At 48.6% G+C, this 71237-nt stretch overlaps 1 protein-coding gene and 1 long non-coding RNA gene across 2 annotated transcripts; one reads left to right on the top strand and one right to left on the bottom strand.

Annotated features, from left to right (window-relative positions):
* Positions 1–11418: 11418 nt before the first annotated feature.
* On the bottom strand, positions 11419–30341 carry LOC132248717 (uncharacterized). Its single transcript, XR_009460065.1, has 3 exons — positions 29654–30341; positions 15235–15385; positions 11419–11625 (listed from the first exon to the last, which is right to left on the bottom strand). It is a non-coding gene; the product is annotated as an uncharacterized LOC132248717 (long non-coding RNA).
* A 16354-nt stretch (positions 30342–46695) lies between these two features.
* On the top strand, positions 46696–64397 carry LOC132249469 (receptor-type tyrosine-protein phosphatase gamma-like). The gene is made up of 12 exons (XM_059724659.1): positions 46696–46750; positions 47251–47342; positions 56028–56124; positions 57361–57443; positions 57684–57818; positions 58063–58197; positions 58690–58862; positions 59970–60096; positions 60432–60578; positions 62267–62360; positions 63582–63658; positions 64123–64397. The coding sequence occupies exons 1-12, from the start codon at positions 46696–46698 to the stop codon at positions 64258–64260; spliced, it is 1353 nt and encodes a 450-aa protein (XP_059580642.1). The 3' UTR covers positions 64261–64397.
* The last annotated feature ends 6840 nt before the right edge of the window (positions 64398–71237 follow it).

Below are 71237 nucleotides of genomic sequence, written 5' to 3'. Positions count from 1 at the left end.
GGATGTTGTCGTCACACTGTTATGAAGCAAAACGAAACAAACTGAACACAGGCGGTACGGTACGGTACGGTACAGTATGTCTCAGAGGTCAGATGCGAGCCAGAACTGAAAGCTGGAAGGCCTGGGAAGAGCCAGAGGCCGCCACAACACCAAGACGAGGCTTCTGGAGCATGATGCGCTACACACCAACTACGTGGTGAGCGCATGCATCATTTTGTCGTCGCGTGGCCTTGGAGCAGGGGGAGATGGACGGTGCGGTGGGAGGAGCGCCCCCCGTGGGCAGGGGAGACGCACAAACCCCGTCTGCTGGTCAAAGGCTCATATTCAAGACTGCCCCCTACAACAGCTTGCCTGGCGCCTCGTGGCTGGTGGCCATACACAAAAGCATTGTTCTCGTGGTTGGGTGTGAACTAGCTGTGAACAACTGAGAGGCTCCACACCCAGATTAAAAAGGCTTGGCTCCATTTAAATTGTCCTCGACTCCTTCACAGGCAACAATTCAGGGTGTTTGAAAGACTGCCTGCCAGCGCAGGCTTTTTGTTGCTCCCCTGGAGCAGGCGCAGGCGCAGGCAGTCTTCCACGGGGTGTCTGGCCCTTTTTTAAAGGAGCAGCGTGTCTGAAGCGCGCCTGCACGCTGCACTGCCGAGGGCCCTGCACAGCACGAGATGGCAAGTTCTGTCTTTTGGAAGGCGTGTTAAAATGGGCCACGTCTGGCCGTACTGGGACCGGTCTCGGCTCGTTCGCGCAGCAGGCCAGGCCAGGCCAGGCCAGGCCAGCAGCTTCAGGGGAAACAGGGCAAGCAGCTTCTGAAGGAGCAGCGTGTCTGTGTTGTGGTGCTCCTGTTCAGGTACAATTAGCGGGGTTCCCACTCGGTGATTAAGGGCGTTCAACCACAACTGAAGCTCCTGCTATCGCAGCGCCTCCAGGAGCGGCGCACCTCTGTCAAAAAGCAGAACTCACCGTTTCCCAGGGAGCTGCTTGTGGGGTGGGGCTTGTGCTGCACAGGGCCCTCGGCAGTCCAGCGGGCAGGCGGACTTCAGACACGCTGCTCCTTCCAACACGTCGCTCCTTTAAAAAAGGGCAAGACACCCTGTTTAATCGCTGAAAACACGGAGAACCGCTTCTTTTTTCCCCCGCGCTTGGCCTGCTATTGCACTTTCTCCAGGACCAGCACCAACCCAGGCCGGCAGACTGCCGGAATAACTGCAGCAAAAAGTGAGCTGAGTAGCAGCTTGCTTTTCCTTCCTCCGCTGCAGCAAGGGGTCTCGTCAGTCATGACGGGCTAGGGAAGGCGGTGCCGCCAGTACGTCCGAACGAGCGCCGGTTGCACAAGCATCCGTGCCGCTCAGGTGAGTAGCCGAAGGGTCTCACGGTTCGCCGGACCCGATAACGTGAAAACCCCGGCTTGGGCTAGTAGCCGAAGACCTTGGGTCCCCCCGCAGTCGGACTAGGCGAACGCCAGGGCTCAGAGGACGGAACGTGGGTCAACACCCCCAGGTCCCAAGGACGCCCCGATCCACTGGCAAGAACGTTTGAGGCACGTCAGGAGACCCCAGCTAGGGTGGACCGCCGACTACGGATCTCGGAGGACCCTCCCAGGAGGGGGGACCAGTGAACCCGAGACGGCGACGAACCCTGACGCACCCCCCACGATGTCGGGACCCCGACAATCGACCAACCCCCGGAGGCAGAGAGACTCTTGGAGCCCGGAACCCCGCCTGATGACACCCGCCTCCCCGGCGGAGGACCCCCCGGACGACAGCGGAGCACCCCGAGTGATAACAGACCCCTCTGGACCCTCACGGCCCCTTGGTGACGACAGCGGGCCCTGAATGGCAATGACCCCAGGACCCCAGCGGTCCCTTGGATGCCTCCCCCGAGGGTCTGCCCACGCTGGTGGAGGAGCCCCGAACCCCCCCGACACCGGATTCCCCCACGGACGACCCGGGCAAAGGTCACTGGTCGGTGCCACCGTGCTTAGTGGCAGAGTGGGAATGTACTTCAGTTGTGCTTGAACACTGTTAATCACTGAGTGTGAGCCCACCCAGTTGTATTTGAACAGGAACACCCTTAACTGTTGCCTGTGAGAGTGTGACTGTGCTTCAGTTGTGCTTGAACACCCGTTAATCACTGAGTGTGAGCCCACGCACCGGTATTTGAACGGGAACACCCTTAATTGTTGCCTGTGAGAGTGTGAATGTTTGCAGTTGTGCTTGAACACCCGTTAATCACTCAGTGTGAGCCCACCCACCGGTATTTGAAGGGGAACACCCTTAATTGTTGCCTGTGAGACTGTGATTGTGCTTCAGTTGTGCTTGAACACCCGTTAATCACTGAGTGTGAACCCACCCAGTTGTATTTGAACAGAAACACCCTCAATTGTTGCCTGTGAGAGTGTGATTGTGCTTCAGTTGTGCTTGAACACCCATTAATCACTGAGTGTGAGCCCAACCACTGCTATTTGAACGGGAACACCCTTAATTGTTGCCTGTGAGGCTGTGATTGTGCTTCAGTTGTGCTTGAACACCCGTTAATCACTGAGTGTGAGCCCACCCACTGGTATTTGAACAGGAACACCCTTAATTGTTGCCTGTGAGACTGTGATTGTGCTTCAGTTGTGCTTGAACACCCGTTAATCACTGAGTGTGAACCCACCCAGTTGTATTTGAACAGAAACACCCTTAATTGTTGCCTGTGAGAGTGTGATTGTGCTTCAGTTGTGCTTGAACATCCATTAATCACTGAGTGTGAGCCCAACTACTGGTATTTGAAAGGGAACACCCTTAATTGTTGCCTGTGAGGCTGTGATTGTGCTTCAGTTGTGCTTGAACACCCGTTAATCACTGAGTGTAAGCCCACCCACTGGTATTTGAACAGGAACACCCTTAATTGTTGCCTGTGAGACTGTGATTGTGCTTCAGTTGTGCTTGAACACCCGTTAATCACTGAGTGTGAGCCCACCCACTGGTATTTGAACAGGAACACCCTTAATTGTTGCCTGTGAGACTGTGATTGTGCTTCAGTTGTGCTTGAACACCCGTTAATCACTGAGTGTGAACCCACCCAGTTGTATTTGAACAGAAACACCCTTAATTGTTGCCTGTGAGAGTGTGATTGTGCTTCAGTTGTGCTTGAACATCCATTAATCACTGAGTGTGAGCCCAACTACTGGTATTTGAAAGGGAACACCCTTAATTGTTGCCTGTGAGGCTGTGATTGTGCTTCAGTTGTGCTTGAACACCCGTTAATCACTGAGTGTGAGCCCACCCACTGGTATTTGAACGGGAACACCCTTAATTGTTGCCTGTGAGACTGTGATTGTGCTTCAGTTGTGCTTGAACACCCGTTAATCACTGAGTGTAAGCCCACCCACCGGTATTTGAACGGGAACACCCTTAATTGTTGCCTGTGAGAGTGTGAGTATCTGCAGTTGTGATTGAACCCCCGTTAATCACTGAGCGCAAACCCACCCACTGGTAGTGGAACAGGAACACCCTTAATTGTTGCCTGTGAGAGTGTGATTGTGCTTCAGTTGTGCTTGAACACCCGTTAATCACTGAGTGCGAACCCACCCACCGGTAGTGGAACAGGAACACCCTTAATTGTTGCCTGTGAGAGTGTGAGTGTCTGCAGTTGTGATTGAACACCTGTTAATCACTGAGCGCGAACCCACCCACCGGTAGTGGAACAGGAATACCCTTAATTGTTGCCTGTGAAGGAGCTGTGGACGACTGAAACAGAGCAAAATCTTCCTTTCCGGTTTCGGCTGCGGCGCCTCTCCTTTGCTTCGTCTTAGTTGTTCTCAGCTAGCTCACAGCTAACAACTAGAACAGGCTTGCATGTGATTGCGCTTCACTGTTTCTGTGCACACGCTTAATTGTGTGTAAGTGGACATCCCTGTTGCGTGAAAATGCACTTAATCGCACAGAGCGAACGCTGAGCGAACACGCTTAACGGCTGTGCAGGCACGAGCTGAGAATGACTTGAAAGTGGCAGCTCCTTTCCAGCTTGGGGCGCGGAGCCTCATTTGAGGCGCTTTGCATCATTTGAGGCGTTCTCAGCGTGCTCGCACCCCGCCGTCCCAACGGAGCTGCTGCTCCCCTTTGGAAAAGGCCCCTTTCCTCTCGGCTGTCACGAGCAGCCTCTGGGCCCAGCAACCTGGGGAGAAATCCCTCTCGCAACACCGCCCTCGGCACTGGCGTCTCCCTCGCTCGTGTATCCCAAAGATTCCTGCCCCCTCAACGCTTCCTTGCCTCTCGCCTCCTGGCTGGCTGCGTGAGGAGAGGAGACGAGACCGAGACCGAGACAGAGACAGAGACACGCAGGATCTGCGTGAAGGCAGTGCAACGCCCCAACGTGAAGACGACATCCTGACTTGAACCCTCCCCTGGCGAGGGGACGTGCCTCTGGCCGCCCGCCCTCTCCTCTGCCCGGCCCTACTTCCTCCAGGAGCACGCGCGACACGAGCAGGGGACCGACCCCACACAGGAACCCTGTGCTTACTGGAAGGCGGTGTCAACGCAGTGCGCGTTAAATACACAGCTGGAACTGACAGTCAGAAGTCTTCAACAGGACGGGAGGCTGCCAGTCTCCCTGTATGCTGCAAATACCGCGGCACTGCCTGCACGGTAAGCAGGGCCCATGAAATGCCCAGCGCTGTCAGCGATAACACCAGTTCAGAAACTGACTTTTGGGGGCCTCGAAGGTTCACGGAACTCGCCAGTTCAGGACCTGCCAGCAAACGTCACAACCACAGCAACAAAAATAACAACAATTCACAGATTCATAGATGTTAGGGTCGCAAGGGACCTCAATAGATCATCAAGTCCGACCCCCTGCCTAGGCAGGAAAGAGTGCTGGGTCTAGATGACCCCAGCTAGATGCCTATCCAACCTCTTCTTGAAGACCCCCAGGGTAGGGGAGAGCACCACCTCCCTTGGGAGCCCGTTCCAGACCTTGGCCACTCGAACTGCGAAGAAGTTCTTTCTAATGTGCAGTCTAAATCTGCTCTCTGCTAGCTTGTGGCTATTGTTTCTTGTAACCCCCGGGGGCGCCTTGGTGAGTAAAGCCTCACCAATTCCCTTCTGTGCCCCCGTGATGACCTTATAGGCAGCCGCAAGGTCGCCTCTCAACCTTCTCTTGCGGAGGCTGAAAAGGTCCAGGTTCTCTAGTCTCCCCTCATAGGGCTTGGCCTGCAAGCCCTTAACCATACGAGTGGCCCTTCTCTGGACCCTCTCCAGGTTATCCGCATCCCTCTTGAAGTCCGGCGCCCAAAACTGCACGCAGTACTCCAACTGCGGTCTGACCAGCGCCCGATAGAGGGGAAGTATCACCTCCTTGGATCTGCTCGTCATGCATCTGCTGATGCACGATAAAGTGCCGTTAGCTTTTCTGATGGCTTCGTCAGACTGCCGGCTCATGTTCATCTTGGAGTCCACTAGGACTCCGAGATCCCTTTCTGCTTCCGTGCCACCCAGCAGGTCATTCCCTAGGCTGTAGGTGTGCTGGACATTTTTCCTCCCTAGGTGCAGCACTTTGCATTTCTCCTTGTTGAACTGCATCCTGTTGTTTTCTGTCCATTTGTCCAGCCTGTCCAGGTCTGCCTGCAGCTGTTCCCTGCCCTCCGGCGTGTCCACTTCTCCCCATAGCTTTGTGTCATCTGCACACTTGGACAGAGTACACTTCACTCCCTCGTCCAAGTCGCTGATGAAGAGGTTAAAGAGTATCGGTCCAAGGACCGAGCCCTGCAGGACCCCACTGCCCACACCCTTCCAGGTCGAAACCGAGCCATCCACCACGACTCTCTGGGTGCGACCCTCTAGCCAACTCGCCACCCACCGGACCGTGCAGTCATCCAAGTCACAGCCTCTTAACTTGTTCACCAGTACAGGGTGGGATACCGTATCGAAGGCCTTCCTGAAGTCTAAGTAAACGACGTCAACCCCTGCTCCTGCGTCCAGGTGTTTTGTAACCTGGTCATAAAAAGAGACTAGATTAGTCAGGCACGATCTGCCTGCCATGAACCCGTGCTGGTTTCCCCTCAGCAGAATTTTTCCTGCCGGGCTCTCGCAAATGTGAGCCTTGATAATTTTTTCAAAGACTTTGCCGAGGATGGAGGTGACACTGACTGGCCTATAGTTGCCAGTATAGTATTGCGGGGCTGGTATTAATACTGCGTGACGTCAAAGCGAACACCTTGTTATACGTTCAAAAAAGTCGCACTTTCCTGTATCCTATAGAGAAGCGCTGACCACCCTCTTATCTGCTGAGCACAAATCGTGACAGAAAAATCTGGTCTCCCCAAAAGTCAAGGCCCAATTCAGAAATAGGGAAAAAACCAAAAAAGCTACAAAAAGCCTATGGTATAAATAAAAGTACGAGGTCTACGGAGATGAGGTGTAAGAGGTGCTTCTGAACAACTGGACAGCCCTGCTGGAAAACACGTTACGTTTCTGAAAGTCTTTTAAAAACACAATGCACATATTAAGTAATCAACAGCACCCATTTCTAAGGCGCGGCTTCGTCAAGTAACCAGAGTATGAGCATCCACCGTACTCTGATATGCCGTGGCATCAGGTTTCACTCTGGCCTGCAGACCTAAGGGCCTGCCTTCAGCCTGCTCCTTTAAGGATCCGAGCAGGGAGAGGAACTGGCCGCGCTAGCCTGGATTCAGGGAAGATTTGCAGTGCGGATCTGCCCTTCCTAGAGTCACTAAACCAGGGATGCATCAGCTTTCGCAAGCAGCAGCTTGCTTCCTCGGATGCTGAGATGCAGCTGGAGGAAGCAATGATGCTAAACTGAAAGCAGGGATTGGAATACCAAAGGGGAGGGAAGGGGAAGGACAAAGAAAGCGGGGCCGCGAGCCCTGCTGACTGACACCTGCAGGGTACCGCAGGCCCTGCCGGCACCTGCTTTTTCCTCCCCTCCCATTCTCATCACCGCTCGAGACAGAAGTGCTGCTTCCGGCACTCCCGTCTGACCAGCCGATGAACAGGGCCTCTGATGAAAAACAATTCCCCAATTTTCAGTTAAAAAAACACTAACCTTGAATCCACATTTTCCCATTATGATTAAAATGAAACCCCACTCACTCTCTCTCTCTCTCTCTCTCCCTCTCTCTCTCCCTCTATATATAAAAATATAAAAACTGGGGATTTTTTTATAATTGGAGAAAACCTGGATCCCTGCTGATGAAGTGAGCTAGCTTACAAAAGCTCACGTGCCTTTGATTTACTTCGTCTGCAAGGAGTCTGTTTCACTCACAGCCGTTATAGTCTTTGCCCGTGGCCACCGGGCTCCTGGGACGGGGTACTCACCCAGACCTCCATGCCCCTGGGCTTCTGTCCTTGAGCCAGCGTTCAGCACAGACGGGTGGGATGGGAGACAGCTTTATCTTTATTAGGAACAGGATTCAGCAATGCACGCGCTCACAGCTTGCGGGGAGAACAACAACAACCCACCACCCGCACACTGCACCTACTGGGCATCGGGGGGAAGGACTGGAGCGTGCCACCGCAGGCCCCTTCCAGGCACACGCTGTGGACCGCATCCCCCTTCTGCACTCTGGGAGCTCCCTCTCCCGTAGTTGAAAGTCCCTCAGCGGCTACTTTAACTGGGAACATTTCAGGACCACAGAGCTAGAGGTTGCTAGCACTTGGCTCACCAAAGGGGTCTGGATCCCATTACATAATCCTTGTACTTCACAGGCAACCTCACCTCCCATTCGCTCTTAGTTTCCGTGGTTCCATCAGGTGTCTCCATGGGTACTGGTGGATCCTCTGAAACGTAACGAAACTCTTGCTCTTGGTGATCTGGTTTTACTTCTTGTTCTGCTGCCGTCTCCTGGGGCGCGTCAACTTGTTCTGCTGCTGCTACTGAGGACTGATCTTTCCTTAAGTGTCTTCTGTTTCTCCTGTAGACATTACTGCTGGGAGTTTTTACTACGTAGGAACGCGGTTCATCTGCGACCATGTGGATTCCTGGAACGTCCCCAAAAGCACTCGTGGTTCTTCTGTGGGAATACTTCGCTAGGCGACTCGACACCAAAGGGAAGGCGACTGAAGTGGTACGCAGCTCGGCTGATTCCTTGTCCGGTTTGACTTGCCCGTAGACGTCCTCTTCATCAAGAACGGTGAACAGCTTTTTACCTGACGAGCTCTTTTGCACATCCTCTACAGCGGGAATAGAACAGTGCTGCCTCGATACTGCCTCGTTGAGGTCTCGCGGGTATAAACCAAGCGGTAGCGAACCACCCTTCTTTTGTGCCATCACAAGGCTATTGACCCAGGGTGCGTGGGCTTAGTCACCTTCGTAAGGACTCTCACAGCTTCCAGCATTTTGAGGGCAGTCTTCTACGTGCCTAGGGTTGCACAGGGAATTGATCTACACCCGTGCACCGCTGGTGGTACTGCCGGGTCGACACAGATGTGGTAGGTACCGGGAAATTGGCCCACCCCTTCGAAAACGTCCGGACATAGTTTGAGAAGGTCCGCCTTGGTTGCGGGTATTGTTGGGGCCATTCCGTGGACTCGTCTGATGAGGTCCGACGTGGTGCAAGCCACCCTACCAGGTCTTGGTGGGTCACTATTGTCGGTTAGGTAGAAAGGTACATCAGATTCATTAGCACCAGATTTGCAGCCTGCAATGCCTGCACCTTTTGGTTTCATGGGTGCACCGCCAAATGCGACTAATGTAACATGAGTTTGAGCCTTGCAATTTTCCCTGCAAAGCCTTTGCTACAGTTACTGGAATAGCGTTTGCCTCTGCTCCAGTATCTAACTTCAAACAAGCTGGCAAGCCAGCGGTCATCACTGGGCTATACCAGGGGTGTAGGTTGTAGCCGTGTTGGTCTAAGGACGTAGGCAGACAGGGTTCCTTGGGTGAATTTGATATCTTGTATTAGACCAACCCAAATAGCTGGAGAATAGTTATTAAGCAAGCTTTTGGGTTCAAAAACCCTTCGTCAGGCTAAGGAGGTTTCAGCACTTGGTGTGTGCTCTTCCTGGATGGGATGAAAAGTCAAGAAGCCAGGGGCTGGGCTGGGCTGGGAAGTCAGTGGCCAGGCAGACTGTAACGTATCAAAACTCCTGTGCTATACCTGCGCTATCCCAGGCACTCTGCTTATCAACGGTCGGTGAGTGCTGCTTGGCAGACACTGCGCCCATACAGAGGGTACTGACTCCTTTTGCAGATTTTGGAGCCTCTCCCTTTGATTTGCACATTTCTGCAAAGTGGTTCGCTCCAGAGCATTTGTAACAGGTTTCTCCAAAAGCTGGGCAGGATCTAGGCTTGCGTGTGCTTCCGCATCGTTTGCAAACTTTGCCCTTTGCAGCTTGATGGCCCTCCTGTGGAGCAAACTGCACCGATGGTTTGCTTTGCTTTTGCAAAGTGCTATGGCAGCTTTCCTTCTGCTCAACTGTATGCAAGCTTGCTTCTGCAGAGAGCCTTTGGTCTGCCTACTCTGACAGGTCACTTCTGACACCATACAGTGTTGGCCTTGGCCACGGGGTCCCTGGGACGGGGTACTCACTCAGACCTCCACGCCCCTGGGCTTCTGTCCTCGAGTCAGCGTTCAGCAGAGCGACTGGTGGGACAGCAAACAGCTTCATCTTTATTAGCAACAGGATTCAGCAACACACGCTCACAGCTTGCGGGGGGAGAACAACAACAACCACCACCCGCACACCGCACCCACCGGGCATCGGGGGAAGGACTGGAGCGTGCCACCGCAGGCCCCTTCCAGGCGCACGCCATGTACCGCAGCCATCCGCAGCATCCTCTGGCCCCGTGAACCTGCACGACACCCCTCCCGCAACGTCTCCTGCCCAGCGAGTGCAAGGCACCGCGGTGCCCCTGCCCACCCAGGCAGTCCAGAGGCATGCCCAGATTCATTGCCCCCGTCTCTCGCTGGCTGCCAACCGGAGACAGAGGCGCCAGATTTGCAAGGAAGCCTCAGCCCCACGATGGCAGCGTCTCACATCAACCCTCTCCAGTCCAGCGGGGCCCTGCTCCCAGCGACAGCTCTCTTAGCGGCACACAGGCACGCTGGGAGTCCTTCCCCAGGGGCAGGGTTCAAAGGGGCAGCTGCTATTAAGCTCTAATCCCTGAGGAGGAAGGGAAGGCGTGTCACTCGTCTATGCGAATGTGCTTAAACGCTGCGTGTAAACGCGTTTCAATGCTCTTAAATCGCTGAGTGTGAACGCACCTAATTGCATTTGAACACGCCTCATCATTGAGCGTGAACACGCTTTAACTGCTGCCTGTGAACAAGCTGAGGATTGAACCAGAGCAAAACCTTTCCAGTTTGGCGTGTGGGGCCTCTCCTCTGCTTCATCTCGGTTGCTCTCAGCGAGCTCACGCCTAACAACAGTTAGACCGCTCGCTGCTGCGCGTGAACAGGCTTCGCTGTTTGTGTGCACACACTTCGTTGTGTGTCCACGTGCTTCGCTGTTGCGTGTGAACGTACTTCATCACGCAGGGTGAACGAGCTTCGTCACCAAGCGTGAACACGCTTCAACGCTGCGCAGGAACAACTCGAATGCAGCGACACCTTTCCAGTTTGGGGCGCGGAGCCTGTGCTTTGCCTCGTTTGAATCGCTCCAGCGTGCTCGCACCCGACCGTCAGACGAGAGCCCCGCTCCCTCGGCTGTCACAAGCAGCCTCCGGCCCCAGGGAAAAATCCCTTCGGCAACACCGCCCCCCCTGTGGGGCCCACAGCCCTGGCATCTGCCTTGCTCATGTTCCCGTCCCCTCACCGCCTCCCTGCCTCTCTCGCCTCCGCGCTGGCTGTTGGAGCACAGGAAGCGGAGACGAGACGCTCTCGGCAGGAAGGTGGAGAAACGCCCCAGCGTGACGACGACATCCTGACTTGAACCCTGCCCCGGCACTGCTCTCCTCCGAACCGCAGCGCGTGGCTTCTGCCCGGCCCTGCTCCGTCCAGGGAGACGCGGGATGGACGCGGGAGGCTGTCCCCGCACAGGAAAACTGCCCGTCTTGGAAGGCGCTGCCAACCAAGGCCTTGTTAAATCCCCAGCGGGAGCGGACCGACTGTCAGGAGCCCTCCGTGGGATAAGAGGCTGTCAGCATGCCCGCTGCAAGCACCGCGGCACTGCTAGCGCCATAAGCCATGCCCAGCGTGGTCGGTCGGTGATAACGCCAGTCCGGAAACTGCCTCCTGGGAGCCTTGAAGACGTGTGGAGCTTGTCAGTTCAGGGGCTGCTGCTAACCAATGCAACAGCCGCAGCAGCAATGCAAAGACACAACTAGCAATGGTTGTGGGGCTGGCAATACTAAATACCGTGTAACGTCAACGGGAACGCTTTGTCACACGCTCCGAGAAGTCGCACGTTACGGCATCCTAAGTAGCAGTGCTGACCCGCCCTGTGGTTTGCCGACAGAAAAACATGCGATTTCCCCAAAAGTCTAGACCCACTTCACACGTATCGGGGGAGGGAAAAGCCATGAGAAGCTTATCATATAATAGAAAAAATCAGCTCTAAGGACATGTGCTGTAAGAGGTACTTTTCAAATGTAAATCGTGGAACTCACCAGGCTGCGTAGATGAAAACAGGATACTTTCCCCGCAGACATCTTAACGGGTACGCTTGTTTTACCGTCAGGATCAACCTAGGAGATGTTTCGAAAAAGGAGTAAGAAAAGGAAAACTCAACGAGAACTAAAATGAATATAGGGACAGCACATAAGGAGAGTAAACCACGGAAAGCCAACCAGTTACGGGCATCTGACTGGCGGCCTGTGGGCTGCGTGCAGCTCCCAAACTCCCAGTCCCGAGTCTGCTTGCCCCATCGCTTCGCTGCTGCTGCTGCCACCAAAATCCCCTTCCCTAGCCCAGCATCTGCTTCCTGCGTGCCCACTTCCCCCCGCCACCCCTTGTGCACTAGGGCCAAGGCAGGGCGGCACAGTCCTGGTGCAAGGGAGTCTGTGGCTGGGGAGGTCCTGCAGACCCCTTTCAGCTCGTGCAGGAGGCGGCTCTGGTGGGCATGCAGCCCCTACAGCATGCGGATAGGGGGGCTGCAGCCCCAGCCACTCAGAAATTGGACGGCTCTGTTGTCAAACAAGACGTTTCAGGAAGCAGCGGTTCTAAACAGAGAGCAGTTACTGGAAAACAAAGGGTAGGGAAGGGAGGAAAAAGAAAGGGGTATGAAGCGAGCTAGCTTACAAAAGCTTATGAACCTCTGATTGACTTAGTCAATGAAAGGGTCACGAACAAACTTTAAAACTGGATCAACAAGCTTTAAGAGTGGATTGTCTTTTAATGGAGAAAAACGTGGGCAAAGATGGTTTTTCCCTTTCAGGCTGGCAGAGGTCCAGGGATGCTGGGGGACTATGTGTTAATATGAATCTGGAGAGGGTCTGGGTCAGAAGTACAATAAACCAGTTTAATCTAAATCAGTTCAGTCTAATACTACATCCATCCAGGCTTATCTTAAACCCGTTTCGGCAATCTTGAAGGTGTCTTATGTGCACCATCCTTCTGTTGTGTTCCAGATCTGAACCTGTTTCCAATCTCTCAGACCAGCTTGTGTGTAATTTGTGTCCCAAGCCTAACAGAGGAGTCAAGAATTTAACAGCTAACGACACTACTTGCTTGAAGAACATACCAAATGCATCCAGCAAATGTACTTGTGCAAAGCATTTGCACGTAACAATATACGTTTATATTTCATGCCTTTGAATGGATACGTTCCTTAGGGAACACGTGCGCATTTGATTTTTCAGCAATGAAGTTCTTCAAAACTAAGATGGGAGCCAGGTTGTTCCCTCCAGCCTGTGCAAAGTGGAGGATGAATGCCCCGATCTCTCTGCCAGGGGCCACAGAAGGGTAAATCTAGTATTAAGTAACATCAGCATCAACCACTCTTCAGCCAACTGACTAGCAAGCAAGGAAGCTGCTCAGACGTAACCCACTTGTTTCTCCAAATCAGTTCAATTTGTTGCCGTTTACCTGCGGGGAACAGGCTAGAGAGTCATCCTTCCTCCATGCATGAACTGCCCAGGAGCTCATCCACTGGGAAAAGACAGGGAGAAACACACTACTCCTGCCATGCCTCAAGGGGAATTCCCTTTGGCTAAAAACAGACCCAGGACTCTTCCTCCCCCTCTTGGCTCCCTCAAGAGTCTTTCACTTGGGGATCCTACAGGTAAAGTACCCCACTCCCTACCATAAGTACCTGTGACCTGAGATAACAGGACTCCTGGGACAACTGTGACTAATCCATGCTAATTTTCATTCAAGCCTCATGTTTAAATGACTTCTCCCTCCCTCCCCTTTTGATAGGAGTTAAAGACCAGTGATAAAGCCCTTGTTTGCTTTCTGCCTTAGGTACTTACTAGTGCTCCTCTCTCACTGCACCTTTGCGGAGCCTGGAGCGTTAGCTAACAGAAGAGGTTCTGCAGACTAAACAAAGTGTAGGATTTTGCATGCAGCATGTGTGCACACGCACACACATGCACACACACACGCACACGCAAGCTTGCAAGGTTTTCCAGCATAGCTCCAGCAGAAGGACACTGTCAAAAAGTGGGATGCAAGGAAGGGGGAGGAAATGCAGAGAATTACGCGGTCTGTGGATTCCACAAGCTCAAAATGCATGATATTACTTCACTATAATTGAGCCGGTATTGTTCCAAAGACTAACTTAGGAAAAACAGGTGCAAAGGAAAGACCGATTCCTAAAGTGAACTGAAATTATTTCCTCCTCCGTAAGTTAACAGAAATAAAAGGAAAGAAGAAATCCCTTTCAACTGCAGTTTTGATTGTAGCATAACAAACTTCACAGGTGGCCGTGATGTTTTAGCCTAGAGAGAGTGAGGACCATTTTTACAAAGAACGATGTTATGTCTGAAATATAACTGCTTCATAGATTCATAGATTCATAGATGTTAGGGTCGGAAGGGACCTCAATAGATCATCGAGTCTGACCCCCTGCATAAGCAGGAAAGAGTGCTGGGTCTAGATGACCCCAGCTAGATACTCGTCCAACCTCCTCTTGAAGACCCCCAGGGTAGGGGAGAGCACCACCTCCCTTGGGAGCCCGTTCCAGACCTTGGCCACTCGAACTGTGAAGAAGTTCTTCCTAATGTCCAATCTAAATCTGCTCTCTGCTAGCTTGTGGCCGTTGTTTCTTGTAACCCCCGGGGGTGCCTTGGTGAATAAATCCTCACCAATTCCCTTCTGTGCCCCCGTGATGAACTTAAAGGCAGCCACAAGGTCGCCTCTCAACCTTCTCTTGCGGAGGCTGAAAAGGTCCAGTTTCTCTAGTCTCTCCTCGTAGGGCTTGGTCTGCAGGCCCTTGACCATACGAGTTGCCCTTCTCTGGACCCTCTCCAGGTTATCCGCATCCTTCTTGAAGTGCGGCGCCCAGAATTGCACACAGTACTCCAACTGCGGTCTGACCAGCGCCCGATAGAGGGGAAGTATCACCTCCCTGGACCTATTTGTCATGCATCTGCTGATGCACGATAAAGTGCCATTGGCTTTTCTGATGGCTCCGTCACACTGCCGGCTCATGTTTATCTTGGAGTCCACTAGGACTCCGAGATCCCTTTCCACCTCTGTGCCACCCAGCAGGCTGTAGGTGTGCTGGACATTTTTCCTCCCTAGGTGCAGCACTTTGCATTTCTCCTTGTTGAACTGCATCCTGTTGTTTTCTGCCCACTTGTCCAACCTATCCAGGTCTGCCTGCAGCTGTTCCCTGCCCTCCGGCATGTCCACTTCTCCCCATAGCTTTGTGATTCATCATTGCTGCAGATAAAGACTGCTCTTTGTGATGCCCCTACTATAGCACTGCTATATGTCAAAATGGTGAAATATGCCCCCCAAATGTAATGAGAATATTTACATACTGTATTAGCAGGGGTGCAATACCTCAGCTTTGCATAATGTTTCAGAAAGTTTTAACCTCTACAAACTAAAAGAAACAGACATAAGGACAGTTCTTAAAAAGCCACTCCTGTGCCCCTGGCTCTGGCACAAACTCTTCTAGTTTCTATGCAATGCTCTGTGCAAGCACGTGGACTGTAACGTTTACAGCATTACATACTCTACCCAGGGTCGCAGATGTTTGTGTATGACACAGGACAGTCCTCAATCTGCATATCCCGCACAGACAGAACCAAGTAAACAGCCCATTTGTCAAAAGTACATAAAATATGGTATTGATAGTTCATTGCTTTAATGTCAAAAGCTACTGAAAGAGGAAAAGTGCTCTTTACCAGACAAGCTTTCTTTTTGCAGAGATCACATCCACTACTCCTTCCTTGGAAGAAATCTGGGCAGGGTGGCACACTGGAGACGAACTGGTTCAATGACGCAGCAGCTTTCCTTCTTGGGATGCAACGAAGGCACTTACAGAAAGCAAGGGCTCTAAATAAAAGAGAATTTAAAGATAAACGTTAGACTGAGGTACATTGAAAGGCTCAGTAGAGAGAAACAAGGTGAACAGGGGCAGCAAACAGGGCAAAGGAGACGAGGGAAGAGGAGCCAGGCACCTGACCCGAACCCCTGGAAGGAAAGTGAGCTGGGGCTGCGTGTACGTCTGGGCACGTGCTCTAAGGAGCTGGGAGTGCTGCAAGCTGGGGGACTGCTACCTCTGTCTGACAAAAGTCTTAACAAGGGCCAGGAGGGGAGAAAAGGAGACTCTGCGTGACCAGGGGCAGCAAACGGGGCAGTTTGCAAACAGTTCATAAGTCAGTTTGCAGGTTTCAATGTGACGGTGACGGGTGTGCACACTGCACAGTACAGTCTTTGTAACAAGACTAAGAGCGGTGTAACTGTAAAAGTGTGGTTTGGACTGTCAAGCGAACCACGGCAGTCACAAGGCAGGCTGTCAGAGCAGTGCCTCCCAAACTTTTCCTCAGCACGATCCATTTATGGCCCCATTCCTCAGCATGACCCCTCGCTCCCCACCCATAGCCCCCCACCCCTGCCACCCCATCCCGCTGATGTTTCAAGCCCATTTGGGTTCGTGACCTACAGTTTGGGAACCACTGTGTTAGAGGTACAGTTATATAGACATGTATCTATTTATATATAGAAATATTATGTTTTTTAAAGTTAGTTCACAGGTCAGTTTGCCCCCCGTTCTTTAAAGGGGAGCCTTTAATGTAAGTTCTTTCTTTAATTGAGAGTACCTAATCTACATCTATTTAGTGTAAGTCACTAAAACACAGCAATTAGACCAGTTCTTGTGCTCCTTGCTTAACTGGAGTCCAGAGTGAGAGGGAAGTTGGAGGCGGCGTTTGCTAGGTAATTTATCTGGAAACTCTCTCACCTTCCTTCACCATAAACTTGGAGAGAGGAAGCGGGTTAGCAGGGGAAAGGGAAGCTTTTGGGACCAAGGAGCCTCACAGAGCCCAGTTTACAAGGGAGTTTGCTAGGAAAGGTCTGGTTGGAAAGAGGGACGAGCAGAGAGAGGGAGCGGATTAAGAAACCCAGCGACACGCCTGGAAGACATCAAAATCCCCGAGCCACTGCCACTGCCAGCTCTCTCTGGGCTCCTACCTGTGAGGTGTCCACCCAGGCAGGAGCGCTCACCATCTACCCCACGGGGTTTGCCACTGGCAGGTTCCTTTCAGTGACAGCGAGATGGGGGAGCCTGTGATGTGAGCCGCGCGTTCAGGTGGTGCCCCTCGGGAAGCAGGCGAGAGAGCTACAGGAGGAGGTGGCGAGGCTCCAAAGCATCCTCCACCATGACAACTTCATCAATTTGATGCTTGAGGATACTTCTACTGTGGTGACAAGACTGCCAAGGGCGGCACTAGAGAAGGAAGAGGACTTGAACGCCAAGGAAGGCAGAAGCTGAAAGCTTGTGACCTCTTGCAGCAAGGAGAAATATTCACGCCCACCTGCAGCGGTTTGCCTGGAGAAGAGACGTGAAGCCCCAGCAGCAGAGGAGGAGCATGTTCCATCGGTGGCAGAGGCCAGGCCAAGCCTTTCCAAGAGAGGGAGGGTCGAGACCACTGCCACCAAGAGGAAGTGAAGGGTGGGGGTGGTTGGATACTCTCTGCTCTAGGGGAAGGAGGCATCCGTCTGCCAGCCTGACCAGCTAGCGGATTTACCACGGTTCTCGTGGGGGATTTCAATCCCCGACATCTGCTGGGAAGGCAATACAGCAGCGCACAGGCACACCAGGAAAGTGCTGGAGAGTGCTGGGGACAACCTCCTGGTGCAAGCGGTGCAGAGGCCAAGTAGGGGCCATGCTCTTCCTGACCTCCTGCTGACAAGCTGAGAAGAATTGGTGGGGAATCAATCAGTGAATGGCACCGTGGGCAGCACCAACCACGAGATGACTGAGTTCAGGATCAGGAGGCAGACAGGCAGCAGGGTACGAGCCCCGCCCTTCAGAAAAGCAGACTTCCCTTCACTCAGGAAGTGCTGATGGGTGGGCTCCCCTGGGAGGCCAATCGGAAAGTAAAAGGAGTCCAGGAGAGCTGGCTGTATTTTAAAGAAACCTGACAGAGGGCACAGGAATAAACCATCTCAACGCGCAGAAAGACTAGCAAGAATGGCAGATGACCAGGTCGGCTTAGCAGGGAACTCTCAGCACGCTAAAACACAAAAAGGCAGCGTGCAAGAAGTAGAAAGTTGGACCAACGACTAGGAAGGAGCATAACAGTACTGCTTGGCATGCAGGGACGAAATCAGGAGGGCCAAAGCACACCTGGAGTTGCACCTCATGAGGGGCTCGGACTAGACGACCTCCTGAGGTCCCTTCCAACCCTCATTTTCTCTCATTCGGTGAACTCTTCCACTGCAGTTTCATCCACCGGTTTTGTTCAAATGATCTAAAAGACTAGAGACAAATTGTTTCCTGTTACAAAATCTGCACTGGCTTGTCCCCCTTTTTTTATCTGTTTACTTCTTCAAACAGTTGAAGATAGCACTCGCCTATGGATTATGGGTTTATAATCGCCACGACCACCATTCAGCCCTGTTTTAAAAGTACGGTATAGTTTACAACCCTCTGTTATAATAGGTGATTTTAATGAGACTGTATTTTTCTTAGGAGAGAGGCAAGAGTTTCTTAGGGTGATATTTTTTACTGGATCCACTGTGTAGTTAAGATCAAGTTAGACAAGCTTTTAAATGCAAGACAAGCTCAGTCATTTCATTCTTTACAGCTCCTGAATGAATGCTACATGGTACTAGTGATTTAATGGTCTTTAATACACGACTTTATTCTAGCACTTGATCTCCTGGCACCAAAATCTCCAAACTCATCTCCTCCATATTATCTAAAAGGAGTAACAGAAACCTCAACATCCTTTGGGATGAGAACTGATGAGCAGAAGTTGTTTTATTTCTTTTTATTCCTCTCTCTTCCTTAATTGCCCCCTATAGTCCCAGGTAGTCCAGCAGACCTAATAAATCTCTCACAGACTTTGTGTTTCTCATTTTTTTTAAAGATCAGAATGGACATATACAGTAACCACAACCTTTAAGTCACAGTTAAAAAGTTAAATAGTTTAACAGATATTTTTCACATCAGAAAATATCCATAATTTTGAAGCAGCTCCTTGGACACTTCAAAAGGTTGATTAAAATATTACTTTGCATAACCATAATACTCCAGACTTGTCAGAACTGCACTGAGAACAGCTAGAATCCCTCGAAAGAGCTGATAACTCAGTGCATTGTCTCACCAGCCCAAACCCCTCATTAGCTGCATCCTTGGGCTGCTGCTGCCACTGCCACTGGGGGCTGGAAGCTGCACCAAGCTCTTCCCAGTGTGGCTCTGTTTGGGCATGGCAGGCGGCAGTGCTGGGAGTGGGGGCTATGGCAAATTATGGGGTGGCTGTAGCTCCCCCACCCATAGCTACCCCTTTCAATGCTGCTGCTGCCGCCACTGTCCTTCTCACCTGGCCTGAGCGCAGCCTCAGCCCAGCCCAGCCCCCGGCGGCAGCCTGCCCTCACCCCGCGCACAGATCCGGGGGACACAAGCCCGCCCTGGGGACGCGTGCAGGAGTGGGAGCCACCCCTTCCCTCCCTGCCACCCTCGGATGAGTTGCGGCTCCGTCTCACGTCCTGCCCCACTTCAGCTGGGCAGTGCCTGCCCCTGCCCCAGACCCACTCCCTCTCTCACTGCGGGGGACCTCAATCTGCGCCCCCATGCCTCTTTCCTTCCCAACACCCCTTCACCCCCACAGACTTACCAGCCAAATGCTGTTCTCCAAGCTGCCAGGCTGCATATTGGCAATTGGATCAGTATCATCCAATATGGATGGTCTACAATCAGCCATCGGTATCGGCCCAAAACATCTTTATCGGTGCATCTTACTGCTAGTACTTCATCAATAATACATGTACAGTTTTGAAAGTATCAATCATGACAGAGCACAATTTCAGAACTCTATAATTAACAAAGGTTGATAAAATAGTCTTGCACGTTAACACCAAAACCTTGGTGGAGCTATTAATTAAGAGCACAGCACAACAGGGATTTAGGAGGTTACACTCAAACCTAATGTACGCTTGGTATCACCAAAAGGACAACTGAATCCCATCCACTATTAAACTGGTCAACTGACATATCTGGAGGGGGAAAAAGTTAAAATACAAGATTATTTTTTGTTCTTATTTGAAAATGAGCAGTCTCTCAGCTAATACATTCTGATTTTTTTGAACTGTTACTTGAAAGCAAAAGTGAATGTGACTAATTACTAACAGTTAAGCATACACTAGTAGGTATACATTCTTGTCTTCAAAAGAGTAAGCAGACACACCCAAACCCTATATACTTAAGGTAGTTGTGAGGTCCAGGAAGTGTACAAGAGGCAAGGATTGTTGTGGGTGATATCTTTTATTAGACCAACCGCATGGTTGGAATAGATTAGTCAAGCTTTCAAATGCAATGCATCCTTCAAGATATCACCCACAAAAACCCTTGGTCTCACATACCTCCTGGATCCTCACAGCTACAACATCATTCCAACAGCAGGAGAAGCAATGATTTTTTTGGTGATGTCTTTCATCAAACCAACTCTAGTGTTGTCAGAGCTGTTAGATAAGCTTTCAGACATCAAGTGTCTTTCCTCAAGTCCAAAAAACCTTGTCCAACAGCTCTCCCAACTATACTAAAGATAGCACAAAAAATCCTTGCCTCTGACTCCATGTAAATGCAAACAGTCTGCTTGGAGGCACAGAGGAAAACTGTGAACTAGGTGTGAAGAGGAATTCTCATTGTAGGATACAAGAAATGCAGTAAAATAGTTCAAGCACCATGCAGGCTTACCCAGAGACATCAACATTTCCCACATACTGAAATACCTGCTATTTGAATATGAAGCTCAAAAGAGGAACACCAAAGCCTGGTTCCTACTAATCACAAGTTTATTGTCATGGCAAACAAAAGCGCAAAATAGTTCTTCGTGGTAAAATATACAGTCCTCTGTAGAGGGAATAGGCCACTCGCTCTATCGAAAGATTTTCATTAGCACGCTGCAGGTTATATAAAAATTACCAACTTCTGTTTAATACAGTTTTTCAGACAAGAAAAAAGCACTATCAGGCTGAAGAGGGCAATTACTGCATTCCCTTCTGTGATAAAGACAAAGGTAGGAATTATACTTAATACAGAACAATTAACTATTAGACGTTACCGCAGCTTCAGCACGTTATTTCCAGTTTTAAATTACAGTCTGAGATGAGGAGACTGACAGATAATTAGAGGCAGTGAACTGGCCAATGTGCTGCAATAGCCAGTTAGAAGGGTAATCGGCTTATACCGGCAAATACGAAGGGAACATTAAGGCAGTGAACATTTTATTTCAATTAAAACTTCTACAACTGACACTTCAGGTCCCAATGAAAAACTGCATCTTATAAGATAAACTGTTTTTCTTTCCCCAAACACAAGGCCTAAAAATATTCCTTAATCTTCACTAAAGATGTCCTTGATTCCTGATCAGAATATCTTGGTATAGCTATACCATTACAGGTTTTTAGTTTGGGGGAATACTATGAAACAAAAATCTGGTTCAGTGGTAAACTGTGCAGCAATCCTGAAACACATTATGCCATCTTTACTTTGTGGGGGAGAAACCCAACAGCTCCATAGCTAAAGAAAGCCAAAATACCCAAACTTCTAATTCAGTGACTCTCCACCAAGGTGTCTTGAGTTCCTCTAAAGGCAGCCGTAGGGTGCCACACACTCACCCTTAGTGCTGGCAGACAGGAAAACAGGATTCAGAAGTAGGGGTCTACCAAATTCAGGACTTTCGCAGAAACCATGAATCTGGTAGGTGCCTTGTGAAAAAGCCCAAGCTGAAACCCTGGCAGCAAGCAGGGCTGTGGGGAGGGGAAGGAGGGAGCTGGAAACGGGCTGGAAGCCCTGGTCCTGGGGGGAGTGGGGGGGAAGCAGGGGGAGCTGGACTGAGATTTTCTCTGCTGAGCATGACAGGCCCCTCCCACGTCTCCAATTGGCTGAGGGGCCCTGGAAGCCCTGCCCCTCACTGGAGATTGAGAGATGGCCATGGGTTGGGACTCCCGGGGCCCTTCAGCCAGAGGTGTGGGGGGGCCTGCCATGCGCCACCGTGAAAATGGTGACCACCACTGCACTCGCATCACAGAGTCGGGGGGAAGCCCCTGCGAGCGACGTAGGCCCCATATTCATAAGGTAAAGTCAGAGATTTCCAGCAGGAATTCAATATTAAAGACATTCTGACCTGTCCTGGCTTTTCTGAGTTGGTTGCAACAGAAAATTGCCATTATTTTTCTGTAGTAAAAAAAAAGTAGAAGCTAAGACTTGGAATTTCCCAAGCTATGTCTTCAGTCTAAAAAGCTGAGGAACACAGTACTAATTAATAGCTGACTATGAAAAATCTTTATGAGGAAAATTTGGAGAAGGAGCAGCACAAGAACTACAACTTTGACAAATAGGATGTTAACATGCAAGCCAAGCATCTGTTTAATTCGCATTTTTACTTGAAAGGTTATAAGAAAAGTTCCTACACATCAAAGAGCTACTCAGCACAGCTCACAAAGACGTTCTCAAGGACCCAGAGGGACGGCCCTCCATCTTCAGCTCCCTCTGTGCAAAAATGAAGTTTCTTTCCTACCTATGGGGACGTTTTACCATCTTGTAACATCTACTCTTTTCCCAGAGCCTAACGAAGGGACTTTGATCCCGAAAGCCTGCAGAAAAGGACAGTTTTCTTGCCATTTTCCAGTTGGTCTAATAAAAGGTATCATTTTGGAACCCAGAGTTCTAGTTTTTTGTATATAAGAAAAGTTAGCAACTTTGCAGTCATATATGAAAGCCTACAGGTACAATAAGAGAGCTTGTGATTTGCACCACTTAGCAGCACTGTGAGCAATCATATAAATTAGAGGTGCACTGATACCTTGGTCTGATATCGGATCGGTACCAGTAGAAAGAAAACTGGCTGTATCGGATATCGGCCCGATGGGGCTGATAATTTGGCTGATAAATGCCTGTGCTATGCGCGGTCGAAGCACAGCACTCAGGAAGCAAGGAGCACATCTGGCAGCGTGGAGAGCTGCCTTCAGCTGGCAAGTCTGGTGTGGTGTAAGGGGAGGGAAGGGGCATGTTGGGGGCAGATCAAGGCTCCCGCTGGTGATGGAGGGGGCGGGGCAAGGCGCTGTCCAGGCAGGGTGGAGAGGGGGAGCTCCAGCTTGTGGTGGGGGGAGGCGGCTCCCACTGCTGCTTGCACTCTGGGAGGGCATGGGCGGGGGGGGTGTGCCCCTTGGATCTGTGCACGGCAGGGTGGGCTGCAGCCCGGGCTGCGTGGAGCTCTTCTCGGTGGAGGCTGGGCTCGGAGAGGGTGTCGGTGGCATTGGGAGGATGCTGCATCCAGCCCAAATTTCACCACCGCTGTGCTCCCAGTGCCACCGCTGCCAGCAGCCCAATGCAGCCCCAGGTTTTCCTGGTGCGTGGGTGGAGGTGGGGCGTTGAGCCAGGGCTGCACCGAGTGGCTGGCGGTGGTGGCGCTGGAAGCAGAGCCCTGGCAAAATTTGGGCTGGATGCAGCATCCTCCCAGCGCTGCCGGCACCCACTCCAAGCCTAGCCCCTGCCGAGAAGAGCCCCACGCGGTCCTGGCTGCAGCCTGCCCCGTCCCACACAGATCCAGGGGGGCACATGTCCCCCCGGTGCCTTCCCGGGTTGCAAGCAGCAGTGACAGCCGGCCCCTCATCACGAGTCGTGGCTCCGTCCCCTCCACCCCGCCTGGGCAGCACCTCCCTCTGCCTCCTCCCTCACCATAGGCGGCGTTGATCTGCACCCCCGCAACGCCCCTTCCCCTTCCCCTTCTCCTTCTCCTTCCCCTTCCACCAGACTGGACTTAACCAGCTGGAGGTAGCTGTATCGGAAACCAGATCGGTATCAGCCAATATGCCTCCTTAAATATCAGCTATCGATATCAGCCCCAAAAATCTCTATCGGTACACCCCTAATATAAATTCATAACTTAAAAAAATATTTTAAAGGTATTATTTGGTTATTGTCCCAAAGTTCATTAAGTTTTTAATAAACATAAGAGTATCTCACTACTCAGAAAGAGCTTAACTAATTTCCTTTTTCTCTAAAAGCTGTAAAATGATCAGCAATTAATAAAAAAGCACAGCTTTCTGGGCAAAGTCTTCAAAAGCCAGAACAACATTGCATGTTGTAGTAGAGTTTGATTGAGTGTGTCAGGAACTCAGCTAAAATGTCTTTAATTAATCCAAAAGCCAAGAGCAGATATATAGTGACTAAAAAGTGTACCCCCGGGGGGTGGGAGCAGCCGGATGCGGAGCAGGTGGGGGTGGCGAGCGGTCAGACATGGCGGGGGGGGGCAAGGGCCAGACAGAGCAGGGGCACGGTGAGTGGCAGAGTAGCGGCAGCGCAGCTTCTGTGGGCCCCGCTCTCCCTCCGCCCTGGCCCTGCTCCTGTGAGGCAGCAGGTGTGCTACATCTGCGCCCGCCCCTGTACATTCCCTGGGACCTTTCAAATTACCTCCAGGGGTAGGCATACCCCAGGTTGACAACACCTGCTTTAAGCAACTGCTCTAAAACACTGACAAAGAACGTTTTGCGTTTGAAAGCTTGTCTAACTTAATTCCAACCATTCAGTTGGTCCAATAAAAGTGATCACACCCAAAAATCCTTGCCTCTTGCATACTTCCTGGATCATCACAGGTAGAACATAACTCTACACAAACGGGTGCTCAAACCACGGGGTGCTCAAACATCGCTCTAAACAAAGGCATGCCAGGGCCCCATCCATCTGTGCAGAGGGAGGCAGGGGGCACGCCAGCCCCAAGACAGCGCAGAAAGGGGGCTTTGTCAGCCTCAACCCGAGCCCAAGGGGCTTGACAAGGCCCCACTACAGCGGCAGGTTGGGGGCATGCCCGTCCCCACGGCAGTCCCATGGAAGGAAGAATGGCCAGGCCCAAAACCAGCCATGCAGGGGAAGAAGGGAAAGCTCCAGAAGAAGAAGTGCAAAGTCCTGAACTTAAGACAGAACAGTCTCATGCACCGCTACAGGCGTGGGACCAACTGGCTAAGCAGCAGCTCCACAGAAAAGGACCTGGGGGTTACAGCGGACAATAAGCTGAATAGGTGCCAACAGTGTGTGCTTGTTGCCAAGAAGGCTAACAGCATACTGGGCTGCATTAGTAGGAGTGTTGTCAGCACTGAGGGAAGTCATTATTCCCCACTTTTCTGCACCGGTGAGGTTACATGTGGCGTACTGTGCTCAGTTTTGTGCCCCCTACTACAGAAGGGATGTGAACAAGCTGGACATTAGGAAAAACTTTCTGACTAAGAGACTGGTGAAGTGCTGGGACGGCTTATCTAGAGGGTGGTGGACTCTTGGAGGATTTTAAGGCCTGGCTCAACAAATCTCTGGCAAGATCAAATTAAGGATGGTCCTGCTTTTAGCAAGGGGTTGGACTAGATGAGTTACTGGAACCCCTTTCAACCCTAGTTTTCTCTGATTTATTAGAAACATTTGGAAAAATAGCAGTATAAGAAACAAAATTGGCGATGTAGCATCCATGGGCATCTACATGCAAACAGCAGCTACATCCCCATTGCAACACACTCCCCTGGTATAGCGCGCCACTACGGTGAAGTAGCGGCTAAAAATAATCATGTGCCACACACACAGCACAGTAAAGTTGCCATAGTGACACATGTAGATGCGCCCTGTATCTTGTTAGAATTTGATTGAGCGTGTCAGTAATTCAGTTCAAATGTCTTTATTAAATCCAAAAGCCAACAGCAGAGATACAATTACTTTAAACAAATGCTCTAAAATAGTGACAAAAAGTTTTTCAGCTCAGCTCTGGTGGTGCAGTGGGTTAGCATGTGGTACTTATAAAGCAACACTGGGAAATGATGCCAAGGTTGTGAGTTCTGGTCTCCCCTACAGCATTTGACTTTTAGTTGGGATGCTGAAGCAAGCATGCGTGTGCCCTTGGCTCCTGTTCAGTGGTAAGGAGCCAGCAGCAGCAATAAGGTGACCTGGGCCAGCTGTAGGGAAGTGGGAAGGGGTTTTCTCCCATCCCTATTTAGTTGAAGGGAGAGCAGGAGGAGTCTGAACTGCGCATCAGCATCATTGGCTTCAGACCGTGTTCAGGTGAGTGCACAGAAGGGAGTCTTAAGAGAAACTTAAAGCATTGTGGGTGAGGACACATGGAGGTCAAGGGGAAAGGGACCTGGTGATGGGGGTCTGCTACAGACCACCACATCAAGGAGCAGAGCTAGACTGGGAATGCTTGCAGCAGCTCTCAGAGGCCGTACAGTCTAGGGACATGGTTGTCATGGGGGACCTAAACTACCCTGACATCTGCTGGGAAGAGCAGTCAGCCAAATCCAACCGCTCACCTAACGCAGGAAGTATACGGTCCCACTGGACTTGGTGTTGGCTATGGGGGATGACCTGGTAGGGGAGCTACAGATTCGTGGTCACCTTGGGGACAGTGACCACCACTCACTCAATCAAATTTATCATACGGCGTCGAGTGGGTAAGATAATAATAGGATGGAGGTGCTTGACTTTAGGAAGGCTAACTTCAGTGTGCTCAGTTTAACCAGCGATGCACTGCAGGAGAGGAGTATTGGCAAGATGGGAGTCCAGGAAGAGTGGTCGTTCCTAAAGGAAGTGATCCTTCAGGCACAGAGGGAGATGATCCCAGTGCGAGGGAAAGGGGAGAAAGGGGCCAAAAAACTTCCTTGGCTAAACACAAACATCCAGAAGAGCCTAAGGGCAAAAAAAAAAAGAAGGCATATAGGTGGTGAAAGCAGGAGGAAGCTACCAAGGAGGAGTGTATCTACTTGGCCTGCACTTGCAGGGTGGCAGTTAGAAAGGCCAAAGCAACTACAGAGCTGAGGCTGGCAACACAAATTAAAGACAACAAGAAGTCTATTGTCAGGTATGTAGGGAGCAAAACGAAGGCGCAGGGCAGCACAGGACCCCTACTGAAGAAACACGAGCAATTAGTGACAGACAGGGGGGACAAGGCTGAGCTATTCAATGAGTTTTTTGCCTCAGTGTCCTTGAACAAGGGTCAAGATCAGTCTCCTAACAGGTTCTTAGATGGGATCAGAGGGATACCAGCCTACCAACTGTCAGCGCTGACGTGGTGCAGAGTCACTTGGATGGACTGGATGTGTTTAAGTTAGCAGGCCCAGATGCGCTGCATCCGAGAGTACTGAAGGCATTTGCCGGTGTCATTGCAGAACCATTGGCACGGCTGTTTGAGCACTCGTGGCACTCGGGTCAGGTCCCAGAGGACTGGAAAAGGGCCAACGTGGTCCCCATTTTCAAGAAGGGGAGGAAAGAGGATACAAGTCATTATAGGCCAGTCAGCCTCACCTCCATCCTTGGAAAAGTCTTTGAAAAGATTATTAAGGATCAAATTTGTGGGAGTCCAGCGGGAAAAATAATGCAGCAGGGCAACCAGCATTGATCCGTAGCAGGTGGATCATGCCTGACTAATCTGGTTTCATTTTATAACCAGGTCACAAAATGCTGATGCAGAAGTAGAGGTGGATGTTGTTTTTTTGGATTTTAGGAAGACCTTCGATACGGTATATCATCCCACTCTCTTAAATAAATTAAGAGGCTGTGACTTAGATGTTTACACGGTCTGGTGGGTGGCAAATTGGCTTGCGGGTCGCACCCAGAGAGTGGTAGCAGACGGGTCGGTATCGACCTGGAAGGATCTGGGTAGTGGGGTCCCACCGGGCTCAGTCCTCAGACCTGTACTCTTCAGTGTCTTCATCAGTGACTTGGATGTGGGCATGAAGTGTCCTCTGTGCAAGTCTGCAGATGATACCAAATTGTGGGGTGAAGTAAGCACTCTGGAGGGTAGGGAATGACTGCAGGCAGACCTGGACAGGTTGGAAAAGTGGGCTGAACACAACAGGACGCAGTACAACAAGGACAAATGCAGAGTACTGCACCTAGGACGTAAAAGTATCCAGCGCACCTACTGGCTAGGAAATGACCCTCTCAGCAGCGCAGAAGCGGAAAGGGATCTCGGAGTCCTAGCGGACTCCAAGATGAGCGTGAGTCGTCAGTGTGACGAAATCATCAGCAAAGCTAACTGCACTTTATCGTGCATCAGCAGATGCATGACAACTAGAACCAAGGAGGTGACACTTCCCCTCTATGCGGCACTGGTCAGACTCCAGATGGAGTACTGCGTCCAGTTTTGGGCGCCATACTTGAAGAAGGATGCGGACAGCTTCAAGAGGGTCCAGAGGAGAGCCACTTGTACGGTGAAGGGTTTACAGGCTCTGGACCTCTTCAGCCTCCACAAGAGAAGGCTGAGAGGTGATCTTGTGGCCAACTACAAATTCATTAGGGGGGGCGCAGCAAGGAACCAGAGATGCTCTGGTCACCAGGATGCCTCTTGGGGTAACAAGGAACAATGGTCACAACTGACAGAGAGCAGATTTAGGCTAGACATCAGGAAAACTTTCTTCACGGGAAGGGTGGCCAAAATTTGGAATGGGCTTCCAGAGAAGGTGGTGCTCTCCCCTACCTTAGGAGTCTTTAGGAGAAGGCTGGATAGGCATCTGGCTGGGGTCATCTGATCCCAGCACTCTTTCTTGCCTAGGCAGTGGGTCGGACTCAATGATCTGTTGAGGTCCGTTCCAACCCTAGTATCTATGAATCTATTAATTTATGAATCTTGTGTTTGAAAGCTTATCTAACTTAATTCCAACCATGCAGTTGGTCCAATAAAAGTCACCACACCCAAAAAATCCCTGCCTTTTGCATACTTCCTGGATCATCACAGCTAAAACACCACTCTTAACAAAGAGTGATCAACCTTTTTGTCTGGTGAGATGGATGGGCAGTGCCCAATCCACATGCAAGCAGTACGCAGTCAGTGGTTCCAGTCTGGGGCCCAAGGAGTTCATGACAGGGCCCCATCCAGCTGTCCAGAGCGGGCTAGGGCACAGCCCAGTCCTGATCCAGCATGAACAGGGATTTTTGGCCAGCCCCGATCGAAGCCCATGGAGGGAGGAAAGGTAGGGGCATGACAAGAAACCAATCCAAAGGCAACGGGGGGGGGAGGGGGTGCCTCACCGAAGGAAAGAGTTTAGACAGGTGAGAAACTGCCAAATTTCCCAACTGTGGGGAGCCCAATGGGGCAAATATCATAGCTCCACAGGCTGCAATTGGCCCATGGACCAGAAGTTGAGCACCCGTGCTCTAACACTATCATCAAAACGCTATAACAATATTTATTATGCTTGCCAGCATTGAATCCGAACACTTACAGCTGGGCTCGCAGGAAGATCCTAGCTATCCCACGCTGCCTGACTCCCAGGGAAGCTCACTAGCAAAGAATCCACCTCTCCCACCTCTTCCCCTCCACCCCCAATCTCTCCCACTGTCATCTTCCGAGCTAGCCCACACACATCTAGCTTGTCATTCCCCAGACACACAACCTTCATTCCAGCCTGCCTGCAAGTCACTGCTTGGGTGACTGGAGGCAGCAGGCACACGTGTGTCTCTGCACACACATCCCCATGGCCTGCATGCACCCAGGCAGGGTCCTGGGAGTAGCACCAATAGCTGGATGCAGGTAAGTGTATGATCAGTGGGGGTTGGAGGTCCGGGACTTGGGGACTGTGTGTGCGTGGGCAGGGGGGATGGGTACCTGCCAGATATGGGGGAAGATAGCCGGGCGTCAAGGCTGCATCAGGGCAGGGGGGACGGGAGGGGTAGGCGCCTGCCCCTTCAGCAAGAGGAGGCGGCATCGGGGAGAGCTGCATAGGTGGGCTGGTGGCACTTGGGCTGGTGCTCATACTTGTATGGGCAGAGCAACTGGGAGACGCTGCTGAGGGACGGGCTGGACGGACCGTGACCAGGCTGCCTGGTGAGGCATGGCAGCCCCAGACCAGGGCAGGGGGGGCCGCCACAGGCCTCCCCTCCTCCCTCCAGCCTGTGCTGGGGCTGGACTCTCTCCGCTGAAATCCGCACGAACTGCGGGACTTCGGCCCGAATGGCACAGGGGCAGCTGGGGGCTCCCTTTAGGAGGGCTGGGGGAAGGCAGGTGGGGACTGGCCACTGATCTTCATAAATAGGTCCTGGTACAAAAAAAGTTGAGAACCACTGTCCTAGACCTCCCATCCCTTTAACGGGTATTTATTTCCTTGCCATTGTACACCCACCTTTTCTCTTACATTAGCATATCACTTCATCCTGCCAACTGAAGCATTTGGATTGTCTGTCTGGCTGCCTCTCTCAAGTCATACTTTCCTGAAACTGTCCTGCTTGAACCTGAGATGATAAAATAACACACTACCTATTACTTTACAGTTCTTAATTCCTAGATGTTTCATTTTTTTAAAAGTTACAGTAATCAAATAGTCAAATAAGTTAAGAGCTATGATGCTATGCGATTGCCAGGTCAAGGTTAAGTGCAGTTTTCGTAAAAACAAAACCCTTCTTTCTCTAAATCAGATTTGCTTAGTATATAAGGGAACAGGTGGAAGAAATGGGGTGTTTTTTTTCATCCCAGACCTACACACTGCTCCTGAATTTAAAAGCCAAACTGACCTCTTGCCTATTTCTACATCATGACAGGTGGTAAAAGAAGATATTCTTGCAGAATCGTTTTTCAGATTTTGTTCTGTTCAATCACTTCCCCAAAGTCCCCCCTCCCTGCGTTTTTCCTTTTTGGTCCAAATCCTCCAACCAAGAGAGAAAGAGAACGGTCCCAAGGCTTAAAATTGTAATTTATCAGCATGAAGCTCATGTGTGTTTGCACAACAACCAGTGCAATCAGTGGGCTAATGTGGCCTACAAACAGTACCAAAATAAAACTAACCTGTAAAAACTCCAGGATCCCATGCTGTATCTATTAAGTCTCATTTCCTTTGTTTGGTTTACTCTAGCTAAGCAAATGAGGTCATAATACTAGACTGATTAGCGGCTTTAAAGGTAAGACCTGCCTTAGCTTTGCTGTATATTTGTAAAACTAGTTTCACACCCCACTTCTGCAAATGATTATGCAAACATTTAGCCTCATGCGCTAATAGTCTTACTGAGTTTAACAGCTCATTTGTCGAAAACTATGCACACACAGACTTGGCCTTCGAATACAAATGGAGCTTTTTCAGACTATATCTTTTCAGGATAAGAACTAACAAACAGGCCATAGTGACAAATGCAGTTGCGTCGACATAAAAGGGAATTTTCATTTAATCTACACGCACCCTAAGTCTTTATTTGCATTTGTACAGCATCTGCTACAACAGAACTTTAGTCAGGATTGTCATCTCTCCTCATCGAAGGACGTACAAATAATTAACACAGACAGCGGTGATGTTTCTTATTGATTTATGTTTAGCCTTGAACCCTGGGGGTGCAGACTCAAGGCTTGCTTAGAGAGCCAGTATCCCAGGAGCCCTCACACTGAGGGTGGGACCCAGGGAGGGGTCCCAGAACTGAAAAAAGGCTGAGACCCAGATCACGAGGTCCAAGAGGCCCAGAGCCACCTGTGTCCAGGGCTGGGCAGGGGAGGGGTCTGGGAGCTCAAGGGGGCAGAGTGCATAAGAAGGAAAATCAAAGGGAGAACATCTCTGAGGCTTAGGGCGTGGAGTAGGGGAGGAAAAGGAACCACACCGTTTGCCCTTAAGGCTAGGTCCTGTAGGGCACCTGTAGTCAGGCCGAGAGGAACCTACCAAGGTTGGATGTCTGGATAGCGGCCAATGGGGCCTCAGACCCAGGGGAAACTTACTGGATTCGGGCTCACTCTAAGGCCTGCTAGCAGCCTCCTTGAATCAACCTGTAATATTAAGAGCGAGGCACGGCTGGTGAACAATGAAGAGAGAGTGACATTAGAGCTGGAGCCAGGCAGGAGCAGCAAGGCCGCTAGGGGCGTCATGGCAGCCCCTGCGGCTGTGAGCCTGTCACAGAGTACTTCTAGTTTTTCCTTTGAAAGGAAAATATAAAGTAGTGATAAAATTATGATCGCATAATCTGTGATTCCATGACTCGTTTCTTTAAAATTGGTTTAATGGACCACCGATAGTACAGTGCAGCCCCAACACAGCAGGCCAGGCTGCCAGTGGCCAATACATTCATGGGCTGGATCCAGGTGTTCCTGCTCTGGCACGTGGGTGGGCACCATCTGGCCAGGTGGGGGACAAACTGGCTTCAACACAGCCCTGATGGGGAAAGGAGCTTGACCCATCCTTGTCAAGAGGGAAAGAAGGCTAGCCAGGTGACCCCGTAGGGAGGGAAAGAGTGCGTGGCCTGGCCCAACCCGGCCCTGCAGGAAAGGAAGGGGACACGGTCCAACCCTGATCCCGAAGTGGGGGAACGTGGCCCAGGCCCACGGGGGAAAGAGGCATAGCTTGGCTCAGACCAGCCATGCAGGTACTGGGGCTTGGGGATTTGGCAGGGGAAGTGGTGGGGAGGCTGTGTTCATGGCCACCACTCGCTTGCTGCCAATTCCCCAGACCCATGGGGACCCCACAAGCCAGATGTGATGGCTCCATGGGGCTGCATTTGGCCCAGGGGATGGAAATTGAGCAACCCTTGTCTAGAAGATGCATAATACATCAATTTATATTTGCTTACAGAGATAATTAATAAAACATAAATATCAATGAAATGTTAGTTAAAATCTCAAAAGATTAAAAAATACCTGTCAGCATTTTCATTTTTACACTCTCTGCCTTGTATGGATAGCCATTTTAATAATATAACATTAGGTATCGTTTTCAAAAGATCCTGCCTGTTTGAAAATATGCATAAGTGGAGCAGCTGTAAATGCTTCACAACAAGTCGTAGCGCTGAAAGAAGAAGAAAAAAAAGTTAATTTCTCAATTAGTGAATGAGTTCACATTTTGGACTCTAAAAATACCCACGGTTAGTTCTGTAGACAATACATTTAGAAATCCTTTCCAAGAGTTACAGAAGTTCCATGTCCAATACAAATCACCATTTCCAAAGATACTAACAGAGCCAACAAACAGTCTTCAAAGCAACCTTGAAAACAGCACAAGAAAAGCTGGAAAGCAGGGTTTGATGCTTTTCCACCACAAATCATACTAGCCTATCTTCAAAAAGGCCAAAAGGTTCCCAAACAGTTATGACTTTTATTCCCTACCAGCCTTTACTAGACCTGAACTAGCAGCTTAAACGTCAAAACTTTTCATTCTATTTTTAATCTGTCGTTTTTTATTTTTTTAAATCTATTTTTAATCTTTCTTGTTTCCCCAAGAAAAGCCATTTTAAGGATCCGATCCAATTGACACTGAGATGAATGGGAGTCTTTTCACTGACTTTACAGAGTACTGAATCAAGCTCAAAGCATTCGTAGTGGATGATTTCCTCTTTGGAACCCCGCCCCCCACTCCGCAAGGGAAATCACCTATCAGTTATGATACCACATACCAATGTAAGAGCAGAGACTCGCCAAAACAAAAGCAAAACACCCAACCTCCATCAATCAGTGTTAAAACAGAAACACGTTTCTAAGTGTGTAAATCAGGAAGAAGAAGGGCTTTTTTCAGCATTGAGGAAATCGGGACTGTTAGTCTTAACTTTACACAGAAGAGCAATTTTAAAACTATCCCATACTAAATCCCAAGATTAATGTAAAAAGATGAAACTATCTCACCAGAGGAAAGAGTTTAGACAGGTGAGAAACAGAACCTAGTATTCATGGAAGGGTAATTATTGGTTTGGCTAGGCACTTTTGCTCCTATTTGCTCTAATATAATTTCCCAACCTTAAAATACATTGTACCTTCTCTTTGGGTGTGCATCATACAGTATTTCATGACACTACTTTACCCATTTAAAGGTAAAAATCCCAGTGATACAACATTCAAATTGGAAGATTTAAAATTATAGCAAAAACTAGAATAAATATCCCCCACCACAACTCTGCCTAGATAAGTCTTTTGGTTTCTATTGAACAAAAGAAGACTGATACATATAATTCTTCCTACACGTTCAGGTTAACAGGAACAGAATGATTCATATACACTACGGTACTAAAATGACTGCCTTACTGGACTCATTTTTGGCAACTAAACCTATTACTTATGTTCACTTGGAAATTTTAAAAGCCTTGGTGGGGTGATATAGTTGGGGGTAGTCCTGCTTCAAGCAGGGCATTAGACTAGGTGACCTCCTGAGGTCCCTTCCAACCCTAATTTTCAATAATTCTGTTTAGCTTTGAAGCATGGGAAGTTTCATTCAAGAAGTGAGAGTTTCTAGTCAAGATTTTTCCCCTCCCCCAAAATGCAGGAGCATGTGAAATCAGATTTTACTGTCAGTATTTTTAAAGCATAATTACAACTGCTATTGCTAAATGAATAGATCCTATTAGAAAGGGAAGCCAAGCAACTTCCTATGTCAGGGAGCAGATATGTAGTAAATTAACTGGAATCAAAGTGGTTCCATAACTTCATCAAGCACTTTCTCCTTTCTTTTCCTATGGGCATGCATGACCATGCAAAGGGTGTGGGAAATAATGTTTCAGGCCTCACCTAGCCAGATATTGTGCCTATTTAAATAAAATTGGTTTTAAAGTTATCAACACAAGCTACACCAAGAAAACCACCTGTGAATTGGTGTGCACTACTTAAACTGACCAGATTGAGTAAACCAGAGTTAAACTGGTTCAACTTTTTGTGTAAGCAAAGCCAGAGGCATAACCAGGAGCGTCAGTGCCCGGGGGAGACAGCGCCGAGCGCTGGAGCGGGAGGTGAGGAGCGTCGAGCGCTGGAGACTCCCTGAAAACCGGCAGTTTGTTCAGTAACGAACTAACTGCAACTTGAGGCCTTTAGGCCTACGCTGAATGAAACAAGGAGACAATTTCAGTCCTACTTAATGTCTTCACTGGAGCATGTCTGAAATCAGTCCCCATTAACAGGCATGAAAAATATACCCAGGTGCTATTGAAGATGCCGTAGAGAAAGCGATCATCGTGGCTTCCTGTACCTAGCACGGGGGTTTCTCAGCCTGTTTCGGCTCCAGGCGCCCGTCTGCAACTGGCCTGAGTTTTGTGCCACCTGCTTTTCACAACTAATTTCACTCAGTTTTTCATTATGAAAAATAGTAGACTGACTCCCACCCCTACTCACTCACTCGGTGTGTGAGCCCATGCAGCCACGTACATGCATGCACATGTGTGTGTGTGTGTGTATGTACATGCATGCACACACATCTGCATGTGTAGGTGTATACACACAGTGCACCTGTAGCACATAGGGTACAGCGTGCCTGCAGGTGCATACTGCGTGTGTGCATGCAGGTGTGCGCAAACAGGCAGAAGTGTATGTGCACTGCCAACGCACTCTTTCCATGTATGTATACTGACATGCACACGTATGTGTATACGTGTAAAGTGTATATGTGCATATCTACACCCCAACCCCCCGTACAAACACCCGTGGGCAACCCCTCGCAGCCGAGGACGACCCTCTCTCAGCCGGGCCGCGTGTCTGCGCGGGGGCGGGGGCAGCTCTGGAGTGCGGACCGGACACACCGGGCTGCTCCTGCCCCCCCCACCCCCGCTCCTGCGGCTGTGCAGAGACCCGGCCTCCATCGTGTCGGTGCCGCGGGGTGTCGGAGCGGGCCTGAGGCGGCCTCGACACGCTGCCTCCGCCTCAGCTACAGCAATGGCAGAGTCTTTGCAGTACCTGCCTTGTACGGTAGTATTCAGTCTTGGTGACACGAGTAAAATGTACAGTGTGTTATAACGAGTCTAGTTGCACAAAGAGGGATCTGACTTGCTGTGGCAGGATGACATGTTTTTCCTCTGTTTCCTTCTCCTGTTCCATAATTTTGGTTTGACAGCTCTAGGCTTCAGACTGCAGTTATTAAATTAATTTTAACAAAGACTTTCAAAGACTGTCTCTAGCAGTCTAGGAAAAGAGACACTGAAGAAATATCCTCATTAGGAGAGGGAAAGCATCTAGTTAAATTTTTCATAATTGCATTCATAATTGTATATCTAACCTTCAAGGGTGACAATTTTAAACACTCCTAAGGGAGTTAACGTGAAACGTTAGCTTTTCTCTCCTTATGTGAAATGTTCGGTGATTTGTACCATGCTGTCGATAGTAGTCTGAGTCCTATCTCTCCAGAAACAAAAAGTTACTATCGTCCTCTGTCCTTATCAGGGGAACATGCAATGGGAAAAGCATATAGAGACCCACATACTTTTGCTAATAAGGACCCACTATCCCCCTCTTCCTCCTTAGTGGTACATAGGCATGAGATGTTTCCATCCCAGGTCCACTGTGATGGGTGTCCAGGACCTTTGTGCCACTGCCTTGTCTCCCATTATAGGAAACATCAATGCTGCAAGTAATAATATCTTTTCTGAGCTAGGCTGCTCTTGCAATCAAATCTACTCACCACTGCCCTGCCTTTGCCAGTCCTCACATGTGATGCCTCCTTGGAAGTTACTAGAAGGGGCTTGGGTTTGTATCTGACTGGTCGGTGCAAAGCCCTGTCTAAACTGGGCGGATCATATTTTGCTCTCCTTACCCTTCACCTTCAGCCCCGATCCACCTGGTTCAGACCCACAATGTTTGGCCTTTCTTATTGAAATGCCTGCGTGCAGAGAGACCGGCTGCTTTGGTGCTAGGTGGATAATGGGGACAGCTCACTGAGTTAAGCTTGACCCACCCATTTTCTGGTGTTGATGATACTAATAATAGGAATAATGGGAACTATAACAGCAACTGCTTGCACTTTACACCCAGCTGAGGATCTCAAAGCGCACTTCCCACAAGGTTAGGTTAACACTCCATGAAGTAAGGGGTATGACGCCGCTTTTAACAAAGGGTATATTGAGACCCATAGTGACTAGATGACATGCCCAAGGCCACAAGGCTGGTCAGTGGCTGAGCTTCGTGCCAGTTCTGTGCCTCGTGCGCTCATGCTTGACCTGCCTTTCCCACTGCAAGATAGCAGTGTGGCATGAAAAGGATGTTTAGTCCGTCAGAGCGGTCCAGAGGCCTGCTCCCTTCCCCCGTCCCCTGGCTAATCAGCTCCTTCATCCTGAACCGCAGCCCCCACGCAGCAATCCTGCTGAAGGATATTAGAAAGGGTAAATGGCAAAATCCCCCTTCGGTTCCCACATCATGCTGATGAAATGATGCTGTTTTTGAACTTTCCTTCTGGAAGCTGGGTATTGATCCTGGAAGTAAGAGAAGGGATGTTTTAAATGAAAGTGAGCTCTTCAAGCTAACCTTTTTAGGTTGTGAGACCCCAGGCAGTACCTTAAAAGATATTTAAATAGGTCCCCATGGAGCTGTGCGACTTTGCTTGCATGGAGTGGACCAGATTCCTCTCCCAGATACACACACGGGCTTGGCTACAGCAATTTAGCCCCGCTGCTTTGGAGGCATGCAATCGCTTTGCCAGGACCTCGCGTTTCCCCTGCTCCAAGACCTCTAAAATCCCCGGCGACCTCCTCATGTGCCAGCAGTAGCTCCTGCCTCATTACGGCGCCTTACAGGTCCATGAGCAGGGAAATGATGGAAGAGAGGAGTGGCTTCTACCCTTTTTCTGCCTCACTTCCCACTGCAGAAATGTACTTAATTATTGAGCATGAAACCACATCACCCACAGGCATACACTTAGCTATGCAAATTTTGCCCTGAGACTGAATGCCCATATAATAATTCATAATTATCTGCACTGCTTGATCTAGAGACGCACAGGACAAAGGAGGTATCATTAGCTGAATCAGCCCCTGGCTATCGTGAGGGACGCGTGAGCCTAAACGCGGCATCAGTCTCATTTACAAGCTTGCCCCGAGGGGCAGCCCTCCCATGATCAGTGGCAAATCTCTGAACTGCCATCTTGGTGCATGCAATTATTTCCCCAGCTTCTCTGTTGTCCTCTCCTCAGCTGCTTGATTCTGCATGGGTCTCTTTGCAAGTGTGCAGTCATAAATAAGCCACCTCTGCCTTCCCCTGCTTTCCAGCTGGGGCAGCATCTGCTGCAAGTTACGGCGCCTCCACGCCCGTCCCCTCCGTCAGCAGGGTCCCACAGCTCACAGGAAGAGCTGAGTTACCTACAGACTTGAGCTCTTCCTCCCCTAGTTGCAAGCCTCATGCTCTAGATGAGCATTTTCCTCATATCACAAGACTGGATTTGCTGAAGGGCAAGCAGCAGCAGAATTATCCCTGTGCATCACAGATGGCGACGGCAGGCAGGGGGCAATGAGGAGTACAGGTGCGGACCGCTGAACCAGAAATGCCTGTTGCATTGGTGCTCTCCATCGTGCGTCTTCAAGCAGACCCTCTTCTCCCGGGAAGGGGACTGATGTCCCAGAGATGCTTGGATTTCTTGCCGCACGACTCTGCCGGACGGGACAGATGAGGTGAGCCATATAGTACACACATGGGGTTCCCAAATCCGCTCTGTTGGGCATCAGAGTCCATCTCCTCCACATTCAAAGAGCAAGTCGCTCTCCCCACCAGGCTCCCTGGCCAGACCAGCAACACCAGAGTATCAAGAGGAACTGCATCTGGGAGCAGGACATCACAAGCACCTGCCAGGATTACCTGCGGTCCTCTTGCACCCTCGGCACCAGGACAAGCGCACCATGGTCTTGGATAACTCCAGGAACTGCTTTTGTGTATTGCCAAAGCACTGGGGATGGAAGTGGCTGTGATCCCGGGGAAGCTCTGACAAGCTGTTCAGCATCCCATAGCAAGGATTGCCCTCTCCATAAGCAAAGGCTGGCTTGAGTCGGGTGAAGTAAAGTGCATCAAGACACAGTATCAACACCATTAATGGGCAGGGAGTCCTGTCCTCCCAGCTTCTTAGTCTTGCTGGTGTTGAAGTCGAGCAAGAGCCCCCAGAACAGTGAGCTGAAATAGCATAACCGGGGCCGGGGGGGCAAAGCTCATTTATCTGTGTATGAGATGTATTTGCTGCCCTCCTTAAGAACAGCTCAAAGCAGCTTACAGTAAAACCAGATAAAAATAAAGACAGATTAAAATAATAGGTAACAGAACAACCTCCCAAACTCACACTCCCTGGAGAGTTACTTCCCAGGGCTGTGGTGGACGAGGTTTCAAACCAGGGGAAGCATCTTCCCCTCCTGGCATTTTCTAATTACAGGGAAGAGGAGGGGCCTTCATCCCACCCTAGACCTGGGGCAACCCCGGGAATACAGGCACCACCTTGCATTCGGGCAGGAAATGCTTCCCTTCGCCATACCACGGCTCCCAGCCTGAAGGACACGTTTCTCTTATAATCTCTTCAGACCGCTGGAAATACCGGAGGGGTCAGCTCAGTGACCCAGCCCGCCCTTCGCCCTGCAGATAGTCTGCAGCACCGGGTAGTGTCCAGGCATGTAACTCCACATGCATGTGGCTGCGTCGCCCAACAGAGAAGTGTGGCAGGACTCAAATCTTGTGCCGTGTCTAGCCCTAGGGTTCAACTCCTGAATCAACTGATTACTCTTCTCATCCCCTTCCTGAAGCTTCAATCAGCATGAAGAGAGGAAGACACAGCATAGCCTGGGTGTAGCTTCACAGCCGTGTGTGTGTGTGTGTATATGTGTGTGTGAATATATATTCACGCATATGTGCATATGTGCATGCACATATATATATTCTATATATATGCATGTGTGCATGCATGCACGCACACTACACACACACACACATATATATATATATATATATAGTGTGCATGCACGCACACACACACATGCACATATAAATATATAAGCATAGAGATATTCTTTCTATATCTGCATTTTATACACATGCAAAACACTACTCATAATAGGTCTGAATAGGTTCAACAAATGCAACAAAATGGCTTAGGCTGGGAGGAAAAACCCAGTATGTTGTTTTCCAGCGTTCAGGCTCTGCTGTCTAAACACTGGTACGAGTGCTTACCATTAAACTCATATATTGCCCCACTGATTTGAATGGGACTGCTCACAGGCTTAGATATATAAGCCTGAGATGGCAGAATTGGGATCTTAGGATGGAAATATATGGGATTACTAGCAGTTGCTAGTTGTATCCCAGTTGTATCACTTAGCTACAGCAAATAAAGTCATTTTTAGTGTGTAGGTAAATGGAAAGCTCAAATCATTTCATTCTGGGAGATGAAAATGAATACTGTGGGTTTGACCTCTCCTTTCCGCCTGAGAGAATGAATTGCTGTTTCATTTATAATGAATTACAACACAACGTAGGAAACACGCGTGTGGTTTTAAACTCCACGTTAACGTGATTTGTGTAATTCATATCACGGCGATTGGCATATGACTAATGGCGCTGTATTAAAGTAATCTTGAAGCAAGTGAGATGAACGTAACTCTTGCACCAGTGATTAGCGTCCAGGCATGTACAATGCAAGTGATCCTCCCTATCCTGTGCCTCTCTCCTTCATGAGAAATTTGCCCTCTGATTTTTACATCTGATTATAATGTATAGGTAATTACAATGCCTGGGTAATAATAATCTGCTGCTAGCTGTTTTGTGCAGGTTTCATAGTGTACCCAAGCATCGAGGCTCTCATAAGCATGAATGTTTTCATAATAAATCTTCTTGCCTGTATTCATGTTGAACTACACGTTTCATGGAGGAAATGATAATAAGTGGTAAACACTTCTAATTCAAGTAGTGTGCAAGTTAAGAAGGAACTGTCTCTTGGTACTTGGCTCTGAGCAATTATAATTCATCTTAATAATTCTAAGGTCACTAACTTCAGCAGGGTGCCAACATTTAAAGGGCTTTCAGCATGTAGTTTAAGCGCAGGGGATGACACCCGCTGTGTTGCCTCACTTTAATATTTATGCAGATATGACCTCTGTAGAAAAAAGATGAACCAATATCCTACCGGTATAAAAGCCACGTCTGCGATTTTATTTTCTCATAAGTGAATGGATATTGTTATTATGCAGTTACAAGCATTCTGGCTTTCTTTTGTATTGCAAGACAACATGATCAGTCAGAAAAATGCTTTTCCCCCCCAGCGATGTGCTAACACTTCTGTCACGTTCTTGCTAGAAATACGTTATTTAACGAATCGAGCCATGCTGTCCTTGAACAGAACATCCTCGACACGCGCAGGGATCAGACAAATTCCAGCAGAGATTTTTTTTTCCTTTGCTGAGATTTTTTATTTTTACATTTTCACCAAGGCAGCGGAGGGAGCGGATAGAAGAAGGCTTACCCAAGGAAGCGCTGCGCTGGGCGGCCACGCCAGGCAGTGGGAATCCTTTTCAAGTTTTTGTTTAACCCAAGGTGTTTTTCATTATTTAGGGAATGCAAAGCAGAAAATTAAGACAGAGCATCTCAGCATCCTGGTGAGCAGCTTAGCACTGTGCAATTAATGTCTATTGATCGTGATGAAATGAGGAGTGAGAAGGAGGGAGGGTGAGAGGAACATCAGGAAAGCACGACGAGATCTGCATTGAAAAAGTTGGCAAGGAAACCTGGTTACCAAGAAGTCATACTTGCTTTAATCGTTTGGATCTGCCGCCATATAAAAGCTATGAACAGCTGAAAGAGAAGCTGCTTTTTGCAATTGAAGAGACCGAAGGATTTGGTCAAGAGTAGAAGGGGCTTCTGGGCAAAGAGGAGATCTTGCATTAGTAAAAGGCCCAGCCAACTAAAATTGCACACGTGATTGTATATAAGCTTTTGTTCTGTACAGTGATCTTTCTGGAACTCTAAAGTAGAAATGTTCACCGTTCTTCCACAGAGATATGCAAAACAGTTCAGCCTTTTCTACTTTATTTATTGCCCCTTCAAAAAACCAGGAAAAAAATCAAGTTTTGAAAGTGGACAAGAGACTTTATTTAAACTATATATATATATATATATATTAAAAATATATTGAATATATATACTGGTGGGCTCTAGTTTTATAGAGCTTTAAGTGTATGAAACATTTATTTCTAAGCGAGGGGCACGACAAGTCTCTCACTGGGGTTGTAGAGAGGCAGCAGCAAGGCGCCAGACTTCCATGCGTAGATCCTGAGGTGGTGCAGAGTCACTTGGAAGAACTGGATGCCTTTAAGTCGGCAGGCCCGGATGGGCTCCATCCGACGGTGCTGAAGGCACTGGCCGACGTCATTGCAGAGCCACTGGCGGGAATATTCGAACGCTCGTGGCGCACGGGCCAAGTCCCGGAGGACTGGAAAAGGGCTAACGTGGTCCCCATTTTCAAAAAGGGGAGGAAGGAGGACCCGGGCAACTATAGGCCGGTCAGTCTCACCTCCATCCTTGGTAAAGTATTTGAAAAAATTATCAAGGCTCACATTTGTGAGAGCCCTGCAGGACAAATTATGCTGAGGGGAAACCAGCACGGGTTTGTGGCGGGCAGATCGTGCCTGACCAACCTAGTCTCTTTCTATGACCAGGTTACGAAACGCCTAGACACAGGAGGAGGGGTGGATGTCGTATACCTGGACTTCAGGAAGGCCTTCGATACGGTATCCCACCCCATACTGGTGAACAAGCTAAGAGGCTGTGATGTGGATGACTGCACAGTCCGGTGGGTGGCGAATTGGCTAGAGGGCTGCACCCAGAGAGTTGTGGTGGATGGGTCGGTCTCGACCTGGAAGGGTGTGGGCAGTGGGGTCCCGCAGGGTTCGGTCCTTGGACCGATACTCTTTAACATCTTCATCAGCGACTTGGATGAGGGAGTGAAGTGTACTCTGTCCAAGTTTGCAGATGACACAAAGCTATGGGGAGAACTGTACACGCCGGAGGGCAGGGAACAGCTGCAGGCAGACCTGGATAGGCTGGACAAGTGGGCAGAAAACAACAGGATGCAGTTCAACAAGGAGAAATGCAAAGTGCTGCACCTAGGGAGGAAAAATGTCCAGCACACCTACAGCCTAGGGAATGACCTGCTGGGTGGCACAGAGGTGGAAAGGGATCTTGGAGTCCTAGTGGACTCCAAGATGAACATGAGCCGGCAGTGTGACGAAGCCATCAGAAAAGCCAATGGCACTTTATCGTGCATCAGCAGATGCATGACAAATAGGTCCAGGGAGGTGATACTTCCCCTCTATAGGGCGTTGGTCAGACCGCAGTTGGAGTACTGCGTGCAATTCTGGGTGCCACACTTCAAGAAGGATGCGGATAACCTGGAGAGGGTACAGCGAAGAGCAACTCGTATGGTCAAGGGCCTGCAGACCAAGCCCTACGAGGAGAGACTAGAGAAACTGGACCTTTTCAGCCTCCTCAAGAGAAGGTTGAGAGGCGACCTTGTGGCTGCCTATAAGTTCATCACGGGGGCACAGAAGGGAATTGGTGAGGATTTATTCACCAAGGCGCCCCCGGGGGGTTACAAGAAACAATGGCCACAAGCTAGCAGAGAGCAGATTTAGACTGGACATTAGGAAGAACTTCTTCCCAGTTTGAGTGGCCAAGGTCTGGAACGGGCTCCCAAGGGGGGTGGTGCTCTCCCCTACCCTGGGGGTCTTCAAGAGGAGGTTAGATGAGTATCTAGCTGGGGTCATCTAGACCCAGCACTCTTTCCTGCTTATGCAGGGGGTCGGACTTGATGATCTATTGAGGTCCCTTCCGACCCTAACATCTATGAATCTATGAGATGGAAAGGGAAAGCTAGCAGGAGAGGAGGAGTTTGTGTGGCCTTGCAAAACGTGTCGAGGGCATGTTGCTGTTCTGTTCTTTGTTGCAAACCTCCCCGTTTCACTCCTGACCCAAAAAAGTCTGTCCCAATTCAGCAATACTAAGCCCGTTGGGGAGCAGCAAATGAATCCAGCATCTCCTTGTGTGGAAGTGTCCCTCCGGTAGGACAGTCTATTTTCCTTTCAAGCCCGGCCTCTATGGCTTCAGAGGAAGCATCAGAGCAGCTTTGCTAAGGACAGTGAAGAGGGCAAAAAATGTTTCTGATGAGATTGCTAATTATACAGACTTTAAACATGAGCTGACACCAGCTTTATTGCTTTTACTACCCTGGGCACATGCTGGCTCCTGCAGGAATACACGACGTGTGCCATGCCGGCCATCGCTTGCCAGCGTCTAGAAAGTTGGGTGAGAAATGGCAGGTTTTGTCTGTCCTTATGTATGTAGCTGAAGTGCCAGCGAATGCCTTTTCTCAGGTGGCATCAGCAATGCAGCCTCTTCCCATTTTGCCCTCTCCGGTTCGTTCTGCACGACGGTTGCAGTGGGTCTCATCCGTGCCGCGTGCGGCGCGTGGCGCGCTTTTCCCGTGGCGCCTTTGCAGCAGTCGCAGATCCCACAGCCAAGGAGCAGCAGGCGCGTCGAGGTTCAGATTTGACTATCCAATACAAACAACACATTGCCCTTTCACTAGACCTCTGGAGCCCCTTCTAGTCATTAATAGTTACCTCTGCCCACTTACGTTCATGTTGAAAACGTTCCCATTTTGCTTGAGTCCTGACTGAGGTTAACCCGCACGAGTTCTCCATGCAGCGTTGTATCTACAGGCTAGAGAGATGGGGGATCTGCTGTTTGCTGTAAAGACGCATGTTTTCCTTTTGAATAATCCTCTTGTAGGAAGTTAGCATTATGCTGACACTAACAAATGCCAGTCTGCTTTTAGGCTGGAAAAAAGTAAGTGGTGCAAAAGGGAATAGGCACTGAACCGCTATTAGGGCTGCTAATTAGCCATTATTGGATTCCATTAATCTCCTGAGTTGACTAAAAGAGTTACGGTTGCTGAAGCCCGTTTGTGTTGAGCTGGAACGGAGGTTTAACAAAGCCCGTGGGCCCAAGATACCTGCAAAAAGCAGGTTCCCTGGACCCACTTCAATTTGCATTTTGTGGTAGAGAGAGTTAAGGAAAGATACTTATGAGACAAATATCTTGAGAGCAAATGCTATCAAAGAGCGGTGTGCGCTAGCATGCATTTCAGCACAGATCTCCCAAGCCAGTAATAGCTAGATGTGAAGCAGAAGAGTTCACGCTGCTGTATGGAGTTTACAGCGGGCAAAATACGAAGCCAAATTACACTAACACACCCCTTTTTTGGTTTCAAAAGAGAACCAGAAATCAGGGATACTTTCCACGCACCCCAGACTGGAAAGCCTCCCCACACCAGGACCCCCAACCCCTACCAGATCCAGCCTCCTCCATCCGAACCATCTGCTCTTTCCTATGGCCCTTGGGGAGGACGAAGATGAGCTTCTCGCCTGGGCAGCAGGAAGGGTCAGCGTTCAGTTTGACCGCGTTGTCCAGATTTTAAAATGACTCCAGGCACAGACGGTTTGACTGTGGGCTGGAACACTGTCACAGAAGAGTCAAGTCCTCATCCCATGCCAGGTCCACCCCCCTTTATGCATAAACCCCTTGACTGAAAAAAAAATCAGGTCTTTAATTGCATTTAATGACGTTCTAACGTTCGTGGTCATGCCATTACTTTTCCAGAGGGGAAGGAAAAGCCTCTCCTCCAGCGCCGTGTCCTGAGTCTGCTGGCAGCCTCACACAGCAGCTCTGAAGGGTGAAGTCCCCCTCCCCAAAGAGCCTCATTGTGATGTTTACTCATTTACATGCCAGCATAATTAACTAGTTCATTGCTGCCCATTTATCAAACGGGATGGGGAACTGTGTTGGGCTGGGAGGAATTGGGACTTGCTGGAGAAGGGATTATGCAGAGGGAACGGAGGAGAGATGCCAAGAAAGAAGAGTGGGAGAGAGAAAGGAAAGTAGGGAACGAGGGAAACCCAGGAGTAGGCTTGGCGGTGGCTATGAAGGTGAGTGGATAGTGTCATGGGCTGGTTAACAGCTTCATTGCTACACATGCTGCCCTTGACCTTTTTCCTTGAGAACGTGAGGGATCGAAGGGATTGCTATCGTCAATGAGGTCTTGCCCTGCAGCCCATCACTAAAAATGGAAATTTGCCTTCTGCAAAATTAAGCTTGGCCCCCCCCAGCCTGGTACGAGGAGTCCCGGGCTGCACTGCACGACTACTCCTGCTGCCACTAGGATTTTTGCTATGATGTGTATATTGAGTGAAATGCTTCATGCAGTAAAGGTTATTTTCAAGGAAATTTAAGATGTACCGTTTACTTGGTGGGAGAGGAAGCAATACCGCCTTTGGCACTACTGTCCCTTCAGACCATAATTCAAAGGTCTTGGCTACAGAACCCATGTACGTTAATGTAGTCGAGTATTATACAGAATTAATATTTAAGTATTATAAATCACTAGCTCTTCTGTAGTGCATGGCTTGCTTACTAGAATGATAATACACTTGTTAAATCTTTTAAATGGCTTAACGCTATTCAATAAATGTGCACATTGCTAATTAAAGCAACATTACCACGAGAGGTGATCAGATTACACATATTTCTTCAACAATTGCCTCTTGTAAATTGAATAGAAGAAAGGTGGTATTTTCCTGTAAGACTGATTTGAGTTTGAAAATGTCAATAGATGCAAAAAGCCACCCCAGAGCCTTACTCGATAAAATGCAAGTAGAGAAGTAATGACATGGTCAATAGTAACTGCCATCACCCATAGAGAAATCAGATTGCCAGGCCTAGATCTATAAAACTCTTGCCAAAGTAGAACCTCATTTACACATACAGATCTTCATAGCCTTTGCGAAGAAAAGCATATGTGACAGCTGAGAGGTTTCAGTTTGCCAAAGATCTTTCACTCTGAATACAGTAAATGTCACATCTGTTTATTTATGGTTAAATTTTGCTAACTATCTGTAGAAATATTTGGATTTTTCCTATAGTGATGGAGATGTTTTAAAAGCAAGAGAATCCAGACTGTAATGCAGCTGCAGCACAAAACCATATGGGCGCTAAAGGGAGGAAAGATGCATCACAAAATTACTTGAAGTAAACATAAACCACATGTAATCCTCAGAAGGATATGAGACAGAATACATAAATGCCTGGATATTGCTATGAAAGGATGCAATCAGGCAGTAAGTTATTGCACATGCCGAAAATAATCACACTTGCATAGCGCTTTACATTTTCCAAATGCCAAACTGCAAGCATTATCTAATTTATCCAGGAAAGCTGAATGATTTCAGCAACCAAAGTGGGGATGTAGCAATGTTTAGATCCTGCTTTGGAAAACTATGCAGGTGATAACTACGCGTCCCACTTGTTTCACAGCGTCCCAGGAACTTCGTTTGGGCCACCTGAAAAGCCTTGGGTTTTCTTTTAATCCATTAACATCTTTGGCTTTGTTACAGCTTCTTTACAAGGTGTTTCTACTTGATTTATTGGCATCCTGGGAATATGTCCATCAGGAGCAAGCGGTCCCGTGGCATGAACAGTCAATATAACGAGCACTGTCAGGAGTGGCTGGAAGACTCTGTGTACTTTTGTCTGACTTTCTGGCCGGCCTTAAATCTTACAACGGGGAAGAACATTTTTTAAAACAAGTCTCATCTGAGATTAACAGCAATTACTTGTACACTGTGTTGTTTTACATACCCTTTATACTTTTTATTTTATTTTTAAAATAAAAAGTAGAATTGTACTGAGGATTAGCTTTCCAAAAATGCATCACAGGGAGCCAACTACTGATTCACATGATTTACATTGGCAGTATCTAGCTTTGCATATGTAATATAAGGAATTAGACATCTGTTAGGGTTTTTGTAACTATGCATGGTATAAACTCTTCCATTGGGTAATTCAGATACAAATGGTGTTGAGGCCCAAGTGCAAACCTGAATTTGTAGATGGTAATATAGATCTCGGTCTCAGATATGAAAAAGATCGGGGCGACTGGCGGCGGGAGGAATAAAACATTTCCTATCAACTCTGAATGTGTTTCTCTTCCTACAGATGACATGGAAGCCATTCCTGTCAAACAGTTTGTTAAACATATCAGTGAACTGTATTCAAATAACCAGCATGGATTCTCAGAAGACCTCGAGGTACGTTCCCTTATCTTTTAATGAAGTAGCCTTTTCCTGCCACAGCTGAACATGTTGTGTACACCTAGCAAGGGACAATGTCAGACCGATATGAGGCCGCTGTGAAAACAGCAAGTCTGCTTCTGCACCCTATCAGATGAAGTATTTCCAGCCGAGAGCACCACGTTTTAAGGCTGTTCATATACCAAGTGCTGGTGAGACCTCATCTGGAAGAGACCTTCCTGGCTTTCAGAAAGGGGAAAGCTGCAGCGCGAGCAAAGGTTGCAGACTGGCCCCCCGCGTGAAATGTCACACGTGGCTCTTTGTCATCGATCACTCTTGGGCCGCTTCCCAAAGCTCCCGTCCATTAGTTCTTTGAATTACTATTATCGGTTGCTTACTAGGAAACATCCCCATTGCCATCGCTGGGATTTTTGTCCAAATAACACCTGAACGAGGTGCTTAGTCCACGGTATTTATATCATGCAAAGGTTTTAAGAGCTGCCGCTTGCGGAGGGTCTAGGCTGAATCCCAATCTCTGTTGCCCCCTTGCAAATCTGTTGCAAGTCCTCCAACGTGGGAGTAAGACCAAGATTCAGCCCCTTAGTGCTATAGGAAGGTCCAGTGAGCTACACAAGGCACTTCTGCGCTACGAAGAAACAAGTTTGAGAAGTTTAATGTGCAAATGGCATTGCTCTGGTAATCCTTCCACGTGCTGAAGAAGTCTAGTGCGTGGGTGGCCTCGATGATGTCCGTGAAATTACTGAGTTGAGCAAATGCTCTTCGGCATGAGGAAGAGTTGCAAACTCTGTCCCAAATCTAGTGATCCTGTAGTTAACACGATCTCTAACATTTTCAGGAGCAACTTTCTGCTAGTTCACACCTGGGCGTTGGACACATTAGTGTGGATGAGATGGTTTCAACTAGGAAGGCTGGTAAATAGCAGGCAGCTGTGGTGGCGTTTCAGTGGAGGGCCAAAGACCACTCATATTCTTCAATATACGGCTGTTTTAAAAAAGTAATATAGGTACATGAGTTATAAAGGCAGACGTCTTTACACACATAACAGTGCAACATAACTGGTGGGCTAATATCTAAAGCCGCTTTGCTTAATGGAATAAAGACAAGACTGTATGCAGGTATTGTCTTTAATGGTCCCATTAAAAACCATTTACTGCTGTTTGGTTACTGTCTGTCTGAGTGGCTGCATTGCCTGATGCCCAAAAACTATTGTGTAAGTCATAAACATTTTGTATTCATGAGGATAGCAAATGTGTGAGGTGTTAAAGTGATTTAGTTCAATTGACTGCTGGCTGGATGACTGAGCAGGAATATTGAGGCATTTAACAATGTCGATGGTATTCAGGACAAACATTTATCCTCCAGAGGGTCGAATTTGATCAGGATGATCAAATGCGACTCAGTCTTCTCAATTATGTATGAACTGAGACCCCAGTGCTATTCATCACAGCTGGTTTGGACACCATGCAATTATTCCAAATAATCAGCTACACATCTGTAAACTTGGTCTGACTCAAAGCAGGCTTTGCTTCAGCTGCCTCAAAATCATTGCTATTAACAAATGTTGGACATCTTCCGCCCATAGCTTTCAGCAGAGGGAAATACAGCTCTAATAGCCTTTTTCTTCCCTTCATGCTACGGCTGCTCTCTGTGACTGCCGCTCCGTGATAGCTTGTCAGGAGAGATTGCTTTAGCCAATTAGTCCTGTTCTCGGGAGTTCACCAGCTCTGATGAAGGGAAGCGGCCTTTTATAACTACTGCACAGCGAGCAGATCCTGCTCTTTCCGCCAGTGTAAGACTCGGCGTAACTCCTCGAAGCCACCGTGGTTACTCCCATTTTAGTTCGGTGCAAACAAGGCCCGAATTTGGTCCTTAGGTTTTTTTTTTTAAAAACAAATAAAAAAGAAATCTCCTCCTCTGAGAAGAGGCTGCGACTAGAACGATTGCTGCCTTGAGAAGAAGATACACACACACATATATATATATATATATACACATAGACACGTATACATATGCATATAGACACATATACCTACACATATATACATACACACATATATGAGGAATGGCCCCTTCCTACAATGGCTTATATTCCCTTTGGTGGCACGTGCATGGATAGGATTCTCCTCTCCCTTGTACCAGCATCACCTCAATGGACTCCCAAAGACATCTGTGGTGTAACAAGGACCGAGACCAGGACCGGGATGGATGCATTAAGACCATGGGGTGACATTTCCACAGCACCTAAGCGTGGGAGAAATGGGTGTCCATTTTTTTTTCCAAAGGAGCCTGAGATGACCGCCGTGCCGCAAGCTCGCTCTCCAGCTGCAGTGAAGATGTAGTTTCTGTGCGACTGAAAGGCAGAGCAGCTCACGCTCATTCAGGCCTTTGGTCACTTTTGAGAGGCAGACTGATGCTCTTAAGTCACTTAGCCAAAAGTATCGTCTGTCCATATAAAGTTCAGTCGCGTGAGAGAAAATAGGAGCCTAGCTGCTGAAAGGGAGCATATTCTTCTCTTCCCCTGGGGGACTTCGAACCATAAGACAGACAGCATCCAAAAAGTAGCTGTAAAGTTTCCGTAGCAGTCAGCTCTGTGAAAGAAGCTGAAAGGGAGATGAGTGTGTTAGGAACAAATGCAATTTGCCCTGAGCAAAAGGCATATATTCTCTTGGTTTGCTTCTCTCTTCTTTCCTGTGTTTTTGGAAGCCTGCCTTGAGTTTTACGGGGAGTTTCATTGTCAGAGGATTCTTTTGGAAGCAAATACTCAAAACCACTTCCCTCTCTCCCTTTTAAAGGCAGAGGTAGAGTTAAATATTTTCCGAATGTGCTAAGGAAGCATTTTATGTGACAGAGAAAAGGTCTCTAAACTCGCAGCTCTTTCTATGGAAGGTAGATCCAAAATGCATCCATATTCCCATCAGGGTGTCATGCTGCCAGAAGACCGCTTTATCTTCCAGTTCACTAGTCTTTCTTATACACACAGAATAGTTAAGGATGCCCCTGAGCACAAAGGATGCCCCTGAGCACAATGAATTTAGGACTTTTGATAGCGGAGGAAGCGTTAAGTCTGAGTGGCGCAGGGTCGTGCCTTGTCGCATGTTGTCGGTCTTAGGGGGCACAGGAGGCGAGAGCCCCCCCTGTGATGATGCTAGATGCGAGGGCATCTGTATTGCAGCATAGACAGAAACCCTGCGTTGTTGAGCTGGAAAGTGTAATGCCGGGGAGCGGTTATTTTAAATTGAACAAGTAGAATTTGAAGGTAACAGTACTCAAGGGAGACCCATTTACTTGTGCTTCCTACTGCTAATGGTTCATCTGATGGTCCCACCTTCACACTTCAGTCCAGGTGAGGTCCCTGCCCCTCGGACCTTAACGTCTCATGGGAAGCAAGCCGTGGGAGGAAGAGTTACAAGGAGGATGGGAGTGACGGGAATGAAATGAGTGTGCATGGAGTGACGCTGCTGTGTCTCGGGATGTGTCAGTGCAGGGCAGCTCCTTGCAGAGATATCTGCTCACACGTCTGTGTATGCTAGAGGTGTCAACCCCCCCGTGCAGTGCATGGAGCTGGTACACGGACACGTGCCACATGGGGTGTCCCCTGGGCTGGCCCGGCCCTGTGCATTGGTTCCAGCACAGCCCGCTCAGGCCCACAGACTGGCCCAGTGACCCTCACCAGCTTGTGGGGTGGGATGGGTTTGACACCCCTGGTGTACACACCCCTTGGGTCCCAAAACCAGTATAGCTGGCTCAGCATAGCAGTTCGCCTGGCCCAACTAGCCCTGCTGAGGCTGCACTCACGGCCACGCTGCTCCTGGGTCTGGCGCGAGCTCACGGCATGCTGTAGTCCCCTGCCCCTAGCCATCCACGAACGGCGTGGCCAGCCCTTCCAGCAGTGCTCATTGCCAGAGGAAACGACGTTCAAACTGAAGCCGACATGGGAAGCAAAGGACAATGTGGCCTTCGGCATTGTGCGTGCCCCGTGCTGTTGACTGTGGGCCAGCAAAGGCTCTGCCCTCCAGTTGTAATCATTGTTAAAATGGCCTGTCCCTGGCTTTGTGCAGTGCTAGAGTAGCCTGTTCAGTTTGCTTTCCCCTTCCCTGTGTGTCGCATGCCCCCAGCTCTCCCCTTCACCTCGTGTTGCTAAAGGATTGATGCCCACACAAGACTCTCCCAATACTCTGTGCCGTTCCTGTGCAAGGTCCTTGCAAGCCGCCGGGTCTGTAGCAGTGTGTCCTCGGAGCATTTCCCTTGGGCCAGCAGGAGCATGGGCAAGGACTACCAAACGTTGGCTCAGGAGATTGTCATGATTGATGGCATGGGGTGAAAAAGATCTTTGTCACGAACAAATTTGCTGTCTTACTGCCGGACGACCCCGACATAATTTCCCGACGCGCCTCCTGAACTAGCTTCCTTTGCACCTTCAGAAAAAGGTCTTCTGAGCACGCCACCTCGACCACCCCCTTGAAGGAGGGGCGTCCACAGAAGCGAAGCCAACAGGCTGCTTGCTGAGCCAGCCACTTCTAGCTCATTAGCTCATATTACCAGACATGTAGCGGTTTGATTTTACACTTTTAAGTTTAGTGAAAATTCTTTGAAGTTTATCAAACTAATCTGTAACTGGCTTCAGGAAGGCAATGAAAATGGGTCATTAAACTTGGGTGTATCAAATCCCAATTAGCATTAGCACGGACAATATAATTAACAGCTAAATTAGCCATAATAGCTTGGAATATAACATTTCTTGCAGTAACTAAAGGTCGATTGAAACCGTGTACTTTGGGTTCTCAAGTGGTCAATGAGGAGTTGAAAAGGACAAAATGAGAGGATGTGCCTGTTCATCTTCAGAGAGTAACGTGCTCAGTGTAAAGGACACTGGCTCGTTAGCTAGTCTGCAATTAAAGTCAGCGAAAGAAATGACGTGGTCTAGACGCCTCCTTCCGCAGCGACCCACCGACAGCTGTTCCAGATAAAACCTGAAATTCTCGCGCTGGATGCGAACCCGGTCGTTGGTCTTTGCCCGGGTCACAACATCAGGAGGGACCTGGCCTCGTGCTGGCGTTCTCCAGCCAAAACAAAGGCAAAAATATGGGTTAAAACCTGCAGAGCAGGATCTACCTAAGACGTAGCGACAGCACGGGGTGAAAACAGACTGGAGTTTACGTTCACCTCTTCCCGTGACTCCTACCTGTTCCTGCCCCCCCGACCAGCCTGACACCCACCTTTCTTCCCTGAGAAACGTAGCTGCTACTTTGCCTTCTCTACCCGCCAGGCATCCTGGAGGAAGTTGGCCATCTAAGGGAGCCTATGGAAAACCACTTAGCAATAACTCATTATTTGCCTTATAGGGCTGGTTGATTGTCTGATCCCTTTGCCGTGGTATTTTCTGAGACCGGGAGCTCTTTGAGGCAGGGGTCAGGTCTAGTTTTATGTGTGAAGACCATCTCGTACCTTGTGAACGTTACCACGATGCAGACGCCTTACCCACCCCTCCAGTGTCACTGAAGCCAGCTTAGGAAGACCTGGTGCCTGGACAGTGGTTTCCAGCATAGTGGAAATCATCTAGTACATCTAGAAAACTCCTCTAGTTCATCATTTCCAGAAGCCCTGTGGGGTGGCCTGCATCAAATAGTGAAGGATGCTTGGATCCACACCATGTTCATCCCTTTAGCTGACCCTGCTAGGGCCAAGTAGGCCAATGCTTTTCCTAAGGCTTAACCCAAACTTCCCTTGTTGCAGTTGAAGCCTGTTACTTGCCCTGTTTCCAGCTGACACGGGCTGCAACTAAGGGTGGAGGACTTTGTTTTTTTGAACATTTTGACAGTTTTTGAGGATACTAGAATTCCCTTGGAAATATAGTAGGGTTGTAGTGTTATTGCAGCTGTAATGGTGCGGGAAAGGCATGAGAGACTCTTCTTTTGTGATGTCTTTTATTGGACCAACCGTATAGTTGGGAGAGATGTTGGCCAAGTTTTCCGGTATGAAGTGCCTTGCCTGTTGGGTTCAAAAGAGACTTTTCCAAAGCATCAGCTCTTGCTGTGTCAGACCTCTTATTCCAGGGCCACATTTTTTTCTCCCCTGTCATTTTATGTCTAATCTCACCTGCTATTCACTTTTTATCGGCCAGCCAGGAAAATTGAGAACGCAGTCAACATCCACTTAAAAAGGTTCATTAAAATGACTAACTGCACATAACTGTTCCTTTATGGAAAAATCCTATAGAATTTAATAGAAAGTGATACATTGACCCCGTAGTATTTAAGCCATTTTAGAGAATTCCTTTGCAAGGATGTAATTTTCTATTAAATTTGATGTTCTTTGGAGTATTCTCCAAAAAGCTCTTATTGGATTTGCCTATATTCAGCTGTAGGAGTTTGCCATCAATATTTGAACATGCATAGCCATTCCAAAAAGTTTTGTAATGAACATAAACTTTTTAAAAATTTGATGAGCACCCTCTAATCGTGTAGGAATAGAAAGTTTTGTACTTAAAAAACAAAAAACAAAAATGCAAGCAGTTTCCCATTCGTGGCTTAGACTGAGCTAATGTTGCTCGTGGTTTAATCCGTGCTCCAAAGCGGAGTGTTTTCCGTGGCCCGTTGGAGCTGGCAGGCGGTGTTAAACCAAGTGCTGAAATTAAGGTGAAAAATGTTTTGCTTTTCCCTGGTAGAAATGGGATTCTGTTAATTTAGGCCAGCGAAGGGTTTTGTCTCGTTCATCTTTGTCATAGTTCAGCTCATCTCCTTTGCCTCCAGTGTCTTCCTCCCTTTCAAAGAGAGGGGAAGAGGCAACTGTTCGCTAGGGAATGCCCTGTGAATATAAAAGCCACAAACTGTACTTGGTTTTGGTATACTTTGCACTTTTTAAATGTAAATGCGGTGAAAAATATCAAAATTGCTATGCAATTCCTTTGTGAAATGTCTGCATAATGCCGAACTCTGTTACATCTGCTGTTTGTATAGCATTTCTCTTGATAATTTTCTCTGTCACTTAGCTCTTGATCTTTGTAGCAGCTGTGTTCTGCTAATGACTTCCCTTATTAGGCAGGCTCTATACTGTTATTTTTGAAGCCTACAGTACAAAGTAATTTGGCACTTCCCTTCCCTAGCTGTGAGGAAATCTAGGTTATAAAATGTGACTTCTTGAACCCGCTAAATAGCTTCTCCTACAAATGTTTAAACAAGCCCACATCAGTGTATTTTCAAGAAGTGGTTCCAGTGTAATGGAATAATAGTAGTGTTCATGCTAACGATGAAGAAGTTAAGTAGACGTAAGAAGGATATTTTAAAAGGGGCATTGTCGGTGGGCTTACCGGTTAAAATAGCTCCCTGGATGAATAGAGGATGTGTTTGACTAGTTAAGGCCGCAAGACGTGCTCAGAAATTCGGTAGGTCTTTAGATAAATCTGGTTGCAGGTCAGTCGTTGGGATCCCCATGCTGTGGGGAGAAGACGTCCCGCTCTGGCGTTTTCCCGGCCGCGTGTTGATACGGTTTGTTACCCATCTTGGAGTATGCCAGGATCGGAAAGCCAGTGGGAGCTGCCCACCTATCCTATTTAGACACCCTTGTAGAAGTCACTGGGCACCTGTCTGCCTCGTTAGATGCTTAAACGCCTCTGCAAGTCCACCCCTGAGGAGATGTCCCTGCTGCACATGAAAAAAATTGCATTTTTCTTCCAAAATCTGGAAATCTTTTGCTCTTCAGGTGTCAGGTGGGCATCAGGCACTGTCCGTCTCCCCCACAGATCTATTTCATTCATATGGTATGGAAACACCAATGCCACAAATAGGTGCAGAGGCCAGCTGGTCCAGATGTTGGCTGGAAAACCACACATGAGAACCATTTCCATAACACACCATTGGCGCACACTCCTTTCTTCCCACCAGAAAGTGTTGCACTGTAGGTAGGGGAGTCCTGTCCGAGCACGCGCCAACAGTGGAGGTTATCGTAGAGCAAGCCTGCTATCATAGGGCACGTCTACACGAGACACTTACTGCCCATTGGCCTCATAACACTGCGCAGTAGCGTGTCACTGCACAAACCGTGCTAATAGCCCACTGCGCAGTGTTATTAGGCTAATGCGCAGTAAGCGTCACTAAATAACTGCGCACCGGTGCTAATGCTCAGTAACTTTCGGTACTGCGCATTTAGTTAGTACTTTATTAAGGAAGTATTAAACTAAATGCACATTAATGAATGTGTAAACACGCCCATAGAGAAGTAAGACTGGAAGGAACCTCAAGAGATCATCTAGTCCAACCAGGGATCAAACTTGTGACCTTGGTGTGCTGCTGAGCTATGCGGCCACTCCTTGTAGGAGGGAACAACACCCACAAGAAGCAGCGGTGCCACTTTGCACTGAAATCTCTTCCAAAAAAGCCAACATTTTCTGCGGTGGGCGGGGGAAGGAGAAGAAGAGCCCACATTGTGTGTTACATAGACTTTCTGCTGCCCTCCTCCGAAGCGTGACCTTCACCCATCACGGAGACTCGGTTCTGTAATCGAAGCCTGGGAGTCCGCTAATGTCCCAGGTTTAATTAGCTGGGAACCTACTGGCAGATTAAAAAAATAAATCAGACAATTAAAGTGTTGATGTTTAAGCCTGTTTTCAGGGAGCTGTTGTAAAACGGAGACAAACTGCCTGTTCTTGCTCTGATGTCTTTTCTGTCTGAATAATTTTATTAATAGGAAGTGCAGCGCTGTACGGCCGACATGAGCATCACGGCAGAACATTCCAACCACCCCGATAACAAGGACAAGAACAGATACATCAACATTTTAGCATGTGAGTAAGCACTTGTAGTAAAGATAGCACAACCATAGCGAGAGGCGCTCGCTTCAGAGGGGACCAGACCCTGAGCGGGGAACCAGGTTGTTTGAAATGACTTAGGCCAGAGAAGGGCGGCCACTAACGTTTGCCAGCGTGGTCATGAAATCCTCCCCAACCAGGTTGTCCAAAGTTTTTAAGTTGTGCGTTTCGCTCATCCCCGTACGAAAATGTCGGCGCTTTGACGTCGGGTAGGGTGAGGGCAGTGCACAAAGGTAGCCGTCCTGTGTAAAGCCACGGAGCTGGGTAATTAGGATCGAATCACTGTCAGCACCGTGTGCGCTCATCTGGGGGAAGGTGACTTTGAGGAGGGGCATGGAGGGGCAGAGTGTTTTATTGATCCATGAGCTTCCTTCCTACTTCCAAATATGCTACGTCTGGCATCCGGTGGAGAACGTGACCGGGACAGACGGCAGCATACACAGTGCAGCGCAGGTGTCCTTTTGAGAACCGCTAACCTGAAGGCCATTTCAAGAGTAGGACAGGCCGTGGGAAGCAGAATAAGGCTATCCGTAATCTTCTCTGACGAGGAACTGAGGCAGGATCCTAGCATTTTGAGCCAGCACCAAGGTTGCAATGTAAACCCGCTCTCAGGTCCAGCAAGTGCAGGAGCAGCAAGCCCGGCATGATTTTACTTGAATTATAGTGACTCATCTGTGCCAGGTGCACACCATGGCAGGGATGTGAGCCTGGGTCCTGGGAGACATAGTTCAATTCCTTGCTCCTTGGTGGTTCTTGTGCAGCCGTGAGCGAGTTGAGGGTCCCTGCGCCTGGCTCCTGCGGTGCGTGGCATGGGCTAAGGGTGCCGGCCGGCTGCACAGGACGGGGTGCAGGGATTGCAGCGTACAAAAATAGGAGGGATTACCCCTCCTCAAACAAGCGTGAGATGGTCCAAACAGCGCCTTAATGAGATCCTCCTTCCCCTAGAAACACCTTCTGCTCCCAGCTTTTGAAAGGGACCTGTCGCATTAAAGAAATCACATGCTTTAAAAAATAAATGAATCCGTGCAAAGCCTGAGAATGTGTTCCCGCAACCCCAGGGCAGGCTCCTCCACTTCCCCTTCACTCCAGTTTCTTCAGGGTGTTTGTAAAGGGCATGACTCCCTCCCAGAAATGTGCTGGAAATAGGGTGTTTTACCTGCCTTGTTATGCGTTTTCTTCTTAGTGCGCTTCTGCTGTGTGTTCTCCCCACAGATGATCACAGTAGGGTGAAGCTAAGGCCTTTACCGGGAAAAGACTCTAAGCACAGCGACTACATTAATGCTAATTATGTTGATGTAAGTTGTTTGAATGTTTTTTTTCCACCTCTTCTCTTCTTGTGAATCCTTTCATACACGGGGAATATAACTGGTTATTGCTTCTGAAGTGTTTGTGTTTTGCAAGTCCCTGGCATGTCTGCTGCCAGCTCCTCAAATATTCAGAATGGGAAAGGCACCTTTCTTTGTTACTGTTAAATTATTAACATGTCTGCCGTGATATTGCTTTCATCTGACTTTGCATTATGCTTTTCTTTGAAGGGTTACAACAAAGCAAAAGCCTACATAGCCACCCAGGGACCCTTAAAGTCGACATTTGAAGATTTCTGGAGGATGATTTGGGAGCAAAATCCCGGAATTATTGTCATGATCACAAACCTTGTGGAAAAGGGAAGGGTAAGGGAGCATCTTCACAGCTACTTAATATAGTGAATTAAGAACTATATCTGGTGCTGTCTGCAGAGGCAGCATTTTTTTAAATGCTCAACTAGCGTGTTCATGGCTGTACAGCCTGAAAAGCGCACAGTAGAGCTGTCCCTTCCTTTTTATTTGTCCACCTTTTCTAATAAATGGTAGACTTGGGTGGTTTTAAAACCCAAGCGCGCCAACCCCTGACCCAGCACCCTCTCCCTTTCTTTAGAGGAAATGCGATCAGTACTGGCCCACCGAGAACAGCGAGGAGTACGGCAACATTATCGTCACGCTGAAGAGCACAAAAGTCCATGCCTGCTACACCGTCCGCCGCTTCACGGTCCGAAATGCCAAGATGAAGAAGGCAAGCGAGCCCGTTTTGTTCGCGGTCACTTGTCGTGGGGCTTGTTGCGTGGGGGCAGCGTGCCGTGTGTGCCTTCAGGCCTGGCGTGCTGTCTGTACCGCTGTGGAGAAGCCTGGACCATTGCATCCCTGATGAAAGGCTGTATCTGCAGTTCTTTGCGCCGAAAGCGAGGAGCTGCACGGTGCTCCCCGGTCCCCGTAGCTGGTTGCTGTGACCCGCGACCTCCCCAGTATGTTCTCGCCTTGCCCAGCTGGAGGCAGGGGGAGAAGACCTGGAAAAGACTCTAAGCCCAGCAACTATATTAATGTTAATTAAGTTGTTAGAATGGGTTTTTTCTCTTCTCTTATTGTGAATCCTTTCATCCTTTTCATACCTTAATCCTAACCCTTTTGGGCCTTCCCAAGAAGCAGGTGTTTATCATGCGTCTCTGCCGTGTGGCCACACTTCCCTTTCCTAACGCGTCCCTTCCTGTTGCGTGCGCTCTTTGCCCAGGGTCAGAAAGGCAACCCCAAGGGGCGGCAGAACGAGAGGACGGTCATCCAGTACCACTACACCCAGTGGCCCGACATGGGCGTGCCGGAGTACGCGCTGCCGGTGCTGACCTTCGTGAGGAGATCCTCCGCAGCCAGGACCCCGGAGATGGGGCCCGTGGTCGTGCACTGCAGGTACGGCGAGGCGCGCTGTGCTTCACTGGCGCGTGTAAGACACACCTCATACGCAGCACGCTGTGGCTGGAGAACCATCGGTGCCGGCGCAATACGTGGTTAGCTTGCAAATGGGTGTGGAACAAAATGTGCCGCCATGGAGAGGGTCTGTGCAAAGCTCACGGCCCCCTTAAGCCCCTGGCTTGGCGGTGGGGCAGAGGCCTTGTGCCAGGCTCCAGCCCAGGGTGGGTTTCACATGCCGACAGGCAGTGGCAAGTGACATACGTGACCTCAGGTAACGGCCGTTTTGCAGTAGATGCACATCAACGGCTTCCTAAAGCTGCAGCAGTAACAAGCAGAAGACAGTAACAGGCCTCTTGGGCAACTGGTCGCACGCTGCAGCTAATGATTAAACTGAGACGCAGCTGAAACGGTTCACCCATGGGCTGGCGGATATCAGTGTTGTAAAGAGTTATCGGCAAACCGCCTCTTAACCCATAACCTGGGAACAGAAAGCAGTAGGATTAATTCCTATGAAGACTGGCTCCTCATTGCCGAATGTGGGGGAGCCTTTCATCGAAGCATGGACCTTACCCGTGTTGACCGTAGGGATCGTGTAGTCTGGGTTAGCATTGGTCACTGAATGCCACCTGCGTTTGCTGGGGGCAGAGACTAAGGGTACGTCCACCCAAGGGATGGAGGGTGGGAGCGCGGCACGTAGGCACACACTTGTGTCACTGCGATCTCAGGAGCAAGGGGACTGCAGCAATTCGGATGGGGCAGAGGGGGCTTCACCGCTGACTTCACTGCTAGCACAGCGCGCGCCCCACTCACACTTTCATTTTGCTGCAAGATAGAAAGATGCAAAGAAAGAAGCCAGCTAGCTGAGGAGAGAAAGGGAAATAAACTCTGGGGAGAACTGTCATTAGAGGTGGTGGACGCAAGCACGCGTTGGGTCAGAATTAATATCCTAAAATGTCCAAGAAACCGTTTGGTTTCAGGACTTGAAGAAGCAAAAGTAATTGTGATGGACAGGAGTATTTGAGCTGAAGGATTTCTCCTTTGCCATTGTGAGCCCTGAATTTGGTAGAGTTGACTCATCCCGGTCTCTTCTCGTGTCTCGTGCAGCGCCGGTGTGGGCAGGACTGGCACCTACATTGTGATGCTGCAGCAGATAGAAGACAAAAGCACAGTCAATGTCCTGGGCTTTCTGAAACACATCAGGACCCAGCGCAACTACCTCGTCCAGACAGAGGTAAAGATCGGGGAGATGCTGGCTTTCAGGCTGCGTTCGTTTTTATGGGGTAATCAAAAGGGAAATGGATTTTTCAGTTATTTCTCTGTACAAATTAAATAAATCACCAGGCCTCTGGGGTGCTGGAACGTCTCTTTCCAAGATCATAAGCTTGCAACGCCTCTCTCGACTACCTCCGTTGTTTGTCGTATACTCGGGAACGTGGATGCTGGTTTTGGCAGCGTGTTTTGAAAAGGAGGTTGTAACCCTTTCCTCTGTATGCTGCAAACCTTCATTAACGGCTGCACCCTGCTTCACTGACCTTGCTCTGAAACTGCTTGCTGTTGCTTTTCTAGGAGCAGTACATTTTTATTCATGATGCCTTGTTGGAAGCCATCCTTGGGAAGGAAACGGAAGTGTCTGCAAATCAGCTGCATAGTTACGTTAACAGCATCCTCATACCTGGAATAGGAGGCAAGACACGACTAGAGAAACAGTTCAAGGTACAGGAGCTCCCAGAGTCGCCAGGAGCGTTTTAGTCACTCTGCTTTGGGCGTGTCTTTACTGTTGTATCTTGTAAGTAAAACTAGAGCCAAACCACTGGGTCAGCGCTGCCAAGCATGGAGGATTTAGCCTGAACAACCGTAGGTGCATTGCTGTAAATCTGGGTTAAGTCTATGGAGTCAGACTGGTGGGACGTTAAGAGTCAGGCACTGAAAGCAGCTTGAACCAACCCATGAATCTGAGCACTCCTGAAATCTGATTAGCTTTTAATGTAGATCATCATCATGCCTCGAACCCAGCTCTAGTGAAAGCTAGCAGAATGGGGGCCGTTAGCATAATGTAAAACCTCGGCGCGGTCGGTGTAGGATAAACACGTCTTCCGCTACTCAGGAAATAGTCTCGTCGCTAATAGTTGTCGCACCTGCTCCTTTCCAGTAATAAACCACAGAATAACATTCGTTGTGGCAAAAGAAACTGTTTTGCCTATTTCTCCCATTTTAGCATTAAAAGCTTCCTGGCATTTGAGGGTTTTTTTATTATTTTTTTTTTTTTACGAGCGTGTTTAAAATTATTTTGTACGACTGTGTCTCGTGGGAAGACTGTGCAGTCTGCTTTTCCAGCACAGCTCGCTCGGTCATACACCAGCTAAGGACCCGGAAGTGTTAAACAAATTACACCAGGTGCCAAACAACCCAGAAAATGAATAGGCCATTTTCTGAATTCACGTCTGAGAATCTCTGCATTGCTGCAGCATTCATGACATTCCAGATGCTTAAGCACCGAATTAAACAAGAAAAAAAATTGCAGTTGCAGAAGAAATTCAGCGCACAAATTTTTCTTCTTTTTCTCTCTTTTTTTTTTTGGAAAAATCCAAGTCCTAAACATGAGTCTCGTAGAGAAATCTTCCTGGCAGAAAGTTCAAAAGAAACCCCCCCCCTGTGTCTTAGCAGCCTAAGTCCCAGTTCTCAAACTGACCTGAGACATGAAGGGCACAATGCGTGTCCCCTTTGTGTACCAGAACAGTGATTTGTCTCCCTGCGTAAGTGGCATTTTGGGGACTTTGGCATAGGTTGCAATGATACTATCCCTGCAGTGCAGACACATAAGCGCACACATGAAGACTGAGCATGCGCCATCACCTACTCGCTGGCCAGACATGTATGCGTGCCCTTCGTGGACATGCAAATATATCTAAGGCCAGCTCCATGCATCCATTTTATTCGTTGACTTTTAAGGGAAAGGTTCAGTGACTTGCTTTCAAAAGGAGCACTGGAGAGGGGACTGGATAATACCTAACCTGTGGCCGGGTGATTAGAGAGTTGTTCTGGGCAGTGAGAGAGATGCCAGTTCAATCCCCTCTGGGTGAAGGGGGCCTAGAGCCCTAAACCTTGGCTTCCTGGGTGAGGGCCCCAGTGCCTAACACCTAAGTCGCTCAGTCTTGAGCAAGAATCAGCTTTGGAGGGAAGTTCATTTTCACTGGATGCCAAAGCTGAAATCTGCACAGACCTGACTGTCCAATGAACATATTTTATGATCGCTGTTGCCATCCCCCATACTTTAAACAAAATTAGCAATGCAATTTGTTCTTCTAGTGATGCGTCTTTCTAGGAGTTAGGAAAAACCTTGCCTCTCGGTTCGGAGAGCCATGACGACTCAGTCAAACCAATTACCGCTTATTTTCTTTCAGCTGGTTACACAATGTAATGCAAAATATGTGGAATGCTTCAGTGCTCAGAAAGACTGCAACAAAGAGAAGAACAGGAACTCATCAGTCGTGCCGTGTAAGATCACATCATCAGTTTGATTACTGCTTAGCAGAAGTTTTTGTGTTGGGTTTTGCCTGCGTTATGCATGAAGGAGCCTGGCTGCTAGTGAGGAGGGGTGTTGCCTTTTTGTTTGGCCGACGCTAGCTTGTCTTTTAAAATGATTTTGCTGAAACGGAGCAAAAGGGCCCGGTGACAGGGTCAGCCAGACCCCTTGTCCAAACACGGTGTTGAGCAGGTTTTTTGTCGATGAAACATCCAACATTGGATTACCACATTTTCTTGCATAAAACACGCACCTTTTCCCCCCCAGAAAAGAGCTGCTGGAAATTGGGAGTACATATGTTATGCAAGTGAGTACAGCTAGAGCCGTTTCTGGTGCTTCCCAGGCAAAAAGCTAATGGAAAGTTGACATGGGGTCCCATACGACAGCAGGCTCAGCTCCCCAGCTGCTGCAGCGTAGCTACTTCCTATAAGGAAAGAGCTATTTATTTTTTTCATTCGGCCTTTCGAATACAAGGTGCGTCTCTTATTCTGGGGCATGTTGTATGCAAGGAGATACAGTCTTAGAGCTGTACGTGCAGAGGAGGTTTTGCCATGTGGTTGAAGATGCTTGTTTTGCAGCGTCGCTGCTGTAATTAAATCACCACATGTGGATGGCTCCATTGACCTGGATAGCGCATGAAGCCTAAACTCAAAAAAACCAGGGATATTGGGAGTCTGACTGCATCTCATCCCTCTAAAGGAAGCTAGATGTGTTGAGGGAGACGTGTACGTTCTCGGGTGGCTAATCAAGAGGATTGCTTCAGCTGTGGAAACAGCTGCTAGCTCACCCCGAGGTCAAAGAAATGGTAGTAGGTAATGCTGCAGAAGGATGGAGAAGCAGAATAAATCAGATGGTTTTGTGCACAATTGGAGGCGAATGGAAGACAATAGCTGAGAATTATCTGAAATCCCCTGTCATCACTGCAGATACTGTTATTTGGTAATTCAGCCTGCTGTGAAAATCTTGGCTATAGTAAAATTTGATTCCTGAAATTACTTTGTCCTTGTGGGAATATTGTGCAGTGTTTCTTTTCTATTCGGCTTTTGCTGGCAGTGCTTTATCATGGTTAAAATGCCGGCCAGCTCCTGGGGGAGACGGGAGTTGTGCCGTGTCGGATTTGTTAGAAACATCTGAGAAATTCCTGCTTTCTGTATTCTGCCGCGACCACGCTTTGATCCTTTTTTATCTTACAGCTGAGCGTGCGCGAGTGGGCCTCGCACCCTTGCCTGGAATGAAGGGAACCGACTACATTAATGCCTCTTACATCATGGTGAGGAAGCCAACCCTTAATTACAAAGTCAAATTACAAAGTTGAGAGGTGCTAAATACCAGATTCCTATCATTGTCTTCATTTTGTATATGGTGGCTCAGCATAAAGGAAGAGGTTTCAACACGTTTCCATAACGTAAAGCCATTAACTGTCTTTTATTAAAGTTCATTGTCTAAAATACTTAAGTTACGCGCGGCATTTTTGTGGAATTAGTGTTTTCAGTGCCGGTTCTCAAATAAATGTTGGCGTTAACGGTAAACAAAACCAGCGGGGAGACTGCAGAGCGGATATGAAGTTTGAAAGACGATGGTTTGTGTAGAAATATTAGCAATAACCCTTGAAGTAAATTAGGTAGGGCGTTTTCAGGTCTAGGCAAAGCAACGTTGTCCGTTTCTGTAACAGAAAGATATTGCCTTTGGTGTATTCGGTTCAATAACCACGTGTTTTTGCCTTTGCTGTGTAAGGGTTACTACAGGAGCAACGAGTTCATCATCACCCAGCACCCTCTGCCCCACACAACTAAGGACTTCTGGCGGATGATCCGGGATCACAATGCGCAGATCATTGTCATGCTGCCAGACAACCAGAGCTTGGTAAGTTGAGCACAGAGCCAGGTACGCTACACGGGCATCACTCCGCACAGCAGGGGACAGGAAGCGTGCACCTGGTTGCATGCCCTGGCTGCGTTTCAGTGGCAAATGCAGCTCATTTCCAGCCAGGTGCTTCAACTTGAGCTCGTGCTGCCCCCTTGTTACGGTAAAATGTGCCGTTAGGAACGGGGTGCGCTCCTTTCTGCGCTGTCCAAATCTCCCGTACCCTCCCGCGCAGGTAAAGGATGCTCTGCAAGCTAACGAACTGGAGCAAACCGTACAGCTCACTGGAAACAGGGCAGGGTCTGCGATATGTTTCTGAGGATTGTTTGATTGAAAGGATAGGACACGGCTGAGTTATTAGTTTGCCGGGGGCTAAGGTTAAGGACATGAAGCAGAGCAAAAATGTGTAACAGGGACAATCGTGTCGTTCTTAGTTTGCTTGCGGGACTGAAGGTTAAGGACCTTCAAGATAATAAATACATTATGTGGAATCAGAAAAAATATTTGCCTTAAACTTTGATTATTTTAGTTATAAGATGACATAACCGCTTTGTGTAGAATTGCTGGCTCGGTACAGTAGAACAGATAAGGGCAAGTGTTTGTTCTTTGTAACTCTTCTGCAAATGCTTTGCTCACCGCAGCCTTGAAGGTAGAAAAAAAAAAAGTATGTACAAAGTAGATTTCCAGGTGCAAGAAGGAGGTTTGTGAACTAACCCTACCTCCCCCATAATTCCCATCCTGATTACAGCAAAGAAATAATGAAGTAATATTATAGCCGCTTTTCATGCTAATTTCACTATATGATCACGTGAGTTGTAAGCGACTGTTAAAAAGTATATAAGCCTCCTGATTTTGCTCTTGGGGGGGGGACCCCTTCCAAGTGCTTGGGAAATCCACGTCACTTTGGAACTTCCCCTACAGCTGTAGTTTCTTTTGAATAAAAGCTTCTGCTGACCTGACCCAAAAGTACTCTGTGTGTGTTTCCACGACAATTCCTGGTGCCGTGACTCGGATCCAGAACACAGGCTGAGGAAGGAGGACCGCAGGCTACCCCCCACCGAACCCTGAGGCGCCAAACTTGAGAGGTAAGAGACCTAATTCAAAATCTCTATTGGGGTTTCGGAGGAGGACTGCCTGTAGGCTCCCAACTTGGCCGTGGTAACTGGATCTGAACCTTGTTAAAACAGGTCAGTCTGAACCTTACTGCCGGCTAAAATTTTCTGTCTGGTAAAGGATCCCATTTTGTGTCTGGTAACGTACGTTTTAGGGAGAAACTGTTTGAGGCACCTTCATCCAACAGCACATCGGGCTTGTAGTTAATTAACTAAGGCGGTGTGGGGTAGGAGGTCTGGCTGACTGAATAAATGTGCATGTGTGTGTGTATTTAGAAATATGAGCCACTGACCAGGACTGAGACTACGGTTGGGCTCAGCCGCCCCAATTCTGCCTGACAGGGCAGTTTTGAAAGCAAGGGGGCCCAACTGGAACCTCGTGACCCAGTGGACAGGGCTTATTGAATGAATGTGTGTGTGTATTTAGAAATATGAGCCACTGACCAGGACTGAGACTACGGTTGGGCTCAGCTGCCCCAATTCTGCCTGACAGGGCAGTTTTGAAAGCAAGGGGGCCCAACTGGAACCTCGTGACCCAGTGGACAGGGCTTATTGAATGAATGTGTGTGTGTATTTAGAAATATGAGCCACTGACCAGGACTGAGACTACGGTTGGGCTCAGCCGCCCCAATTCTGCCTGACAGGGCAGTTTTGAAAGCAAGGGGACCCAACTGGAAGCTCGTGACCCAGTGGACAGGGCGTCTGAGTGATTTTGTCTTTTCCAAACCCCTCGTCCCAGTAGCTTCTGCCGAGAGCAGGAGTGAAAGGATCCCTCTAGTGTTTCCCTCCCCATTTCCATTTTATGAGCCGGTGTCGGGTCAGAAGCCTTTTGTCTGGGCAGTGAAAAACTGCGGGGCAAGGCACTGAGCGGCCCGGACATCCTAAATAAGCCTCTCCTACGTCTCCCTGTGTGACTGAAAATGGGAACAAGTCAGTCTAAACAGGTTCCTGTCCCCCCTAAGGGGACTCCGGCGTACTTTATGTACACACGCTATTCTCCCGAGACTTGCAAGTACCTGGATAAGTGGAACTGGGATACTAGGGATGATCCTGTGAAACATTTTCCACAGGAAGGAACATTTGATCAGGATAAAATAGTGCACTTGAGAGGGGCGTTAGAGTCCCGTGGATCCAAAACACCACAAAACCAGTGGGACGCGTTCTTTTATTGGTATGATGAAATGTCCAAAAGGCGGACAGAATCTCAAACTAGGAGCCTAAAAGACTCTCAAGAAAAATTAAAACAGAAGTTAAAAGCTGTTCGGGAGAAATTGGCTGCTCCCCCAAATTACACGCTGGCCACCACTCCGATGTATCCAGCATTGCCCGGGGCGCCCATACCACCAGAGCCAGCAGAGGATATCCTTGACCTTTGTTCGAACCCTGCTCTCCTGGGACTCCCACATCAGCAACAACCGGTTCAACATCAGGCTGCAGCCCAGGCTAGTGACCCATTAGCTGAAGCTCCTTCAGTAAATCTATCCACGGAGCTTAATAGTCCGGACTCATCCACCATATCTGCCACTCAATCATCACCAGTGTGGCAATTTACTCCTGGGTCACAACCCACCACAGGTGTATTTAGAAGAATGGGAATAGGCATGGAAAGATCTCCCATCAATCTGAGATCCCGAACTGCACAAGTTTACCCCCTAAGACAAATGCCAGGCATTGGCACCTATGGATAAAATATAGTAACTGTGCATGCACCCTGGACTCCAGGTGATCTCTACAATTTAACTCAAAAGTTCCCAAAAATCAGGGAAGACCCAGAAAAATTTCAGGAAGAATTGCAGACTGTTATAAATTGTTATAATCCAACATGGGCTGACATTAACCAGCTCATGCGATCCATTTTGCCCAAGGAAACTATGCTACGTCTGTACGCTGCCTGTACTTGGCCAGATCAAAACCCAGGGATTGGCCAAGACTTTATTGACAAGAGAAATGCTTTGGTTCAGGCAGTTCTCACAATTTGCCCAAAAAAGGCAGACTGGACCAAAATAAATACCTGTAAACAAAACAAAAATGAACACCCCAGTGACTATTTAGAACGCCTCAAACAGGCATTTGAACGATACTCAGGAATGGATAACCCAGTCGGAAATGCTAAACAAGCAATAGTGGCAGCATTCGTCCAGGGACTTAACCCTAAAATTGCTGAGAAAATTCAAACAGTAATTATTGGCTGGGAAACTAAAGATTTGACCGAAGTCCTTGCTGCGGCTAACCATTTTCATAACAAATTGGAACGGTCTAAAGACAGTGCCGAGTTTAAGTTAATGGCCTTACAGATTTCTCAGTTGCAGGGTCCAGGTAGAGGAAGGGGACGAGGACGGGGAAGGGGAGGCCTGGGTAGATTCAGGGGAAGAGATAGATCCTTGAGCCCACAAAACCCAGGCTATGGGAACCAATGTCATTATTGCAAGCAAGAAGGACATTGGAAATCAGAATGCCCCAACCGCCCCGGCCAAGGACCCAGACCCCAGCCCCCACCTCCACTTCCTGTCAATTTTCCCAGTGTTGAATAGGACAGCCTGAGGGACAGTGACATCATTGCTCCTTTGCTTGCTACTGACCAATCTGGTCCGTTTGTTGAATGCCTTATTTCTGGTAAACCTGTCTCCTGTCTTATCGACACCGGAGCGTCCCACTCCACGCTAAAGGCTGCTGAGTTTCCTTTTCTACCTTATTCTCCTGAAACTGTAAATGCTGTCAGTATAGGCGGACAACCTATCCCACATCCCGTCTCTGAACCTGTCTCCATCTCTATTGGCCCTTTGTCTGAAAATCATGCCTTTCTTCTTAGCCCCTGTGCACCTGTCAACCTTCTTGGTAAGGATTTGCTGTGTAAACTGGGATGCGTGATTTATTGTAGCCCAGATGGTGTTTGCCTTGAGGTACCGGAACATAGGGAAACCGAGCTTGTGGCTTTGCTAACCCAGGAGTACTCTGATCCTGACACTTCCTTCTTGCAAGAAGAACTGTTGGCACGAGTACCTCCACAGCTGTGGTCCACCCATGCGAATGAAGTGGGGCACATGCTGAGTGCTGAACCAGTGCGTATCATCCTGAACCCTGCCAAGCCACTTCCTCGTGTTCCACAGTACCCCATCTCAAAGGAAGGGATCAAGCCTGTCGTTTCCTCACTCCTTGAGCAAGGGATTATTGTCCCAATACGCTCCCCTTGCAACACACCTATCCTACCTGTCAAAAAACCTGGTAAAGATACGTATCGCTTTGTGCAAGATCTTCGAGCTGTAAATGCCGCTGTTTTACCCGCTTTCCCCGTGGTCCCTAACCCTGCCACTATTCTTTCCTGTATCCCTTCAGATGCTACATATTTCACAGTAGTGGATCTTTGTTCTGCTTTTTTCTCTATCCCCGTTCATAAGGATAGCCAGTATCTGTTTGCATTTACTTATCAGGGATTTCAATATACCTGGACAAGACTCCCTCAGGGATATACAGAGTCCCCAACCCTGTTTTCCCAGATCCTAAAAAAAGATTTGGATCCTATCACGTTCAAAGGGGGGTCCACCCTTGTTCAGTACGTTGATGATCTATTGTTAGCCTCCCCCACTTTGGAGGCCTGTAAGCAAGATACTTTGACACTCCTCACAGCTTTAGCTCAGAAAGGCCACAAGGCTTCAAAATCTAAATTGCAGCTCTGCAAGTCTAAGGTACATTATTTAGGGCATGATATCTCAGCAGGAGAACAACACCTTTCCCCTAGTAGAGTTGAAGCTATCCTCAACATTCCTAAACCTAGAACTAAAAAACAGATGAGGGGATTCTTAGGTGCAACGGGTTATTGTAGACAGTGGATTCTGGGTTATGCTGCTTTTGCAAAACCCTTGCAAGCATTCACTCATGATACCACCCTGGAACCCCTCCCTTGGACTCCTGAAGCCAAACAAGCATTTGTGGCCCTTAAGCAAGCCCTCACTCTTGCTCCCGCTCTTGGACTTCCTAATTATAAGAAACCCTTTACCTTGTTCTGCTTTAGGAGTACTCACTCAGCTGCATGGTGAAAAGCATCGCCCAATTGCATATCACAGCTCTGCCCTTGATCCCGTAGCTGCGGGACTTCCTCCTTGCCTCCGTTCAGTTGCAGCTGCTGCCTTGTTGGTTGAAAAGGCAGATTCTCTAGTTTTGGGACACTCTTTAACCGTTGCAGTTCCACATGCTGTGATGGCCCTTCTGCTCAAGGGCAAAACTCAGCACATTTCCAATTCCTGTCTTACTTACTAAATATGAGAAACTTCTACTGTCAGCTGCAAATGTAACCTTAAATTGCTGTTCAATTCTGAATCCTGCGTCACTTCTGCCTATTGCCTCTGATGGTGAGCCTCATGATTGCCTGTCTATCACAACTCAATTGTTAACCCCTCGAACTGACCTCAAGGACATTCCTATCCCGAACTCTGACCTTGTTTTGTTTGTTGATGGTTCCTGTCTTAGAAATAATGCAGGCAAATTAGTTGCGGGATATGCAGTATGCACTCAGTATGCTGTTTTGGAAGCCTATTCTTTACCCCAAGCTCGTTCTGCTCAAGTTGCTGAACTCATTGCTTTAACACGTGCTTGCATTCTTGCAAAAAATCAAACCACAACCATTTATACTGACTCTAAGTATGCTTTTGGTGTTGTTCATGATTTTGGACAAATCTGGAAACAAAGAGGGTTCCTCACTTCATCAGGGACCCAAATCAGTCATGGTTGTTATGTAAAAGCGCTCTTAGAAGCTGTTCAATTGCCTCTTGCTATTGCTATTGTTAAATGTAAAGCTCATGAGAAACCCTTTGATGATGTCACACGAGGAAATGATCTGGCAGACCGTTCTGCCAGAAATGCAGCCTTTTCTGGCCCACAGGCTCCTAACTCTGTTTTTGTTTGTTTTTCAGCAGACCAGTCTCCTTTGGCTAGCCTTTCAAGTCTGGCCCTTCTTCAAAATCAGGCCCCAAAAAAGGAAATAAATGACTGGCTGCGTGCAGGATGTTCACTGCACCCCGACTCTCTCTGGCGCTCCCCGGACGGCCGCCTGGTGGCGCCTAGAGAGCTTTTGCCACATCTTGCTCGTTTAACCCACTCTGTGGCCCATACGAGCAAAGGAGGAATGATTGCTACAGTACAAAGAAATTGGTTTGCCCCAAATTTTCCTTCCATGGCACAACAGTACTGTAGCTCCTGTCCCATCTGCTTAGCTCACAACATTGGGCAACGGGTAAAAACGACACCCACAGCCCATCCCCCTCCATGGGGACCGTTTGTAAATCTGCAAATTGATTTTGTGCAGCTACCTAAGTGCTGTTCTTATGAATACATTCTTGTTATTAGTGATGTGCTCTCTGGATGGGTGGAAGCCTACCCATGCGTACGTGCTGATTCCATCACTGTAGCAAAGAAATTGCTCAAAGAATTCATCCCTAGATTTGGATTGCCCCTCACAACAGATAGTGACTGTGGCACCCATTTCACAGGACAGATAGTAAAAAACATCTGCCAAGCACTCAACATACAGCAACACCTACACTGTAGTTATCATCCACAGTCAAGTGGTGCTGTAGAACGTAAAAACTCTGATTTAAAAACGCGCATTTTGAAGATTTGTGCTGAAACAGGCCTCAAATGGCCTGATGCACTGCCCATTGCTCTTATGCACATTAGAAACACTGTTAACAGAAAACATGGCCTAACCCCTTATGAAATACTCATGGCACAACCCATGAGGATGCCAGCTACACCACCTGTTACCCCTCACCAAACAGACCTACAATTAACTGATGAAACTGTACTAAATTTTTGCAAGGCATTAATGAAGTATGCCAGGTCTGTTCATTCACAGGTCCAAGAAGCCTTACCTCAACCACC

Source organism: Alligator mississippiensis, chromosome 1, assembly GCF_030867095.1.
Source record: "Alligator mississippiensis isolate rAllMis1 chromosome 1, rAllMis1, whole genome shotgun sequence".
Classification (NCBI taxonomy): Eukaryota; Metazoa; Chordata; order Crocodylia; family Alligatoridae; genus Alligator; species Alligator mississippiensis.
The sequence above is the reverse complement of the archived record's forward strand: the minus strand, read 5'-3'. Positions and strand labels throughout refer to the sequence as shown.

Excerpts from the sequence above, each read along its gene's own strand:
- LOC132249469 (XM_059724659.1), top strand. The coding sequence starts at position 46,696 with ATGTCCATCAGGAGCAAGCGGTCCCGTGGCATGAACAGTCAATATAAC. Across the intron at positions 47,343-56,027 it reads GATTCTCAGAAGACCTCGAG|GAAGTGCAGCGCTGTACGGC; the intron begins GTACGTTCCCTT and ends TTTTATTAATAG. Across the intron at positions 62,361-63,581 it reads GAACTCATCAGTCGTGCCGT|CTGAGCGTGCGCGAGTGGGC; the intron begins GTAAGATCACAT and ends TTTATCTTACAG.